The sequence below is a fragment of the Rhamphochromis longiceps genome, linkage group LG1, assembly GCF_057381845.1.
Source record: "Rhamphochromis longiceps isolate RC_006_pf linkage group LG1, R_longiceps_female_GT1.1, whole genome shotgun sequence".
Lineage (NCBI taxonomy): Eukaryota > Metazoa > Chordata > Actinopteri > Cichliformes > Cichlidae > Rhamphochromis > Rhamphochromis longiceps.
The window spans coordinates 25957548-26029636 of record NC_140557.1 but is presented as its reverse complement, the minus strand read 5'-3'; the positions used below and the strand labels follow the sequence as shown (position 1 = coordinate 26029636).

Here is a 72089-nt window from a genome sequence, read left to right as displayed (position 1 = left end):
TTCAGGAAGGTGGGGAGAGAGATATGGACCTCACCATACAACAAGGCCATCTTCCTCACTCTGTCACTTTTATCTCATCTTTTCTAAAAATACTTAAAATCTGCAGGCACTCTGTATTTACAGAGGCAGACTTCTCTCTGCTTGTGAAGAAGTAACCTTACATCCTCTGTTTTTGATCTTACTGATGGCACACCGGGGAAGCATTGTGAGACTGACAAACAAGAGAGGAAAAATGACCAGACATGCCATCTCTCTGCTGGATCAATCACAGCAGCCCAGGCAGCCTTTATTCCCGTTCATAAACTAGTCCCTCTCACATTGTGACACTCTGAAGGGAGGGCTAGGAAATAAGCAGACCAGGGGGAGGTTCTGGCAAACTAGCCAGCCAGTCAGTCCTCCAGGTCACACTACCACATAGAAGGAACATTAAAAACGAGCAGAGGGACCTCGAGGGGGTTTATGTAGTTATAAGGTCTCATCTGTGTCCGGTTGTGAAAATTATGGCTGTAATTTCCATTCTGCCTGATAAATGGCATCTACAGTTTTTACTTGGGTGATTGCCTTCCATAAATCTCCTCAGATTAAACAGTGTACTCTGTACTGATAGCACTTAAAAAGCAATCTCCTTCTCTAATGGCATCCTGCCTTCTGCAGTTCATAAGGTACAGTAGGCCCAAAAATAGGATAATGACTCACCTCACAGTACGTTATGGTGGCGAAGTAACTTTTGTCTTGAAACAACACCATTTAGATTCATCCAGACACAAGCTGTGCCATTTAAGCTCAAATCCGATGAGGCGCGCTAGCTATTCACCAGTTGTTATCAGGTTTCAGCGTGTGACTTGTCTCACATGTGAATGCCCACATGTAAAGCCACCAGTGCAGAAGTACACTGTACCAAACTATTGTCCTGCCCCAAGGGTAGGTCATGTCACGCCAGGCCACAGTTGAATCATCGCTTAGGGGCACTCACACATCTGGAGCCCTTTTGCCCTGCCCCCTGCTTCCCACAGGCTGAATAGCCCTTGAATAGGCCAGTGGACATCACTGTCATAGCAGCTGGGGACTACACTTTTTTTTCTTGCTCCTACCCTGTAAGCAAAAGGTCAGTGTCCAACAACAAAAACTGCACTCACGCACAAGGGAGACTCCCTACTGCATGTGAAATTCGTGGACATGTATAATTAATAGCTGTGCATTGTGTATACCTCTGTGCTTTATCTACAAAATGTAAAAGAACCTCATCAACATGGCTTCCTTACAATTGCACAGACATGCATGTGCACACTATGCTACTCTTTTTGTCTCTCTCCCTCTCAGCTGGACAGTAAAGCACCACAGGGGAGATGTTGACCCTGTTTGAGCAGAGTAACCCCTGCATCTGTCTGCAATACTACCACATCAGCAGTAAGCTTGCCACAAGGTATAACCCCAGCAAGGGAACTGTGTATGCAAAAGCGCCTTTTAAAAGACAGACACAGCATCACCACAGTTAGGGGAGGGCAGGAACGACGGTCCAGCATGTTTGCTGTGAAAATATGGGAAAGGTCAAAAGCAATAAACCAAAATCAAGATTCCAGCATATACCAGGGTACCGGTGTTGACAACTTTATTATTAGATTGCGTTAAAAAATGAAGACGGTGTCAGCTATGTTGCTTCTTTGGAGCCACTTTATCGTTAATTGCCTTCAGGTGTGTCTTTACATAGTCGGATAGTAATTGGGGTGAGGTTCAAGAGGTTTATGTTGCACAATTTGAAAGCACTTAAAAGAGGAAATGATTCTTAGCAGTAGCAATTATTCTACCAAACTGATTTAGATATAAACAACTGTAATTGTACTCCACCAAGTACAATTTAAAGGATTCAATTTCCATTCGAAGCAATATGATAGTAACGAGGCAAACTCTTTCATGGAGACAGTGAGGCTTTAAATATTTAAATAAATTGAAAGTTACATACTTATTAATTTAATTTGCTGTAACTGAGATGAAGATTTGTGAATGCTCTGCATGCCTGCTGTGTCTACAAAGACATCTGGAGAGACGTCTTAAATAGGTACCGAGAGCACTTATTGTAACAGCAGCTGGCAGATTTACTATGATGGATCATTTTAGATAGTTGAGCTCATCTGGCCTGATACTCCAGAGGTATGAAGTGCATCAGTGGTTTGAATGAAGGAAAGAACAAAAGACAGATGGAAAGAAAAACGTGAAGAGAAAAATCCTTCAGCAGTCTTTAGATACACCCACCTGGCAGTTTTCTGATGGAGAAGGTCACTCAGCACTTTCTTTATTAAAAGGCAGATGGGTAAGAGTGAAAGGAGAACCTCGAGGAATTTTGAAAAGTTTTAACAAATCTTTGGCACGTACTAAACAGACTGATTTTCTTGCTACCTTTAACTTTCGGCTCAGAAAATGCAGATTAGCATTTATATCCAGTGTGACCAAATGACTTCAGTATAAGTATAGAGACATCAAACTCTGTTCTACAGCAAGTCTGTTGTTATTTGACGTGAAGTAATAAGATGATAAAATCTCAATCTTAGCGCTCTGTGTAAAGATACACTCACTGGCAACTTCATTAGTTAAGTTACTTGTCTAAGCAAATATCCAGTCAGCCAATCCCATGGCAGAAGTTCAATATTTCTAATCATGTATGGCTGATGTGGTTGTTATAGCACTGTTAATTGTAAAAATAACCTGACTAGAAGTGGTTTTCTAGGTGAATACCTCTGTTTGATGGCAGAGTTAAGGGAGGAATGGCCAACCAAAGTATGCAGAAAGGCAAATCCTAAAGCGATGGGCCTCGGCTTCAGGAGAAGACCACACTGGACGGCACCACTGGGACAGAGGCTATAGTGGGGACTGACTCACCAAAACTGAACAAAAATGTTGGCTGTTCAGAGTCTCAAATTTTGCTGCAACCTCCAAATGGTAAAATGTTAGGGTCAGAATTTGGTGTACACAGCATGAAAGCATGGATTCATACTGCCTTGTATCAGTAATTTCGGCTGCCACTGGTGAAATGGAGTTGAGGATTTATTTATTTATTTATTTATTTTAGTTTTTCTGGGGCACACTGTGTGGCCATTAATATGAACTGAGTACTGTGTAAAAAAGCCACAACCTACCTGACTGCGGTCACTGAGCATGGCTGTCCCACAGTCGCTCCATCTTTTCAACAAAATCATACCATCATCAAAATTTCTAGAACGTTCCAATAAATTGCACTCAAATTGCCTCTGCAGTCACCAGATCTGAATTAACAGAGCGCTTTTAGGATTTGATGGAAGAGGAGAATAGCATAATGACAAGATTTAGTAGCAACTGTCATATTCACAGCACACGGGCAGTCCTGAAGCCCAAAGTGTGATGAACCCACTGAAAGTGCAAAACAAGAACAGCTTTCATGTGGGGAAAATGTGGAATCTGCAGCTTGTTTGAAGGCCACTAGATGGTAATAGCCGTGGCTGTGGTGAAAGGTGGGAGGAGTTAAGAAGCGAGCCAATCAGAAGTAACCTCTGTGTGAAGAACATAGATTACAATCCTAACTCGTCAAAAGACTACGACTAAACGAAATCAAAATGTGCTGTCAAATTGAGCGCTGCTCCTTTGTTACATTAGTGTTTTGTTTTGTTTTTTGTTTATTTACAACACAGATGGCGACTTTGCAAAAGCCCATCTCGAGACTTGAAACCAGTTGGTGACGTCAATGTAGCTAATCTGTTAGACTGTCTATTGCTAAACCTGGAAAGCTGTAATTAAAAGTAGCTGTTATTTGCTATTATTTGCATATTATTGACTTAGATGACTGTCCATTGCACAAATATTACAGTAAATGTTGGCACAGAAAACCCAGTAAAGTTAACTTTTTTAAAAAATTGTTTGCAGAATCCTTTTTTTGTTTCAGTATAGCTCAATACTTCCTCCGCTGCAATTAATCATTCAGTCATACTATTGCCTGTGTTTCAAAGGGTGCTACAGAAATGCACATGGAGACATCAGGTTATAATGCGATTTGCGCAGAGCCTGACCGTGAGCATAATGGAATCTTGTCACTCAGAGGGAGCAAAATTGGAATTAATTCAATTTGTCTCACTGACAATTCAGACTTTGATTATAAAGGGACTCGCAGACAAAGGCACCGGTGCCATTGTTTGAGTGTTAGTTAAAAACAGACGAGCCCGCTTGGTTGTCAGTGGCGGCATTCTGGTTTATTTACTAACATTTAGACTATAACATCCCTGCGTGACATTTCAGTAAATAAATACTAATGCTTGTGTCGCACTGAGAGTTGAATGTTGGCGGAATACAAACTATTCAAAATGAACTCTGTTTGCTTTTAGTGCTTCTAAGAAACAAAAGCTGTTTAAAAAAAGGAACAATTACACATAATGAACCCTTGTCGTAGATCGAAGCTGTTACCCAGCAGCTTGACTTGATTACACCGAATGCAAAAGTTTGACAGTAGGCAGCGCTCATATAGTGCTGGTGAATACCTTTAAGGCCAGTATGGTGTAAGGCTGTTGCACTCGCTCCTCCCTCCCTTCTCCAACTCATCTAGCTCCACTCCCTCCCCTCACAGTCCTGTGAATAACCTCCAATCATTTACAATAAGCCCTCCTCTGAGAGCTTAGTAATATGATGATGCTGTATTTCTAAAACTAGGTGGTATAAAACAATAGCACCATGTAAAAAATGGAGAACGAGGGGCTAAACAGAAGCTCTCTTTAACCATACATCACAGTATAGATGCAGGACAGGGAAATATGCTGACATCAGGCCTCTATCTACCTTTCTTACCCTCCACGGGCTCTTCATAAAACAAACGGTGGGTGTAAATTTAGAGGATGCAGCCGTAAACAATAGGCCACTGGGAAAAGTTTAGAGAGTTCAGCTCGGATAACAGTTTAGCCAGGAGAACCTGCTGATGATGAATAGGTTTGTTTGTCACCTTTCTTCTCTCTCCGGGGAACAATGATATGGATCACAGAGGGAGAGCGGGGAAGGGGATACGAGGGGGAAAGAAAAACAGCATCCTAAATAGAACCATAATATAGCCAGCCAGAGAAAATAGCCGGTCTGTGAACCTTTAACAATCCCCCTAATGTGACATGTCAGATTTTTGTTTTTAAACATTCTCAGTGGGAGCTTTTTTTCTTTTCTTTTTTTTTCTTTTTTTTGTTCAGGCGCGGTCATGTTGAGAATGGAGTTCATATTTTAACCATAACTCCACACAGTAAATCATTATTGAATACTCTATGCTCACCTTACCCGTGGTGAAATGGCTGAGAAAGACTGGGTGAAAAATATCCTGTACGGGAGGCGTGTGTATCTGGATATTCTTGAGCATGCAGAAATACACACTTACGCACGCGCACGCACGCACGCACACACACACACACACACACACACACACACACACACACACACACACACACACACACACACACACACACACACACACACAGCCTGTAAGTTTTATGAACATATACCACTAACAACGTACACAAATAACAAGCAGGGTCCCCAGAGATGCGAAATGCGCTTCTCATTTAGTTCACAACCTGGCATAGCTTAACAAATAATGCATCACTGTTTTTCAAATTGAATTATTGTGTGTAATGTAGGAGCGTCTGAGTAAGGGAGGGAGACAGTGAGAGAGATAGAGGAACCCTGCAAGTGCGCCATATCTTTCAGAGCACCTCAGGGGAAATGTGGTGTTTTAGATAATGACAGGTCCCTTGTATTTGCAGATACCTGGCACTGCATTATGCCATGAACAAAACCTCATCACAGTCCTCATCCTGGCTGTTGTCATCTTTCAGCAACACACGTGCCGAACAGGTTAAAGCAGCCGCTGCAAGGCTATAAAGCATTCAAAAATTGGCTGTGATGGTGATGATAATGGTGTGCGTGCATGTGTGTGTGCGTGTGTGTGTGCACCTATGGATGCCTGCAATTCCAGTGATTCAGCCTCGAGAGCAGGTCTCTTGTAAAATAACATCATTCTGCATTTTACCGCAATCATGACCGGAGCAGAGGAGAATATAGACATTTTCAACCAGAATTAGATACTTTCAACCAGCTTGTCTGTAGCTGAATTAAAGGGGGGGAACTGAATTATCTTTATGATGAAAGGCTGTGCACCACATTTTATGTCAATACTTATACTTACCACAATATTATTTCTTTTATCAATTAAAGGTGAGAAAAAAAGCCTCAGAACTAGTAAATAGCCCAAAATGACTGCAGACCTTCTGTTTTGTTATCAACTTTGAGGTGTTTTTTTGTAGTAGTGTTTTATATAGCTTCTAACTCAGTAACCTGATCTGCATTCCCCTCTTATAGTTAACAGTACTGTGCAAAAGTCTTGAGCCACCCCACATTTCTTTACATGATGGTAAATATGTTGAAATATGAAAATATAAATGGGAACACAGCATGTAAGTACAACTGTTCAATTCTAACAAGCTTGAATGTCAATATTTGAAATGACCACCTTTATTCTTCAACACAGGGAAACTTTTGTGTCATTTCTTTCAGTAGTCTTCAGGAATAGTTGATTCCTGAAAGGCATTCAAAGCTTTTCTTGAATGTTAGCTGTGTTTAGTTGTATTCTCTATCAACATCATCCCACACTGCTTCGGTAATGTTGTCTGTGCTCTGAGGAGGCCAATCCATGATTGGCAGTATTGTTTTGTGTGCTTTTTAAAAATTTAAGTATGCATCTACTGCATTGGCAGAGTGTTTGGGATCATTATTAAGCTGTAAAATTAAGCAACTGCCAATCAGATGTTTTCCAGATGGTACTGAACAGCGGTTAAAAATCCAAAGGTACTTTTCGCTGTTCATTGTAATATTAATTCAACAATTTCAACAAGATCCCCAGCATCTGTGACTAAAATGCAGTTCCAAACCCTGTTTTACAGATGGCTGTGGACTCTCATTGTTGTACCGCTCTCCTGACCTCCCAGATACATACTGATTTCAATTTGAACCAAAAATTCATCATTCCATCTGATGTCTTGTCACTGATTTTGAGTCCAGTTCTGGTGTAATTTGGCACACCTCAGCCTTCTCTACCTGTTTCATTTCTTGACAGCCATCCTTCCACTGAGACCATTTCTGATGAGGCTTCAGTGAACAGTAGATGGATCATCTCTGAGGTCTTTGCTGCACTTTTTCCTATTTCTTAAAAACATGCCTTTTAGATACTGTTCATCTGCTGTAGATGTTTTGTTTTCGTAAGCCTGCCAATTGTTCAGTTTATGCAGACACATTGCACACCATGCCGAGTAATGCCAAGTTTTCATCTGCTAGCTCTTTGGGAATCACCTTGTACGTGCAAAAATATTATTTTGTGCCTGTTAAAATGTGATATATTTGTCAGTTTTTCATATATTCAACTAATTGCGTTTTTATTTTTGACAGGCTGCTAGTAACAAAGTGCCCAAGGATACAATTTCAAATTAGTTGTTTGCTAAGTTGTCTGTTATGATTGATCCTTTGACTTAGGTGTGTTGTTTGTCATGCTTGAATCATTCATTCAACAACAAACAACAACAAAAAAAACCCAGTCATCTAAAAATTGTCAGGTACAAGGACTAAACTGAGAACGAGTGATGAAGCTGTTGCTAAAAACCACACGGCTAGTAAAAAATAAAAAAATGTTTTTAAAAAAAGTCTGGCTACGTGGAAGCAAAATATAGAGGAATGAGGGATGGCTCGGGGCTCTGTTAAAGTTTAATAGTTTGGTTTAATTTGTTTAGTTTAATTTGTATAGTTTTGTTTTTTTTTTTTTTTTTTTTAAAGCAGCCAGGCCAGATGTCTGTCAAAATATGAAAATAATTAATCAATGTTATGGATGCTTCTTTAAATAAAACTGCACAGTTTAAAATGGATCTCCAGTTGATAGGTAGTGGTACCACATTTGAAAGAATAAAAACACCATGCTAGATGTTTTTAAAGGTTTATAAGGGAGGTATAGTCTCACTTCAAGGTGCAAGCTTCTCACGTAAATCTAAGAACTGGAGTGGAAATAAACTTGGCTTGCTTGTCCTCATGATGGATGAGGGTTCTGTCATGGAAAGGGCATACTTCACTGTTGTTCCACTGCTGTTTTGAGAAGCATATCTATCGCACAACAGCAAATGTGCCTTGTCCTTCTAGACTTGAGAGAGTGGATTTAGAATGTGTTATGGAGGCTATACTCTGAGTGCCCTCCTACAAAGCATAAAGTCCCCTGCTTTGTAACTGCGTAGGAAGGGCAGGCCTGCTTGCACACCCTGGCTCGAATCTGAGGAAAGATGTTTGCACTGTCTTTCTGTGTTAAGATCAAGTGCATGCTTGGAGGAAGTATGGTCAGTGGGATACAGGAGTCACAACCTTGCCCTTTGCGGTTTGTGGACTGATCATGAAAAAGGCTTCTTCAGTAACTCAGAAGAAGGACATTGTCAGACAACAGGGAGACGTGAACCTTAAAAACACAATGCCCTGAAGACTGGGGGGGGACTGTAAAAATCAGTTTCACTCCCTCTTTCACACTGTCTTTTACACACAGACACACGCACAGAGTTTTTGGAAAGGCTCAGAGCCTTCATTTATTTCAGTTACTGTAAGGATGAGAAACATACACGGTTGAAAATAGAGGCCAAAATGTGCATTTGATCTAAATGTTCCACTGCACAGCTCTTAGCCACACCACATACATTTATTAAAATGATTCAAATATATGAGCTAGATTTCAAAGAAAACTTACTTGTACAGTAAATGACTCAGAACCACAGCAGGCTTAGGAGGCAAGGTTTTTGCAACTGCAGCAAACCCTGCAGAAAACAAATAAAATGCAGTCTCATAGTTCCACTAAAGGAAGCACACACACACACACAAATACAAAATTTTAATGCATCATTGGTTCACTATGAGTGCAACTCTAAGTAGGTTAAAAAAGAAAAAAAAAATTTTTTCTTTAGGCAAGAAAAAAATACTCAGGTAGGGTCAGGAAACTTTGTCGACTTTGATGAATCAGTGATGATGTTAAGGTTTTTCTGTTGTTCTTGTTTTTATTGGACTTCCTCGTCCAGCTTTAGAACAAAATGTCAGGTGAAGATAAATTGGCCTGTTCAGTAATTGATGGTCATTAGTTTTTCCCAACAGCGTTGTTTCCAACACAAATTATTTTCACATAAATATAATTCACATAGGCATTTGAAAGTTGCTGACAAAGACAAATGACAAATTGCAAACACAATCTTGCACCTGTCTTGTAACCGTATTTAGAACAGTAGTATTTGACCGAACCCCTAACATACCCATTGCTACCTTTGGCATTTTCATTATGAGGAATCCATTCAGTGGTCACTCTACTCCTGCACGTCAACAAACCGTTTCTGACGCACCAGATTTGTCAAACTAATGGAAATAACGTCCAGTGAAGGTCAGTGATGTCACACAGCAATGAACACTGGAGACGAAGGAGGCCGGAGACTATGGGAGGATGTCAGGTGACGGCATCACAGAGAGAGATTGGCTGAGAGATGAGCACATGGCAGAATGAGAAAAAGCAAGAGGCAACAATGTGAATGTTGTGTGGATTATGAAAATCTGATAAACTGAAAAAACCCAGGGGGAAGTGGATAGGGACAGGGTGGGGGGATACTTCTTGGCAAATCCTGAGTTTAGAATTATTTTGTAAATTCCCACCTGACTTTTTATGTTAAGATATATTAATACCATGAAAGTCATGTTGGTCTTATTCCACATACTTCATATAGCAGGAATAACAGCTTTGCCAGATGGCATGTAAAACCTTTAATGTTCCGTTTTCAGCACTGAACTACACTGCTAAACACAAAATGGTGCGACTGTGTGTGTCTGTGTGTGCCTGCATGCATGCAAAACCAAGTGAATGTTCGTCTTTGCCTGCTTAAATAAAGCGTATGGATTTTGATTCTCGAGGCAAAGTAGCCGAGCTGTGTTTGCCAAGAAAAGCCAAATGTCTGGAAATTCAGATGAATGGCTCGTTTTAGGCCACGTTTGCAAAGATGGACTGACAGAAGGGGAGAGTAGCCGTCGGTCAGGGTCCTGGCTTGGATTCATAATGACCCCGGGGCAGATTACCAGCCATCTGTATAGTGCCATAGATATCTGCAGACTGCTCCTGTAGCAGAGAGAGGAAACACTGGAGATGGAAGAAATGGAAGAGTGACCTTTGGATGAATGAGTAAAGAGACAAGGCTCATAGGACAGACAGAGTGGATGAGATGGACAGCGGCAAAGAGAGAGAGAGGTGACTGACAATGATAGATGGAGACTCTCACAATCTGGAGGAAACGGAAGGAGCATGACTTACACCCAGCCATGTCCTACAGTATATCACTTATGCCTGCTTGGCACAGCCCAAGGCTTAGAGGAAGAGGAAAGGTGAAGGAGTCTGTCAGTTCCATCTTCTCGCAGGTGCTTGGAGACAAGCCATTTGTCAAAGTTTGTCATTGGCTCTGAGGTTATCTTGCCTCTCTGATAGGAGATGATAGGAAGAACATCAGAGTTGCGGGGGTGTTTGAAGGGAGGTGTGTGACAGTGCGGGAGTGTGCGGTGGGGGATTGGGGGGGGATGTTCATTTGGTCTCTATATCTAAAACATCCATCACCCATCAGACGTGTAGGTGTCACCTAACCAGGCAAATCTAATGATGTGATCCTGTGGAAGTGAGGAGGAGGAAATCGATCTCCACAAGTTTTGAGTGAAGTTTAACAGTATTGAGCTTTGCAAGACCAACGAGCCTGCATCAGTCATTCAGAAACTGCATTTTTTTTTTAAATAAATAAAAAAGTGTGCTCCACAGGCCCAGTGGAGAATGTTATGGGTTTAAAATAAAGGGAGAAAATGCTTTACTAGCAGTGAAAAGGACTGCTAAACACGATCCCCCCCCACACACACACACATGAAATACATATGATCTCACTGCAAATATAATGTATGTTTATAGCAGGAAAGGAAGGAATGTTTATAGCAGTGGTGTTCCATCAGGGGAAGCAGGGAAAACAGTGCTTGTCCAGTGAAATCTCAAAATACACATTTATCTAAACTAACCAAAGTTGAAGGAATCCCTCTTCTTACACATGATTTTAAAGAATATGATGCAATACTGGAGGTTAAAAAGAACATAAAGTATTTAAAATGATCTGCAGCAGAAATACTGATCTATATAACATTAGGAAACATAGTTTTCTTTTAGAATAAGCATGTTCTACTCTTTTAGTAAGGTATTGCTACTTTTACTAAAGGAGTGGTTCATAAAAAATCCTCCACTACTCAATATTTTCAGGTAGTGGTAACTATATATAATGCCTAACAATTTTATCAAACCACCATCTAATGTAAATGAACAGTATTGGTAATTACTAAATCTTTTTGTTTGTTTTTGTATGTCCAGCTCCTTAACTGAAATTATATTTTTAATGCTAAAAGTGTAATTAATGTTATCCAAGCAATTTTCAAATTTGATGTTTTACAAAAAACTGAAAAAAACAACAGCAAACACCTTATTATTATTTTTTTGAATTAAGATGCTAAATTACAGTTATTTACTTGCATTCCTGAATAGAAAAAAAATGTAGTGGTTGAATGTTATGCTTGATTACTTTCTGACTTCTTGGAAAAGTCCAATCTGCCATCTCAAATTTGGCTCCAAAAATATTAATTCCGTTTGCTTTTTGCCTAATAAAATCAAATAAAAATAACTCTATGAGATATTTATATAATTTAAAGCTTTCATTGCAGTATAGCAACTATTTCATTTATAAAGTGCTTGTTAGTTTGTTCATTGGACTAAGACCATGAGCTTCATGATGGCCAGCGGCAAGTGTTAGTGTAAAAAAGGGACCTGTCCCTCTAAACCACTAATGTGGTTCTCTGTAGATGTCAGTGCTTACAAAAGAGCCCTTTGACCACACTGTCTGCGGAAAGATGATGTCCCCTGGAATGGTTAGCAACACCAAAGCTGTCTGAATAGATTTCATGGTCACTCTTCATTTTTTCTAACACAGCATGACAATGAGAGGCATCTGACATCGCTTCAGCATTTACTGTAATCGCCAAACGTGACTGCTTACGAGAATATGACTAATAACTGGCACGACTTTTGGAAGCCCAACACGTGACAGCAGTCAGACTTGTTTTTATTTTATCTCATCGTGTCCAACTGCTGCACTTATTGTGCGTCACGCATTCCTGTCTCAGCTTTTTTCTCAGACAGCTTTTGCCTCAATTTGATTTACACATATTCTTATTACAGAAGGATACTTTGGCATCATTAAGTCAGTGGAAAAACAAGCGTACCTTGTAAAATTAACACTTGAATATTCTATTAAATGAGAACAAAGAAACTGACATTTGGATAACAGATTCCTACAAACACTGGCAAACTGATTACAGGAACAGATTAATGCAATGTCTGTCTCTAACATGGCACAGTGCCTGAGAACAGGTTGGCTTCTATTCTCCAAAATAAAATAATAAAAACCAGGATGACCTTGAATTAGCTGAGGCTGGCTCCCTGGCACTGCCGACATGAAATCTAAAATTACTGCTGGGGGGTCAGCGGGGGCCCCTGTCGGGGGATCGGAGAACCACGGGCTGTGTTTTGCCTTGCCAGTGAGGTGGAGGAGAAACAGTCAGTGACAGATGAGTGAAAGATAAAGAGTATGACTCCGTTGCGGCGAATTTGTTCTCACCATATATTTTCTGTTTTATTCTTTGTATTTCCTCTGTTGAGGTTGGCCATAAAAAGCCAAGGAAAAGCCAAGGTCAAACTGAGTGAACACTGCAAACATTAAACCTTGAAAGCTGGAATAGTGAAATCTGGCCGCTCTCTCATTTCTTTTATGGAAGTGGAAAGCAATCCGCCAGACCCATTACTATTAATTGAAAATGTACAGTAAGAGGTCAAGGCTCTACACTCTGATGTAAAGAACATCACAGGTTTTGTGGTGACTTTATCATCGGGGTAGATTGAAATATAAAGTGGTGACATAAAAGGGAAACTACAACATGCTTTAAACTAGCTTGATGAAGCAGTCACAGGAAAATGTCGAGTTTCAGCACAAAAACCTGATTTTTTTTCTGCAAAGTATGAGTGCTAATAGAGAACAGCACATTCCTCTAACTGATCAACCCAGTGTCTTAAGTTACACACTGAATTATATTCATTATATAAATACTAGCATATCTCTTCTCCAAAATCCAGTGTTTTGCACCCCTTGTTGTTCTTTGCTTTTTGCAGAGCAGGGTTGAGACGCAGTTCAGGGTGTGAAATATTCATAGACAGGAAAAGAAAATGAATTCTTGTATAACACATCTTACCCCTAAGAGGCATTAAGTTTTACTGATGCTTTGTTTAAAAATTCCATGTAGCCTACAGAAATAAAGCATGATATCTTGACAAGTGCCTTCAGCACAACATCTTTGTGGCTTTTAAATCCAACATGCCAAAGTTCGTTGTTACTCCAGACAGCAAAAATGATTTTGACATTTTCTTCATCTGCAAAATGGCCCATTATGTTTTTATACTCTGTATCTAGTTCTAGTTTTGTTGGCATTTCTTTACTATTCACTAAACTCAAATATTGCTAAGAAATCTTTTTTTTCTAACTCATCATTTCTTTAGAAACTCGGGCTGCTTTGCGGTTGTCGCCCTTGATGGGCTTGAGTTCAAAAATCAGAGAGAATCACTTCTTGAGAATATAAATGCTAAAATTACATATTTACCACTGTGTTTCAGAGCATACCGAGAATAAACCCGGTCACGAGGAACAAACGTGACAGCACGATAACAACCATTCTTTCAAAGGTGTTGACAAGGACAGGGCAGGCTACACCACTTGGCCTTGAGATGCTTCCCACACTGTCATATGGTCTGATTCAACATTCACTTCACAGTATCTTTTCTGCCTGTCCTATCTGAACATGCCTCAGTGAAGGATGGCCAGCTTAACCTATCATCGAGTCTATAACCTTTGGCCTCACTGATTGTGTAGAGCGGCTGAGGTATGGTTGAATTTCAGCACCTAAATGAATAGAGGGGAGAAGGGCATTTGGCTGTAAATGTTGTCCGTTTCTAAGATCACAGAGCAAAAGTCCATGACTGGCCCCATGCCAGCCATCTAATCAATTAATGATTGGAGAAAACACCCAAAGACAGTGGCACATATTCCCACAACTTGGGGTAGAAAAACAAGAAAAATATATAAACTTTCTAAGATAACATGTAGACATAAACAACTGTTTATGGTTGCTGAAGCTGTCATCTAGATTTTAAATGTTTCTAATCCAGTTTCTCTCAAAGGTGTGATAATTCATTTCTAAGAAGAGGTGATATTGGAGTGTCACAATGGCTTCAATAAAATCACAGCCCCCTGAAGCTATCTGCAGTCTATCTCCATTATAGTCAAGCACTCCCATGAACCCTGCCTCTGTTGATATCACCTTTCATGAAAGAGCTTTTCCTCATTGTCTCTTTTTATTTTGTTTATTCATTGTTAATAGAAAGCTAGACACCCCAGTGGTAACAGATATTCAGAAAGGTAAATAAGAGCAAAAGGAAAAAATAAAATAAAAACGGCAGTAAGTTTCAACAGCCGCCTCATATTACCCGTAATGTGTTAACTGTTATTGCAGGTTATGTAAGGCAAATTTAACAAAGTTTTAAGAAATGTGAGGACATAGAGAATCTAAAAATTCACGTTGATTACTGAAGAGTCTGACTGACATAAACATAAGAATCAGGAGATCATTAAAAGATACTGATATCATATAAGACTCTGAATACATGAACTACAATGGATAACTTTTGGCCCTGTTTCCTTTACTGTTTCCTGTGCCCTGAGCCATTTTTAGAAATGCAATGTTTTGATAAGAGGATGGTGGAAGTACGTATTTATTAGCGTGTTTTTAGTTCATATTAACAGTTCCACAATGGATCCTGTTTGTTCTAGATGTTAACCTTCTTCTAACCCAATTTCATTGTTCTTGACAATGACAATAAATAAATAAATAAATAATACTAATCATGTCAGCGCCTGATGCTAATAGGCAAATGCCTTGTTTTTATTTTTGGGGTTTTTTTTTTTTGGGGGGGGGGGCATAAACACAAGTACACACTGCCTTAGTAACACAGCCTTAATATCACAATCTCTACAGAAAAAATAACAAAGTCAATATAAGAGGGGCATCTCAGTTTCTAACTATATATATTTAATTTTGTATAACATACTGGGATATTTATAATTAGCCTTAATTTGTCTCTCATTAGGGACAAATGTTGTTATATTTTATAACTTTATGATATTGTAGCATCCCTCCGACAGAAGACAGAGACGATCGGTGTTCCGGTTACCAGTGTTTATTAAGAATAGTAACACAGGCTACTGTGGGCCGTAGCCAACGCCAAAACAACAGGGAAAAACGCACTCTCCAGAATCAAAACAAACCCCCCAACTCTCTCTCCTCTTTTCCGCACACACCCAAAACAACATTCTCTAACACCCGCCCCCCAAACACTCTCAGCCAACCACACACATGCTCTCTTCCAGACTCTCACATCACAATGGCTGTAGAAGAGTCTGTAGGGGTGGAGTCCAGGTCTGTCTGTGGCCCACCCTGTTGTCCCAGTGAAGTGGCCGCGCCCTGATAGGGGGACAGTCTGTCCCGGTGCAGGGCGACCCTACGTCCCCTTGGGGGCAGTTGTACCCTATACACCACTTCCCCCAGGTGTTCCAGAACCTTACAGGGTGCAACCCAGTCACTGTCCAGCTTAAGGCATCTGCCCTTTTTTCTCTGGGGGTTGTACACCCAGACCAGTTCCCCGACGTCAGAATGTCGGCCTCGAAAATGGATGTCATAGTTCCTCTCCTGTCGCACCCCCACACTTATCAGTTTCCTCCTAGAAAAGTCATGAGCAGACTCCATGTGATCCTGGAGCTTCCTCGCATAGTCAGGACCTGGTTGATCCCCATCAGCATCGGGGGGGGGGGCGGCCCATCATCATCTCAGCTGGAGTCCAGATCTCCCTGGCCAACATCAAGAGGGCACAGCACAAAGTGGAGATTTGGACCGCCGAGCGATATGCCATGAGGACCAGGGGAACATGAGTGTCCCAGTCACGTTGATGTTTAGCCGTCACTAGTGCCAGTTGCTCTGCCAGTGTACGGTTAAATCTCTCAACGAGTCCATCACTCTGTGGGTGGAGGGGTGTTGTACGGGTCTTATGGGAGCCTAGTTTCTCGCACATGGCTGCAAACACACGGGACTCAAAGTTCCTGCCCTGGTCCGTGTAGATTACTTCAGGTACCCCAAATCTGCTGAACATCCCCTCCACCAACGCATCCACAATCGTCTCAGCCTCTTGGTCAGGTAAACTGTATGCCTCTGGCCACTTTGTGAAATAGTCCATAGCTGTGAGGATATAGCAGTTTCCCCTTTCTGTGCAGGGAAAAGGACCCAGGATGTCCATCCCCACCCTCTCCATTGGCTACCCTGCCTGAAACTGTTGCAGTTGGGCATGGGATTTGGCTGTGGGCCCCTTTCATGCTGTACAGCTGCTGCACCATCTCCTGCAGGGCCCGAGGGACCACCAACTGCCACCTCATCTTGCCCGTAGCTGGTTCCTTCCAGCCCCTTTCCAGCACTACATCATACCGCCGCAAGGCATTAAACATGGACCAGAGTCCCTTTGTGGCCCGTGACAACATGGCGATTTCCTCCCATTGGGGTTGTCGCTGTTCCTCAATCCACCCAAGCACTGGCTTGATGTCAGCATCCTCCTCCTCTTGATGTCTCCACTCTGTTGCATCCACAACAACCAGCCTCTGACTGGATGGTCATTCCTCTACCCCCGTCACAGCACACTTTACATTGGGCACCAATTGGTCCTCCTCCTGAGCTTCCTTCCTCTCACAGTAGTGCCATCTGTCTTGGGCACAGGGTCTGCGGGAAAGCGCATCTGCATTTATGTGCTCCGACACTGCTGGCATCTGTGTCAAGGACAAAGGGCAGAGTGGGGTCAGGCGGAGAGAGCACTGGGGCCCCACTAGGGCTTCTTGCAGTGAGGTGAAAGCTCCCTGGCAGCCTGCTGTGGAACAGTGTGTAGGTCTAGAGAGGAGAACCACGAGGATCCTGTCACAGTGTCAAGGGTCTCAACTATACGTGGTACAGGATATGGATCCTTGGATTTAGGATGAGCTAACAGTGTCTGGATCCGCAGCTCATCCGGAAGCAAGGCCTGGAGGAAGTGGTCACAAGCTAATTCGCACTGGATGAGTGGGGGGAATGTGGCCATAGGTGCGGTTGACCAGTCACTCATTGTCATTAGCTAGGTCCCTAATGGACTCCCGTCGGCGGCGGCGGCTGCACAGTTCGGAGCGCAGCAGGCTCGGAGCAGAGCAAGAACTGAACTGCCTCTTCAGAGCCTCGACCAAAGCATCATAATCCCCCCTGCCCTCTGGGCTCAAAAGCAGCAAGCTAGACAGGGCATCACCAGTAAGGCACATAGCTAGCTGCAGGGATTTCTCTTCAGCAGACCACCCACCAACCCTGGCCAACAGTTCAAATTGTGCATGAAAAGCTTCCCAGTCAGCCTTGCCATCATACCTGGGGGTCTTCATGGAAGCGTGGAAAGTGCCTCTATATGTAAATAAATACGTTTTTGTACAGTATCGGTATTGGATCAGTATCATCGATACCACCCTGAATTTTACTTAGTATTGGATCGGAAAGGAAATCAGTGGTATCGCACATCACTACCAACTATGCCATAAGTGAGTGGCAATTCTGAACACAAAACACTGATAACACAATAGTCAACTAACTTGTAACCCAGTGCATTAGAATATATTTTATTATTTAATTGAGTTTAGCTAACTACTACTGTTCTTGCTGTTTCAGAGCAAGCATGACCAGATAATTTCCTCTGGGATTATTAAAATATTCTGATTCTCATTGAAACAGAATTCAAAGGTCAGTTGTTGATTTTGTTTGTAAGGATATTCCTGGCAACTAATTTGCAAGCCATTCCAAAAAATACACTGGGCAACTAAGAGACAAGAAACCCTCTTAAAATATTTAAAACTTACTTTAAGTCCACTAATGAATATTGCCTGTGTATTTTAGGAGCTAACATTTATGATGTTAGATGAGCTGCAGAGTTTTGGCTAACCTTAGCATTGCTAATAGTAGCAGTAGACGTCTTTTGTTTTGCTAGCATTCACGGCTCGGTGCACAATATAGTTACGTTTCGCTTCAGGTGGTTGGTACAACAGCCAAGGACAGTTTATAACAGCTGTCTACATTAATTTACATTTCCCTTTCCTTGTTTAAAGCTTCCGTTCACAGAGAGAGCAAGTGAGACACAGAGGCTTGCCAGGACTGCTGCACTAGCTAGTGTTAGTAGCATTATAGCATCTTTGAACCAATAACTGCCTTTGTACACACACTGTAGGAAGGTTTTGTTAACTGCCTATCGAGTGGAATAATATCAGTTGGCTGTCTGTTTTGAGGTATTGTAAAAACTCCAGTGCTTTCACCATCGTGTTAATGTTTGTCCAAGGTTAGCTCCTGCTTAGTCTGTTCAGTCTCCCTCTTCTCCTTCTTTGCATCCTCTGATAATTTCTTTTTCTTTTAATGTTTAACTCAACAGATCCACCAGTGTCTATAAAAAATAAGTCTAGTACTAACCACTAGCCACTAATTGCTTCCAGGTTATATATATATATATAAAGTTCATCAAAAAAAGTTATCTAATGCCTTTTTAGGTCATCGTACTTATCCAATGAAGATAAATTTTTCTTACCTGACCTCCATGCTTTCTTCTTCTTTCTACTTTATCCAATAAAGAAAGAAAACAAAATTAAATAATTTAATTCTAAGAGACATTTATAGTAAACCAATTTGAACACCTTGTGTGCTACTATGGAAGTTAATCTGAGAACCGAGCCAATATTCTCGTTAAATGATAGATCTGAATGTAATTGCTAATAATAAAAAAAAGACACACTATAATGGCTGTGTGTATTGGATCTTGACTTACGTACAGGCTGATAATCAGTACACATACTCCTTAATCTGACATTTTAATCTTAAATTTCCTGTAACAGCTGATTCCAGTGTGAGTGTGACATGCACAAAACAAAAACAAAACAACAAAATTATAAAGCATTTGATTTCCCTTTTTTCTTATGTGAATCATAATAATATTAATAAAGATGTAGCTGTTACTACCTGCTATGCATATTTGTGCATCACAACCAATTTATAGAGCAGTTTGTTCAGCTTTTAGTTAATAATCTTGACAGTGTTAATAAACAATACTTATTAAATTACACTTTTATCAATAACAATAAGAAAACAGATGTTTCCTAGGTTAGCACAATGAATATATTAGTTTGTAATATTCCTCATTTATTAGGATGAGTTGGAAAACCAAGCACTGAAAAATAGCATGCATGTATCCTTATAATAATATTGCGAATCACGCTCATGTATGAACCATGCATCAGTAATGACCTAGTCTTACACTTAATCAGCGATTGTGAAGATACAGAAACAAATGCACAGCATGCAGCCATTATTTTACACAACCTTCTCCATTAAATAAATAAAAAAAATCATGATTTCAGTGGAAGCTCATTGTTTAAAAGTAGCTGAGCTCTCCCTGGCTTCCTGATAGTTTGCATGCTGCTGGCATGCTGACTGCTGATCTCTGATAAACAAAGAGGAAACAAATGAAGAACTAAATAATTTACACTTTATTAGGTGAAAACAAATCTTTGTTATTCCAAGAGACCAACAAAAAGAGAGATGAAGGGATAGATTATCTTGTTATCAGGAGAGAAAAAAAACATAGAACCTTACAATCACAGCTACTGTTGGCTTCTGTATTTGATGAATAAAGTATTGGCAGCTGAGTTTCACTCACAAAAAGGTATCATGTTCACAACACACCCATTTATTGTAGAAAGAATATACACATACAGTATAATTGATGTATTCCCAAATAAAACATTTCATTGAGAGTTGATTGTGATGTGTAAATCTGTCGAGCAGGAGCATATTCAATATATTTGTTCAGGGAGCGCTTTAGTCCAAAAAAAAAAAAAAAGTTTCGTGGTGCTTACCTTTTACTTCTTCCATGCATGGATGTCAGGGACTAGCTTTAGAAACTACTGTTGTCATCAACCTAAATTGTCTCTGCAGTGTTCTCGTTAGCTTTCCGCCTGATATCATTTAACTTCTGTCTCACACTGAACAGTAGGTCTCACATTGAACTGCAAATTGCTGACCTAATCTGTAATTCCCTCCCACACTAGTTTCATCATCTGTCCTCTGTGGTTTGTGTATGTGGGTTGTATATTTCAGCTTGTGGCTAACTGTGTGGGGCTAGCAGGATGTAGGATTAAACTCAGTCAATTGCATGTGTGTGTTTATGAGCTGTGGTTTTATTGCAAATCAAGCCCGATAGTATGGGATATCATGCTTACCTGTTGCAAGCATAGCTTTCTAATGAGTATCGGTCTACCTCAATTTACCCATACATGCATGCATCCTTTTTATTTCACTTAAACGGGTCCGGTTTGCAGGGGTAGCTACATAAGCAAGGATGCCCAGATGTCCCTTTCCCCAGTCACCTCCTCCACCTTGTCCAGAGAAATACAGAGATGTATGCCAGCCAAGAGATGTGCGTTTCCTGGGTCTGGCCCGGGGCCTCCTCCCACCAACCTCAATAGCCAGGGACGGCAGAGTCTGCACCCTTGACCGCACCTCAACACACAATGCACTTGAAGTGGGCGGACCTGTGTAGCTACTTTGGGCCAGGCCATATGGCCTAAGGCCCAGCTATCAAGCACCAAGGTTATTATCGTTAACGAAAACTAATGAAATAACGAAAACTAGAAGTGAAAAAACATTTTCGTTAACGGAAATAAAAATAAAAAACAACAAAAAAAGGAAAACTAACTAAAACTGTAATGAGTGTTCACAAAACTAACTAAAATTAACTGAATTTATAGCAAAAATGTGTTTAGTTTTCATTGATGTGTGCGTGTCATACAATAGTCAAGGGTGAAAAGGAAGTTTAGTTTCCAGATTTTTTTCTTGCTGTCTAATTATGCCAGCAGGTGGCCAGTACGTTAGTCGAGTCGTCTGTGTTGCTGCTCCGTCCACGCGCAGAATTATGTCAGGAAAAGTCGGGAGAAAGCGCCAGAGTCCAATTTGGGATTACTTTGAATATGACTGTGTTTTGGATAAAGCAAGTGTCTTGTAGTGGAAAGAGACAAATTATGAGGGACATTTCTAAAGGGAAAAAAATCCCACAAACCTTAAAGTGCACTTGAAAAGCTCACACAAGAAGGCTAACCAAGCTTACCTTGAGTAGGTAAGGGAGCACACTCAACCCTCATCCCCAGAAACAGACGCTAACCCCAGGCAAGGTAGCGTGATGCATCCCGAGACAACAGGACAGGGATACCTACATAACTGTGTGAGTCAATTGCCTTCAAAAAGTTTATCAATTCACTTGAACCAAAATCATGAACACCCGGTGCTGCAAGAGTTAATAGTCTCATTGGGGCCAAGATATACATTTTATAGTTGCCTGGTATCAATGGTTGTTCATCTTCCTTTATTTATTTATTTATTTATTTAAGGAACCCATAGGTGGGAATGTGAGTTGTCTGTCTCTGCATGTTAGCCCTGCGACAGACAGGCGACCTGTCCAGGGTGCAGGGTATGGTAGCTGGAATAGCAACATACCCAAGGATAAGCAGAAGAGAATGACTGATATGATGAAACTGGGATTTTGTTACACTTAATTATTGCAAACAAAACTAAAACTATAACTGAAAGTAATCAAAACTAAACTGAAACTAAGGATTTTCAAAAAAATAAAAACTAAACTAAACTAGCAAACAATTGGTAAAAACTAATTAAAACTGATATAAAATTGAAAATCTGAAGTCAAAACTAAATAAAAATAAAAACTAATGAAAATTGCAAAACTATTAAAACCCTGTCAAGCACTTTTCATCAAGCTCCCTCACCAGGCCTGGCTATAGGGTGGAGCACTGAGCAGGGTACACAGGTCCCACATACACAAACCAGCTTAAAGGATGCTGTTAATTGTGATAGAGCTTTCTCTTTTGTAATGTAGACCTACAATATACAATATACATATATATGTATATATAACCACCTTTTTAATATATTATGTTGTAACAAAATTAACTGTAGTCAGACTGCATTCTTTTTGAAAGTCTAATCACATCTCTGTTTTTAGTTGAACCTGATTAATATTAAGCTTTCGGTTTGATTAAGTACCCCTAGGTTTACTTAATCTAAGTACAAATTAAAGGATTTTTGAGTGAGATGATAATCAAATAATTAAACCCCAACATAATGTGGGACTGTGGGTGGCCTTTGAAGGTTTGAATCAAGTTCACTCTGGTGACACTCACTAAACAAGCTAATACCTTATACTGTATCTTGGAAAGTAAAACACAATTTAGCTGATCAGCTGTGGCAGAATGACTACAGACCCAAGTCCGATCACCTCATTTGGTTCTTCCTCTTAGGTAAGACGTTACAGTCTCAGTACTCCATCGTTTGGTGCCCAGCAGGAATTGTTGTGTTCGGTCAGTGGCTTGATACGCACAAAATGCTGCAGACTCCAGTCCAAATTGAATTAGTCAAAGACCCAACTTACAACTTAATCAGATACAATTTGAGACCACTAATTAAGAGGAATAATTACATATGCCCGTCCCCTGTGGGGCAGAGTACTCTTAAGCGTGTGTTTTAGAGGAACTGTTATTAATTATGGTGGATAAGGACTGAAATTATTATGGCTTTCTGCGTAGTTATGTCAAGTGTGGCGTGACTGAGGAAATAATTGTTTTGATCTGCTCTGCTGCGTTCAAAATCTAAAGTTAGTCTGATGAACAATTTAGAAACATTATGCTCCAATTGTGTTCTTTAAGTTCTACTTCAAAGCTATCTCTTGGATGGAACAGAAAAGTTTCCTTCCCACCCCCATCTGCTTTTTCTGCTCGTTATTTTAACTCCCTAATCCAGGGCTATATCATTCCATGACAAGGCCGGATCTACACTGAATCCCTAATGTGTTTGAGTGAACCTCATCTGGATTGGAGGAACTAAAACGTAGCACTTGGTCAGTATCTTCTATTGCTACATTATTTATGTTAGCCCTTGTGATTATCCTTCATTCAAATTTATTATTTAAAAAAATATATCATTATTACATTTGAGGTAAGTAAAATCAGTTCAAATCACAGAGACTGACTGAGCATACACCTTTGACTAATACTTATGAAGTCAGTTTTTTAGAAACAAATAAACCATACTGATTTCAGCAGTTAATGTGGCTAATCAAGTATGTAGAGTCATGTGGCGAAGAAAGTTTTCACAGCATTACACTGGGTCCTGTGTGTGGTGGCTTTGTAGGGGAGACCAGGTATGGTTGTAACACCATCAATCTTGCCAATCAGGAATGAGATAAAAGCCATATGGTCATTTCAGTGTTTGCCCACTTCCATTCCCGATTTCACATGGTGCTTGCCATGGCTGGAAACAACTGCGTGTAGATTTTATTGAGAAAAAATTTTTTTTTTTTTTGATCAGCACAAAACTTTGTTTAATTCTTAAGCAATTGGAGATAAAATCATATGACTTACAGTATAAAAAATTAAAGTTTCTTAGGTAAACTCTGATACATTTCCCCCCTGTTAATTTTAAGTCTCTATGTTAATACAGTTAGTTAAACTATGACTGACATATATGACTCATATGTTTTCTAAAGTGCTACAACCATCCCCTTCCCCAAAGTATAAATGTTTTATTTATTAATTTTAATACTTTTACAGCATGCCTAGGCAGTGGAAAGGAAAGACTGCTAGAGGTGTGTCTGCTGATATTGTTTTTAAAGCATCTGATGAGGTCTCAGACAGGGGCGATTCTAGGATCAGAGCTTTGGGGGTGCTGAGCACCCAGAGAGCTGCCCAGTCAGGCAAAACAAACTTTACTCATCACGATGAGACTTCTTCCCTGTCTCTGTTAGTCCCTGCATCCTTAAATGTCTCCAGTTGTCCCGAGTTCCCTGTGACTGTCTCCTTGGTGCATTTAAACCCCTGTTCCTCCCTGTCCTCATCGTCTGCTGTCTTCGTCTCTGTTATTAGTCATCATAATTTTACCATCTCTGTGCAATTCTGCAAATTTCTTTATTAAATCATTAGATTCTTAAATTCATCAAGTCTCTCTCTGCCTGGGTCCTCGTCACAAAACATGACATCACTGTTTTGTACATTTTAACACAATTTAATCCCCACATTTGTGAAAGAAAAGCAAAAAACTTTTATTTAAGTCTGTAACAAAACCATCAAATCTGATAAAGGTTATTTAAATGCTGCAAACGAAGAATGGATTGGAATTTTAAAAAAACAACATATCCTAACCTTAATTACTGGGGAAGAATAATGAATGATGATCATAGTGAGTAAGAAGTAAACTGAGTGTATTTTTTGGACAGAGATTCACTTTTAATGTGTATGTATAATACAATAGAGATATATAAAAAATACACTCCAAAAATAGAGTCCTTGAAATGTACAAATGTACAAAATATTGATTAAAAGAATTATAAAAATAGAGGCAACTTTGCCTATGGTACAATGTATGAAAAGATCTTTATTGCAGATTACCATAGAACCAAGTCCGCCAGAGCTTATATTATATTTTTACATGCTGTAGTGCCATTTTTGGGAGCATTTCAAGTTGATATACATCAATACAACCATTATAGCCCAAACTCTAATAATATTTATGCATTAAGTGCATAGTAATTACATACATTGCAAAAAAAGTGCAATAAACTACAAAAAAATTGAAAAACGTTTTTGTTTTTTTAACACATATTTCTAAATTTAAGAGGCTTATCCTTAAAAACTGTAAATACAAAAAAGTTGCACATAATAGTTTCCCACCACAGGAAATTTATTTTGAGTGTCTTCATAGTTGTATTTTTGAAATACACTAATTTTTATATACTGCAGGAAAAACGCAAATAAATATTATAATGCAAATTTGCAGAAAAACCAGCATATGCATCAAAATAAACTATTTCCAGCAGTGCAATATGAGTCCTAAGCATCCCAGAAACGACACAGAAAGTCATAAAATCAAACATAACTTTTAAAAACACCACTATAGGCTCATAAGGCCCTGATGGTAAAAAACTAATTTCCGCAAAATGATTTCACTGATCGGATCGGCAAAGCGTGTTTCTGGAATATTATGTTTTTGTTGCTGCAAGTGCTTTTTATGCAGTTTTTGCAAAGCTATATGTGGAAGGAAACTGTGACCTAGGACAAGCTGATGGCATAAGATGTAAGTAAAACTCCTCCGGTTTCATATGCAAAAAAAATTATTGTGCTAGCTTACGTGGTTGCAGTGCTACCGAAATTTAAAAATAGTTACGCAAAACGGAGCGTGCCTGCTCCGACCGGCTTTAACGTTGTCTTCCCAACAGTTTCACTAACATCTACACTGGATGGCCAGGAAGCGTTCACGATGTCTTCTCGGGCGCTTCTCCGGTGCTGATAATTGGCGTCTGTCTTCTGTCAGTGACGTAAAAGATGGTTCTCTAGCATATCAAGGACTATCTCTCCACTCCGTTACATATTCCATATGTATGGGGTACGACCCCCCTTGGTCGTGGCATGTGGATATTTCTTTAAGACACTCCGGCACGCCCGGCTATGCCCCACAGCTCACATATAAAACAGCTGCAGACATGACACCGGTGATCTCCACTTGTGTTGTGTGTGTGTGTGTGTGTGTGTGAGTGCCTTGAGAGTGCTGTTTGTATGTGCGTCCGTCAGGAGCATGCTTCGGCATCCTCCGTGGGTGCTGCCTCTCCCCTGGTATTCCCCTGGTAGTCCCTGTACTCCCCTGGTAGCCCCGGTATTCCCTGGTGTTCCCCGATATTCTCCTGGTATGCCATTGTATCCCTGAGCTTGGTTCCCCCTAGCTGGCCCTTTGCTTCCCCTTGGTTGATCTCCCTTCCCCGGCTTATCGCCTTGAAAAAAAAAGGCTTATGCGCCCGTCGGACCACGCTGTGTGGCTGCTGGCTAGCGAATAGCTCGGCTACAGTGAGGAAACACAGCAGGGACACGGCTTCAGCATTCAAGCATACACTGAAAAAAATGCAATAGGGTGGTTGTTGAATTTGCATAGAATTACTTCATATATCCAGCATGACTAATTTAAATTTCACATCTAAACATATTTTTGTCTTTTAATTTTCACATATTCTTTAAGAATATTCATTCTTTTAGAACAAATCATGTTGAAAAGAAACAAGTTAGTCGTGTTTTATCCTCAAGCTCCGCCCCCTGGAAAGGAAAAATCGGCTGCACTGTCCGCCATTTTTGTCTCTCGCTTTGGAAAATCTACTACCATCTGGAGTTTTACACTTTTTTTTTTTTTTTTTTTTTTTTTTCTTGGCCTGTCCCGTTTGGCTCTTTTGCCATCAGAATTGTTGTCTAAAGGCAAAGAAAGATGCCCAACGGATTTACTTTACCAAACTGACCATCCCAGCCTTGCCGTAATGGTCCATTTGATTCACCTTTTATTGTTTATTTTATTTTCATTTACTGAATACGGGACAGACTTGACTGGGGGAAAGAAGGGGAGAAAGAAAGAGGGAAAGAGAAACAGCTGAGAAGAGGGACGGGGGAGAAGGGCAAAAGACAAAAACCAACAGAACGGGCAGAGAAAAAAAAATGCATATATCAATCACCTGGATCACCTGCTGAGAAAGAAAAAAGAAAGCAAGCAGAAGAGAACAAGAGTAATAGAATAAACAACATCACAATGATATATGGGAATATGACAGTAAATACTAAATGTTAAACATTATTGTGCAGCACATAAGATCACCAGAACACAGTGTGCTTTGAGGTAGGAGCCAAAAAGGGTGTAGTTTGTGGGTGTGATCACCCGTGTGTACACCTGTGAGCATGGACGCGCTTGTTTTTTGTTTTTTTAAAAGGTTCCTTCATGTAATAATCTGCTAGAGGGTGTGGGGGGGCCACAGCCCCGTCCTCCAGGGCGTGAAGCAGGTGTGGAGGAGATCAAAACTCCAGACATCCAGAGGCCCCCAGAACACAAGAGACCAAGGAAGACCAACAGAGGGGCAGCTGCGCCACTGTCCCGGAAAGAGCTGAGGAGAGTCCCAGATGAGGGCTCACTCAGCAGCCGCGGAGCAGAAGCCAGGGGGAGTTGCAGTGACGCGCCCGTGAGCTCCGCCGGCAGCCAGCTGCGCCTGAGTGACCGAGCCCCAGGCCGAGAGGCCAGGGGCACCCCACCTCCGAAGTGGCCCGAGCGAGCCCCAGGCTCCAGGCCCCGATAAGCGGCCGCCAAGGAGTGAGCCGGTGTGTACCTGGACGCCCATCCCCGGACACAAAGAACCACCAACGCACTGATGTCTGAGGGGGTCCGCCACTGGCAGGGGAAGTGGTGGTAGGGGGAGATAGGCCTCCAAACCTTGGAGGGCCTGAGATGTCCCCAGAGAGGTGGCGCCTGACACCCAACCTGACATATAGACACAGACATACAGGCACACACAGATACAAACATCCATTCCCACCCTCATGCTCTCATATGCACTTACTCCACACTCAACCAACGTGGAGACAGACATAAAGAGACGTTGTACACACGATCACACTCCCCAAGCGTACTCTACAAACCGGGTCTAGGTGCCCCCGCCCCTGGAGGGGGGGACTGCACCCAGACCCAGGTGGTGTTTCCCTTTTCCCTGCGGTGGGGGGAGGCAGACCGCCCCGACTCCGCAGCAGCAGGAAGGCTCCACACTCCAGACCGCAGTCAGACGGCCAACTCCTCCTCCTAGTCCTAGCCCCCCTGCTCCAGCAGGTCGCAGAGAACGGGGGTGAGAGAAGACTCCAAACCTCCCTCCACCCGCTCATTGTAATGTTGATGCATGTGTGTTCTAAGGTGCATTTAAAACCCAGGAGGGCTTGGAGCTACCTGCCAGAGAGCAGCAGGTAAGCGCATGGTCCCTCCTGCTAGCCCTCAATGTCTACGTGTATTTAAAATTGAGAGGTGGGCAACGATGCCAGGGGTGGGGTGTACACCCTGATGGTACTTTGGACTCCGTGTATCGTGCCCACCCCCAAGATCCTATATGTATGTGTAATGAGAGTGTGAGTAATGTGAATGTCTAAGTTGTGGGATAAAATTGAGGCAGAGGCAGCCAGAAGGGGACAGAGGGGGGGGTAGCCTCCTCTGCACCCTGGTGACATACCCCTACTCCAAGGCCCTGCATGTGTGGGTGGTTGTGGTGGAGCGGGAAGAGGGAGGCAGCTGGAGATGGGGAGGGAAGGAAGGGAGGGGCAAGTGACCCCTCCCTGGGGCCAGCTCCCCCGCTGACCCCAGTAGGCACCCCCATACTCCGCGACCCGCCAGGGAAAGGGGGCCCAGGCCCATCCAGACCGGGCCCAGTGCAGCAGCGCCGCCCGGCCCCACAGAGCCCGGGACAGTCCACCCAACCCCACCACAGAGAAAACTGCACCCACCCCACCATCCACTCATCTTCCAGACTACATAAGACAATAAACACCCAGGCTGAGATCTTCCTCCACCTCTCCTGTATCTCCCCCTCCTGCAGAGGGAGCTCCTGAGGAGAGGAAAGCTCCTGCAAGATGTGACAATCTCCCCCACCAGTCGAAGAGCCCCCCAGGTGGCTCGACGCACCGGCGGCACCCTGCTCCAGGGCTGGGCCCCCATGCACCCACCCGCCCACAACCCCGGCAACACACCAACCAGGACCCAAGCCCCCGAGGCCCGGTCCGGGTCCCAGCCCAGAGACGGAGCGCCCCCAGAACCTCACGCCCATCCCGGACCCACCCAGGGGCAGCCAGGCTACCAGGTCAGTAACCCACGTCCGTCAGCACAGACCCTCCCCTAGCCCCACTGCACGCAGCCGCAAGGAAACAGTCACCGGAGAGCCAACAGAGCCCCTAACCGGACATGACCGCTACCCCGGGTTGAGCCCCCCAAGGAAGATGCCTCCGGGGAACCCCCCGACGCCCTAAGCCTGTCCCTACCCCCACACCAATCACAACAGTGAAGGCGGGACCAAACTATGACCCCCCACCCCCACTAGGTGATGGAGCTGATCAAAGGAGCCCAGAGCACTTGATCTGATGTGGTGGCAGAGGCTGTATCAAGACTAATGTAATCTAATAGATAATTTCTATATTGGTTAGAATTAAGATTATTTTTATTTTTCCAGTTCATGAGGACTGTTTTCTTGGCTATGCATAGGACAGTGAAAACCATATGGGCGATATTCTTTTCTGAAGTGACATTATCTAAGCTGCCCAACAAACACACTAAGGGGGAAGTTGGAATGTTACATTTCAGACACTTCGATAAGTCTTCACATATCTCGCGCCAAAACTTCTGAACTGGTGGACAGAACCAAAGAGCGTGGATATAATTGTCCGGTGAATTGGTTTGGCAGTGTGAGCAGTTGTTGGTAGACGTAAAGCCCATCTTGAACATCCGATGACCTGTATAGTGCACTCTATGTAATATTTTGTATTGAATTAATTGAAGACTGGGATTTCTAATTAGATGAAAGGTTTTTAAGCAAATCTGAGACCAGAAGTTTAGGTCTAAGTTAACTGATAAATCCGCTTCCCATTTTGCAATAGGAAGTGATATTGATTCATCTGTTTTAGAAAGCATTCTGTATATTTTGGATAGTAATTTGGGGGGTTTAAGAGTAAGAAATTGAACCACACTTGGTGGTGTTTGTAGTTCAACTTGACCCGGTTTAAATTTCTTTTTTACTATGGATTTAATTTGTTGATATTCTAAAAATCTTTTCTTGTTGATCCCATATTGTGTAACTAGTCCGTCAAATGAAATAAATTCTGTTCCTTCTAGTATATGTTCTAAATATTTGATTCCTTTATCACTCCAATCTGAAAAGTTTATCATATTATTGTTTTGTAATATGTCAGGGTTGTTCCAGATAGGTGTACGTTTGCATGGGATTAATGAAGACGCCGTCAATTTTAGAAACTCCCACCATGCTGTCAGAGAAGAGCTGATGTTGATGCTTTTAAAGCATTCATGTCGTTGGATGTTTGAGCTGATAAATGGTAGGTCTGAGATCTCTAGATTATTGCAGAGTGCTTGTTCTACATCTAGCCAAGGTTCATCTAAGAGGGTGTGTTTTAGCCATCCTGAGATAAACTGAAGCCTGTTGGCTAAGAAGTAGTGCTGAAAGTTAGGCAGTTCTAGTCCTCCTTTATCCTTGGTCTTTTGTAGTGTTTTTAAGCTTATACGTGGGGGTTTATTTTTCCAAAGGAATTTGGACATACATGAATCTAGAGATCTGAACCAATCTTGTGGCGGTTTAGTTGGGATCATTGAGAATAAATAATTTATTTTTGGTAAGACCATCATTTTTATAGCGGCAACCCTTCCCATGAGTGATATGGGTAGACATTTCCATCTAGCCAGATCATCTTCTACCTTCTTTAAAAGTGGGATATGGTTTAATTTAGTTAGATCTGCAAGCTTGGGAGAAACATTATTACCTAAATATTTTATATTTCCCGATTGCAGTGGTGTAGAAGAGGAATTATGGAAGGAGCAATTAATCGGTAGGACTGTAGATTTTGACCAGTTAATTGAGTAATCTGATATTCTTGCAAAAGAGTTTATCAATTCAATCACCCCAGAGATATTGGTTTGTGAATTTTGGAGAAAGAGTAACACATCATCCGCATAAAGGCTGATTTTATGTTCCACGTTCTTGCATTTTATGCCCTTAATGACTGAATTCTGTCTAATTGCTGCTGCTAGTGGTTCAATAAAAATTGCAAATAGTGAAGGGGAGAGTGGGCATCCCTGCCTGGTGCCCCTCAAGAGACAGAAGCTGGAGGATGTCTGGTCATTTGTTCTAACACAAGCTGTTGGGGAATTATATAATATTTTTAACCAGTTTATGAAAGAGGATCCAAAACCAAATTTGTGTAAAGTTGCAAATAGAAATTTCCAGTTAACTCTGTCAAATGCTTTTTCTGCGTCTAAAGAGAATATTGTAGTTTCTAGGTTTTTACTGTATGAGTAGTCTATCAAATTAAGTAATCTACGTGTATTTGTTGATGAGTGCCTACCTTTTATGAAACCAGTTTCACCAGTTTTACACTTGAAGGTAAATAAGATTTTAAAGCTAACACACCAGTGAGAAAGAGTGTAGACCCTTTATATATGTGGACTTTTACTGGGGTGTTGTTATTTTACAGGTATGTGGGCTGTTTATCGAAAACCATGAAAGGCTAATGTTAGGCTCCAGTTAGCTAATGGTAACCGAAATTATGCGATAAGCAAATTAGTAATTAACATATATAATGTGAGTTAATATTGTTTGTATATTCTTTCAGTCTAAATTACCAGACTATTACAAACTTGCATCGGTGTCTGTAGTAAGTGGTGGTACCTGCAGTGTCTTAACCATTAAACCAGCTAATGTAGGGCCGGGATATGACTAGTTTGTTGAAACATGTCTGCTGCCAATGTGACTGCTCACACACGGTAACATTACCAGCACATAGCCACAGCCGCTATAAACATGCTGAAAGGTCAATCTAGCTTCTGTAGTCAGCAGCTGGAAGACTCAACACAGACCCAAGATTCAGTGTAACGGTTATCTAAATGTTGTGTGTCCTGTTTGTAAGCCCAGAAAAAGAAATTAAATAAAATGACGACCTTGAGCTTCAAGCTAATGTAAGCGCAATGCTATAGCATAAAGCGACTAATGCAATGATGAGGTTGTTAAATTAGTAAAAACACAGTAAATATATCCAACATGAATCATTTATATTTTTGGTCTAAACATAATTAAGTCTCACGCCTTTCACTTGTTTTAGAAGGATGTTCAGTCTTTTAAAACCAGTCATATCAAAATAACAGAAAATAGTTATGTTTTCTGTTGAAACTCCACCCCCCCCCCCCCCCCCCCCCCCACCCCCCCAGGGTGTGTTCTGCGAGGGAAAATTCACTATGACGGTCCGCCATTTTTTGTCTTCGCGTCGTTTACGTTTGGTGCTGAGCTTTACTTTGTCGAGGTAAACTGAAAACTACATGTTTGAGAGGAAACGAAGAGAACATCCATTAGATGGGGAAGTTTTTCTCATGAATTGCTGTTGAGCAACATAATGGAAAAAACAAGTCATTCCTTAAGTTAACTAACGATAATGCTAGCTTAAGCTGCGGGACAATATTATGTGCATTAGCTTTTTTTCAGTGTGTGTCCAGTCACATTCGCTTGTTTTTTCTCAGTGAATACAGACTAACAAACTCGTGTCCATTTAGTTAACTGGTTGTACCTAAAATGTTTTAGTTAAACAGTTAAATAAGCTAGTTTGCCATGGGGTGGGCTGTGTTGGGGGGGGTCTTCACTAAAGTCGGTTTATTTAGGGCATGACACCTATGCAGTACTCATTAGGAGAGGAAGTGCATGACGTGGGGCTTTATTTCATGTTCTGGGGCAGTGAATGTAATGTACTGATAACATGTTAAAGACACACAAAAACCCAACAAATTGTTTTAACTGATTTATAGAGAGACTGAGAGGAGGGCTTAAAGAGATAAAAATAATGACGATAGAAATATGTTAAATTTATTTTTTCTGTATCGATATATGGTGCTTATCCCTGCTGAAGGGCAGATTGGTGTTGCTTCAGAACAATTCTCTAGCGCTGTTACGTAGAGGTGTTACAGTTAAGGTTTTAATAACATTATTTTATTTACTAGTGAAGATTTGCATATGTTATCTCACATTCTGTAAGGTAAATTTTCTGGAAAAGTCAAATTAACTAATTTAACTAAGTATTAATGAAAGACCTTGATGTGTATATGACAATAATAGATGTAGTTTCTGGGTCATTTGGCAGAACTGCAAAATGGCCAGAAGGAGGCAACTGCTGTGGTTGCAAACAGGCTTTGGGTGGTATGGAAGTAAGGGCAACTATGGAACTGCTCAGCAACATGGGACCCATAGCTAATAAATAGTAATATGACAAAAAATAACAACTTTGTGTGGATGTAACCTTGTGAGATTTGAGATTTTGACAGCATTTTTATGTGACAACTTCTCTTTTTAGATAAATGCAGAGTTTAAGCGCATTACCACCATGCCACTGCAGTCCAGATTACTCTCGCAGATAGATGTGCTATCTGACAAACTAATAAAGGTGTTCAAAAGGCGAGGAGGACAAATAGGAAGAAGACTTCAGAACATTCTGGAGCCCACGGCCCAGGTAAGAAAAAAATTAATTTGTGTATACACTTTAGGGAAAATAATAATTTTAACAAAATGCTGCTTGTCACTCTATGCCAGGAGTATGTTGAAAATCACCTGGGATTTTCACAATTTACCATGGGTGCGTTTTTTTTTTTCTTCTTTTACCTGCATTAGAACTATGTGTGGAGTTCATAGTTGAACACCTCTCTATGCTCTGACAGTATTCTGCTTCTTTGCATGGAGATTTCACTTCAGAAATGCATTACCTTTTTGAGCATTCTGAGGACTCAAATCACATGCTGTAATGAATCCATTTTTGTTCACCTAATGTGTTAATGTTAACATTTTTTGGAATAGTGACACAGATTAAAATAAGATTTGGTATAATGTTCTTTGACCAGTGTTCTGTTTAATTAAATTTTGGAATTCTGCATTTTCTAGGCCACAGATGAAGCCATTATCCAACGATCTAATAAGGAAACAACCATGGGAATTTACATCATAAAGTCAAGAGATGCCAATGGCAGCCCTGAGGACATCCGGATAGTCCTTGAAGGCCAGAGAGTCTGGCAGGATTTGGATAACTATACCCTAGCAGCTGCAATGCTGTTTGGACTAATGTACACTTTGAACCTCACCTACCCACTGGAAAAGTATACCTTCGAGGTATTATAGAAACTGGTTATGGAGCTCAAAAGGAACAGCCTTTCAAAGAAGGCCCAGGTTCTCAGGACCAGACTGTACGATTGAACAGTTTTCCAGTTATTATGTGGGAACAACATGTTTACCTCTTTGAATATGTACCATCCTTTCTTTTAAGCCAGCACTGGTAAAGTTGCAGTACATAGTGAAACTTATTTTTCTGGCACTTTTCAACTTGGGGCCTTTATTACTGCAGTTTTCACTTTTCAAGCCATGGCTCTTTTAAAAAAAAAAATTAAAACTTTGAATTTCCATTTTTCTCAATGGAAATGGTGCCTTGCACCAATTTCACCAGTTTGCAATTTTTTTCCCAAGGTGCACCACTACAAACAGATTGCATCGTCTAGTATTAGTGATTGTGATGTTTAGTGATAGAAGCAAGCCAATACTAATCAGTTTAGGTCTCTTGGTTGTGTGCCTGTGGGTTATAATGTTATTTTAAGTCTCTTCTTTGTGTCATTTTAATAATTACACCCCTGTTGCCATATTACCTTATGGCTCTTACATTTAAAAAAAACTATTTTTTACATAAGCGCGATGTCATAAGGCCCCACAAGGTTGAATTCAACTTACAGAAGATAACTTTGAGGAATGTTGTGGAATGTTTTTCAAGAGATGCATTGTACAAATATGACTCATGTATATTTTGGAAGCCTGAATTGAAAGTCCGTTGTTACAACTGTGTAGTATTTTCAAAAATACAGGTCATTGTTCAAAAATGTTTTGCTTATTTCTTTGATTGAGAGAAAGTGTACAGTACATACAGTAAGATCAGCCTTAATTTAGTTTTATTTATTGAACACTCAATTACATATTAGATTATATATTATATATTAGAAATTTGTTATAAAATAAAATAAGCTTACCATAAAATAATCTTGTCAATATAACATATAGTAGTCCAGTACAATTAACACAAAAAGTTCATGTCTGATAAACAAGTGGTTTCTATAAATATTTGACCGGAATGAAAAACATAACAACAACATAAAAAAGTCATGTTCATGTTACCAGAAAAATGTGTGCAGGTATAACATAAAAAACTAAGGTTAACCAAACATAACTTAATTTCGTGCAACCGATTACAATAATTTTTTTACGTTTATCCCACTGATTATTTTTTTCAGTGTACACTGTCACCTGGGCATTCTGCAGTTCGGCTGCTATGTGTGTTAACACAGAGGGGATACAGCTTCAGCGTTCCAAGCGTTCGCTGTTGGCCTGCTTAACACTGTGGGGAATAAACAGTGGGGAATTATGCTACGGTTCGTGCCAGCTAATCGAAAGATTAGCCGGCCTGCAAGTAGCATTCCAGCCGGTTAGTCTGTCTGGCGTGTCGCTCACAGCTCGCGGGTTAACACAGCCAGCAGGGCTCCACTCGTAGCTCGGCTACATTGGGGAAATGAGTTCCAAGCATATGCTTTTGCCTGTCAGCACTGTGACGCAGGAGCTAATAAACAGTGAAAGGGGAATTCAGGTTGCGGTTAGTGCCGGCTACCTGTTAGTAATTCCTGGTTAGCGTGTGGCCCCGCCCCCTTGCTTGGTAGCAGAAGTATGGCTGCCCACACGTTGGGCTGTGCTAGCTAAAGTAGCTGACGCTTGCATGCACTGCTTTGTTGCCAGCACAAACTAGGCAGACCGTACTTGGTTTCTGAAAACATTACATAGCCTGCCCCTCTCCCTTCTCCTGCCTCCAAAATGAGAGAGCAGTCTACTATTGGGAACATGGCTGCCACTACTGTGACACCATGGGCTGGGTCCCCTCCCACACCTGTTGCTGATTTACTGCTGGCCCCTCCCACAGCATCCCTCCCATGGCTCCGCCTCTGTGAGGCCTGGGCTGGTGGAGGTTGACTGCCAGGTGGTGGATGTTGAAGAAGCTTCCATCCTCTCCTCCGGTGTTGCCCAACTGTCCCTGGGCAGGGGAGGACTCGGAGCCTAGGCTCAGCTGTCATCCTTTGAGTTGGGCCTAGTGGCCAGCAATGCTGCAGGCTGTGTTCCCCTGGCCTATTGCCCGCGCTTCGCTGGTTTTATACGCCAGTCGGACATAGCTGCGTCTGACGGCTCGGCCGTAACCGTACGATTTAATGAGACATGACCATTCAAACAGCAGTCGCTTTCTAAAACATCAGATGTGTATCGGATTCAGTACCACATACGAAAGTGACCCATATCGGATTTGTGCTGTTCACACTGTCATACCATGATTGGATATGGGTCGCATAGGGTCAAAAAAGTTGGATTTGATGCGCTTTCGCCTGCAGTGTGAACGTAGCCAAAAGGAACGTGGAACAAAACTTGAATTAACAAAAAGCGAGCCATTTAATGATGCTGGTAAGAGGTACAAACAAAGGGCAAGACAAACTGAAGTAAAACTAACATTAACCTAAACTGGGAGAACTAAACAAACAACATGAAAAACCTAGACATGAAACCTAGAAACATGACATGGAGAACATGACGTGAATAACAGACGACCTGACAAAGATTGAACAGAAACACACAGACTAAATACACACAGGGGTGATTAGGGGAAGTGGAAACACATGGGGAGCATGTGACACTAATCTGACATAACGAGACAAAGGAAGCAAAGCTGACTAGACTGACATAGGACAGAGACCGTCAAAATAAAACAGGAAACAGAATGGAAAGCTTCACAAGAAACATAACAGACCCATGTCAGAGACCAGAATCGTGACAGTATCTGTAGTGTTATGAAAGTTTGTTCTATTAAAATAAATTACACACCTACACACACCAGAGTGTGTTTGAGTTATGGTCAGTCACTGAGAGACAGAGACAGACACAGGTTTTTTATTCCAATATTCCACCTTTTTAAAGTCTGATATGGACTCTTCTTTTGTCTAATTGCTACAAAAGCGTGTGTTATAACTCACCCCAGTAGTGGGGTAGGTGACCCCACAGGTTGTTGTATTTAACTCTAACATAAAAGGAATGTGGTGTTCTTACAGGGCTTTGAATAGATACAATTTATAGGAAACAAATGTGGATATTTTGTGTAAAAGTTGGAAAATTCTGGCACAAAAATTAATTAATTTACAGGTGTTGAAGCAAAAAGTGTTACAACCATACCCAGTGTACAATGTAACAACCCTTATTATTGTGGTATAGCACTGATAGGGGGTGTTGCCCTACTATTGTAGTAGTTGGGTGGAGCCTCCTAATGTACGGACAGAGTAGAGCCGTGGAGACCTGGCTTGTGTGGTCTTATTGCTAACAATGAATAAAGGTCTGTTGTTCAATTTAACTGATTGGCTTCGCCGCTGATGACCGCTGGACCTGCTAGCCGCTCCTTCTTCGTCAGACTGCTGTTACAACCCTACTCATTATTTTCATAGGAATTAAAGGGGTAAGATGTTGCTAATCAAATGTACTTTATTAACTGATCAATAGCAAGTCTGAGTACCTCTATAAAAGCAGATGTTTTGGCAGTTTGTTGGTCTAGAGCATTCAGGTGTGTGTTAAAAAAATGCCACAAAACATCCCAGCAAATTCTGTCAGATTGTGCAAAGCTCAGAGAAACTGCAAACAACCCAAGATCTACATCTTGGACTCTACAGGCCTCATTTAGCATGTTGTATGGGCAGTTATTTCTGCTAAAGGTGGCTCTACAAATTACTGAAATATGGGATGTACTTAGCTGAAAGCTTTGTTCACATGACTGTAAATAAAAAAATAAACCCTGTTCTGTAAGAGAATGTGGAACATACAATGTGTAATTACAGTCCCCAACATTTCTATTATATTTGGCTTTTTATGCATGTTGAATAATATTTTTTTTCACACAAAAGCATGTCACCTGTGTCATTTACCAGTGAACATCTCCAAACTTATGTCTGTAAAGTGGAAAATGTGATTAGTTTAGTTACATACCACAGCCTGACATGACAGTAAATCGTGGATACCAACACCACCGGCACAACAAGACGCACAGGTTGCAGTATACATGATCTGTGTGAAGAATTAAATTAGTAATGTAACAAGACATAACATAGACATGCTTTTCTCATCACACATAATTGGTTCAGGCATATACTCTGTTATGTGCTCATAACATTAAGACTTGCAGAATGAATGTGTCATTTGTAATTCACAGTGAGATGGACGTTTTCTTTATTAAGCATGGCAAGATAAGGTGCAAGTCTTGTCATTTCACACAGCAGTCTCAAATGCCTAAACTTATAATGCTGACAGTTGTACTCTTCTTTGCTTATTTATATTATTTAATTTTAATATATTTTTCAGTCTATCATGTCTTTACCTGTAAGCAGTGCAAAGAGGGGAAAGAGAACAAATGAAAGGATGAGATAAAGAACCGATAACCATCAGTACTTCATAGATGACACATTGGTATGGGTACTGTAGATACAAGCATCTCCTTCCTGCTCTTGAGTGCCATTTCACATACACCTCTGTTCGAGCACAGAGCAATCAATAGAATCAAACAGATAAGAGCTCTCTTCATCTGATAAGGCTCTCTAAAATCAGAGGGATTTACCTAAAGGCTAATCATTGAACTGAGCCACTCAGGGAATTTTTAGATATACCAGTGATGATATGCAGTTGCCATGCTTTTTTTTTGTTTATACCTTTTGTGTATACTTTTAATTTTCATGACAGGAATGCTATATTAATTAAAAAGAACTGCTTGATATTGTCATTGTCCTTTTTGTTGCAGAGGTTCTAATTTGTTAGTATCCCATATGGAAAAGATATATATAAATCTTATAAAGTTTTTATCTGTCTTGTGTGAAACTTGTATGAAAAGCATATAAGAGTGAAAACAGATATAAGATCCCTTGAAAAATTATATAATGAAACTTGTATGTTTTGGATACTTACTAAAACAATGTATGAAAGTAATGAGAAAGTGGCCACTTTCATGAGTAAATCATGTAAGCCTTATATGATTTACTCATGAAAGTGGCCACTTTCATGAGTAATCACAATGTAAAGCACCTTGAGGCAACTGTTGTTGTTATTGTTGTTGTGATTTGGCGCTATGTACTGTGAATAAAATTTAATTGAACTTGACCAAATGCTGTCCAAATATTATCCATTTCAAAAGCTTCAAATTATAATTAGTATCTACCAAAGCAGATGGATCAGAAATAGTTTATGTATTTCTCTTCTACAGTGTATCTTTTATCCTGTCTTCCATCCCTCATCCCTAACCGCTCGAGGCAGATGGCTACCACCACCAACCCCCCCCCCACCCCAAACCTGATTCTGCTGGAGATTTGTTCCTGTTAAAAGGAGTTTTTCTTTTTCACTGTCGCCATGTGCTTGGAGAGGGGGTGAAGGGGTCATTTGTTGGAGTTTTCTGTCAATATAAAGCTCCTTGGGGTGACTATTGTGATTTGGTGACATGTAAATAAAATACAATCTATTTTATTTTTATCTGGGCTTATATTAGGAGTCCTATGTCATGACTCAGTTAGGTTAGCATGGCCAGTTTGTGAACCAGGCCTTACAAGGTCACTGCTCCATCACTGTGAAACACACACATACGCACAGAAAAAACAGATAGCACCAATAAAATCTCTTGCACTTCTGGATAACTGCATATTTCACTGCCACCCAGCCAACCCTTTTCTTTTGCTTATCCAATTCAGGGGGGCTGGAGCCTATCCCAGCTCCATAGGGCGAGAGATGGGGTACACCCTGGACAGGTCAGCCGTCTGTCACAGGACTAACACAATTTGTTAAATCCACTTATTGTCCGATCAATACACAAACACTGATTTACCAGGTGCTCAACAGTTTTGTGTTAAAAAAAAAAAGATGAGGGTGATCTCTAGTTCATATAAAGACACAGAAGAGCATGAGAGTATGAGAACCAGAATAACTTGAACATTGCCACATCTGTTTTAATAAGCACTTTCAACAAACATAGAGACACACTGTGCATGTTCGCCTCATTAAATGCCTGAGATTCCTAACTAGTAGAATGGATAAAGAGTAAGATGTCAAGAGGTCTGTCAGTCTATATCTATCAGCGACTTTATTCCTAGCCTTTTCCCCAGAGATGATGATGATGGAGCGCCACTTTATTTTCCTCCATTCGGTTCTCTATTGTTACCAACAAATGTGTAATTTAAATAGCTGCACAACTCCAAGCCACTTTAGATCAATAAACATAAGAGACAAAAGATGCCACCGTGACTTACAGGTTGCTTTCATTTCTTTTTCAAAATCAATAGACTCCATTAGAAGAATGCTGAGGAATGAACTCATTACTACGAATTCTTCTAATCGATGCATAGTAAATTCTTTCGCGCAGGGGTTACAACTACCCTCAACCATAAATGTGTGGCAACTGTTCATCAAGGCTAGAGGGATGATCAGTGCACTGAACATGTCTCATGTCAGTCTGTGTGTCCAATTATTTGAGTGTGTCTGGGAATGACAGAAAGGAAGCCTTTTGGAAATGTGTGTGTTGTACTTTTGGAAGTTTATAGTGTTTAAAAGTAGATTTATAACTGGAGGTCACCAAACTGTGTCCACCCAGAGAAGAAACTCATGTCAGCCCTAATAAATCCAGAGGGTGAATTTCATTATGTTCAACCTTGTCACTGAATCTCAGCTGCTATACACTATAGTTATTATGAAACAGGGACAGACTGTGTGTAATCTTTAAAGTCAACTTAATACATCGGCAAAAGATGAAAGCTCATGGTCAAGTGCATTTTGTCTCCCCACTTACATAAGCCTAAATGTTCCATTTATAACATCTGTCATGTATGCATGCATTTCAAATACAATATTTTCTCCCGACAGCATGAAAATGGCATTTGCTTGGCTGTGCAAAGCCTTGATTATGGTTTGTGTCCGCTTGGGTCCAAGTGATTTTGTCATCACAAGGTGAGTGTGAGGGTTCCTGTCTGGTTTTTGTGACCTTGTGGAGAATTTACATCACAATGCACCAACTATGCATGGGCCCAGGCAGCGGATTCAAGCAGACTTCAGCGAAGTATAACAGAAATGACTATTACCAGGCTGTCATGTCTGCAGCTCTCTGTGTCAGCAACCGATTATAATCAAGGCTAAAAAGTGCAATTTCAATGGGTTTGAGGAATGCTTCAAACATAGTGATAACCTTAACCTCAGAGACTCGCAGTCCATACAGAAAGTTTTCAGACCCTTTTTGCACATTTTTTCATCTTTAGAAATGAAGGCATAAAATGTTCTGTTTATGTTAGATTTCACCCTTCTCTTTGACTGATAAAGCATTTTTGGCACTATAGATAGCCTCGAGTTCTCCACAAATTTATCCTACAAGCTTAGTTTGAAACCGTTCTTTAAGGTTTTTTTTTTTTTTTACAGAATCATTGCAGCTCAGCTAGTTTGGATGGGAAGTGTCTCTCCTGTGTTTTGTTCAAATATACTGTGGATCATTATCTTGTCATGGATGGGAAACGAGCACAAATCATTCTCTATGACAGCTGACAGGATTTTAAGGACTAGATTGTTAACATCAAAATACACTTTTCAAAAAAAGAAATTTAAAGGAACCCCTTTAAAACAGAGTATATCGTCAGGTCAGTTAACCTTTAGAAATATTGATCTGGTCAATCAGGATCTGGAAGGTAGGAGGGGGACGTTAATCAGTTTCAGCTGCTTTAGTGTTAATGAAATTAAGGGGCAACAATAAAACACCCCCAAAACAGGAATGTGTTTAAAGATGGAGACTACTGACATTTTTCCCTCCTAATCTTTTCTGACTGTTCTTTTTACTACTTTTATCACTACTGGTAGCATGATGAGATACCTGGACCCTACAAAGATTGCACGGGTAGTCACTCCTCCAGGATGGCACAGCAATACATGTCATTGTCAGAAGGTTTACTGTGTTTCCCAGTACAGTCCCAAATGCATGGAAGACATTTCAGGAGACAGACAGTTACTAAATACGCTCTAACAGTTAACTATCACTGCTTTCCGCAACCAACACAAAACCCAAAAAGCCAGGAGAGAGTGAACAATGGGCTACAGGTGCTCCTTATAATCACTTTTTAATTGGAGGAGTTGAGGAAGAGCTGGGGTTAATGCTGCATTCACAAGCACTACTCAGGAGAGGAATATTTTTCACTAAGACATAGCACAACATAATATTTACTGATAAATCCCAGCCCATGCTTGTGTGTGAATGTACATTTTTTTCCTGCATCCCATTTAATTGTGCAAGCATTACATTAATTACACAAGGTATAAGATGTATCCCCTGTCTATAGCTGAGCTAATGCAGAGGTATTAATAATACATTTAAACATGCACATCCATGGTAATTCTGGACTCACGAGTTAACCTAAAATGCTTGTGTTTGGATTATGAAAGACGTACACAGTGAGAACCAACCCAAGCACAGAGAGAACATGCAAACTCGACTCTGAAAGGCCCCTGTCAGCATATGGATTCAAACTCGGGACTCTCTTGCTGTGAGGTAACAGTGCTAACCACTACATCACTGTGCCATCCCAGAAGTAAAGAGAAGCATAGAAGTAAAAGGCAAAAAAGGTAAGCTACATAAAGAAAACACTGCCTGTAATGATCCACATTTTGTAGGCAAGTTCTACTCCATTTCATCAAAATACCAGTATAATTAAGGACCAAAAATATGCAGGGCTCGGCTTTAAGTGTCCTTGCACAGCATTTTGATTATTTGTTTTAATATAATGTGAATTTCATACATCGCTATTAAAATATTACACATTAAGAATGAACTATGCATTGTTTAATAGGCTTAGCCTTAGCAGATGCTAATGTTACAGTGTTTGTGTTGTTTATCCAATAATAAAACAACCCTGCGCTAAACATGATCCATAAAACAAACCAGACACAGGAACATTTATTTTAATCTTGATCATCGCTCTGCCAAATGGCAGTAATGAAATGTTCATATTTTCCCATTTTTATGTTTTCCTTCTCAGCCTAAAGCTGCCAAGTTGTCTGGTGTGACCATCTGTGTGTATCTTTTCTGAGGGTCACCACAGTGAGCAGAGGGATGTATAACAGAGACATGTTAGTGGCAGGCATAATGTGGTGTTACCACACTGCAATAATGTTGAGCAGCGTTGCTACTCCAAAACAACATGATAGTACCTTACAGTAGACAGGGCATTTTATTTGGCATGAATATATATATATATATATATATATATATATATATATATATATATATATATATATATACACACACATCATATCCCCTTGCAGACTTCCCCTGGCTTTCCCTTGCTGTAGCAGCATTTGTGTTGTACAATCTCCAATCAATCTCCAGTTGTGATAGCAGATGTTTCTTCTCTTCTTCATATATTTATAATCACCTGTCTATCCTTGATATTTAATATTGAGTGATTTGTATATATTGTGCTATTTCTAAAATTTCTTAAATCTGTAACATATTGCATTGTTAAATAGTCTACTCTGGTTTTATACTGGAGCAACTGTAACCCACATAATTTCCTTAGGGACTAATAAAGTATCATGATTCTGATTCAATGTTGGAACACAGGCTACTAGTTGTTTCACCATCAGTCTGGATGTTGGGAATCAAAGATTCCATAGGTCCCACATCTTCATGTAGCCTCTTCCGCTGTAGTTACATGTGTCGTAACATGCCAATAGTGCCTTGTTCTCATCCTTTACCCATTTATCCTTCTTGCTCTGATAGCCCACTTCTCATCAGTCCTGGTTCTGTCCTGATTTGTTAACAACTGGCGCGGACCTTGTTAATCCGTGTGACATTAAAGCCGGTGTGTGTGTGTGTGTTTGTGTACATCCATGTACAGGAAGTGGCTGGTGGTCATTCCACTCTTAAATCTATATCCATATCTGCTCTTTGTGATGAGCTGGCTGAGGGGTTGGGGTCTATGCAGAGCAGCACTGGGGACAATGCACCACTTTGGTATATTACACACTTGTGTAATAGTTCCTAATGAATATTATTCCCACACTATTAGCAGTGTACAGTGCCAAATACTACAGTATTGATGAGTGGAGCACTGAGGCTTAGGTTTTCTTTTAGTCAATCCAAGGGGTGCTCAGGTTGGTCTGCTGGGTTCTTCTACTGTTCTGTCAGTCAAGAGTTGGTGTTTTCAGGCTCTGGTGTTATTTCCAACATCAGAAAGGCATGGCTAGTCTTAAGGCAGAGGTTCCCAAAGTGGGGAGCAATAAAAAAAAAAAGAATGCTTGGACACTGCTAGCATAATTGACAGGTTTTTTGACGGGGCTCCCACACAAACAAAGCAGAAGATGAAGCATCGCCAAATATGCATCTAAACCAAATTCCTTCCAAGCCAAAGACTAGAAAATATGATGAAGCATATCTTGCCTTTTGCTTCCTCTGCACAAGTGCCAAGGTAGGTCTCCCCGACAGAATATGTTTCCCCTGCATCGGGAGCATGCACTGGGCTCTCCAAATCATGGACAAAAAGTATCCCACATTCTTCATTTTTAGTTCACAAACACTTCGCATAATGACTAACTACTCCTGACATTTTGGAGATATTAGCTCTTTGTACAGTAAAGTTACAGTGGGATACAAATAATATCAGGCTGATGCTGCCTCAATTTGTTCCCCCTGTCTAAATCACAGACAAACAGGATCCCACAGTTGTTTATGTTTTGAACCCATTTTGCACAGAGAGGCATTTTTTGGTAAATGTATTGTTAGCAATGTTGAATATTATTACACAGGTAAAAAAAACAACTACATGCCTCTGCCTTTGTAAATGGAGGGACAGTAACTGCGTGTGTATATGTAAGGGTGTAAAAATTGCAGATAGCAAGATTAACAGCAACAGTATTTTGTCTCTAGCCGCCATTGTTGAAATTCATCTCATGTAAACAATAATGTGGTGCACAGCGTGACGTAAAAAAAGGCACATACCTTTGACGTTGCATGATGAACTCCATATTCCTCGTCCACACATAAACGCGAAATCTCCAACATGACAGGAATTTTAAAAAATCTCAGTTTTCGGCGATTCGGTGATACATGTGGACGAAAAGTCCAAATGAACATTTTCTTGTAAAACAAAGGGGGGCCTTTGTGGGGATCCTTCATGTTCTGTCCTGTGTTAGCCATTCTGAATGCGTATCTGCTGTTAGCATCACCTTTATTAGTGTTGCTAGATATTCATAAAGTACTGCTAGCTTCTTAAGCCTATAAATGTGAATCATCTCAGGTTCTGCTGCTGTCCAGCCATTCATTCCTGAAACTCATTGTTGGATTTCTGTCTTTGTAATGTTGAATAGTTTTTGTTCCGGGAGATTGCTGTAGTCTGCTCTTGGGTCCATCAGTCACATGGCATTGGTGTGGTGTGATGCTTCTTTATCCAAAAAAACAGAAGATTAACAAAAATGGGAAACGTGTCTAAGACTTACTTAGGATATAAAGAAAAAACAAATTGATTTTTATATGTTTTATAGGCAAAGAAGGGTTAGAATTTAATCACAATATTCCAAATCAGTATGTGTTATGACAGCTGAGAGACCTGGTATATGCTGTACACAATCAGTAAGTCTATGGCGTTATTTTTGTGCCACTATTCTGAGCGCACGTAAAAAAAAATTGCAGTTGCAAGTGTTGCATTTTGAGGAGAAATTTATTTCGAGCGAAGAAAAGCTAAATTTGAGTGAACAAAATTCATTGCTGCGTGCAAAAAATGTATTTCAGTGTTTGCTATTATACATACACACACACACACAATAGAATCCCCTGTCGCTCAGTTCTTGCACTTGCGCTTGCTCGCAATGTGTTGCAGCGCTCAACTCTTTCTGTACACCGTTATATTTGTGCCACAAAACCAGCCAATCACAGACTTGGATGCAAAAAAAAATCTGATTGGCTGTTTTGGTCTCCAATCAGCTCGAAATGACGAAATGCAATATCCCAGAATCCATTTTGTCCAAAACTCAAATGAGGCAGTGGCTAGTGATGGGATTTCCGGCTCTTTTTAGAGATCCGGCTCTTTCGGCTCGGCTCACTAAAAAGAGCCGGCTCTTTCGGCTCCGATCCGGCTCTTCAGGTTGTTTTGTTGCTTTAATTTATTTATTATTAACAGTATTATAAAATTATGCACAAAAGGAATTACTAACGTAAAAAAAGTGGTTTTATTTATATATGTTTATATATAAATATATGCGGTGGCCCCTAGAGACAAAACACGTACAAACTTCAAAACACATTTCTAGCATGAACTGAACTTCCAAAACAGAGCTACTAGATCACATAAATTACACAATTTAAAGCATATGTGTATTGTTTGTGTATTTATACACAGGCACTCATATATATATTCAAATAATTTAAAAAAAAGTTCATCTACCTGTTACTATCACACACCAAATCCGGTCGTTGGTACTTGCTGGCTTGTGTAGCCACAAGATAACAAAAGCTCAACACTGCGCCCAGCATCCTGGAGCACTTCTGTTGTCTTTTGTATGTGTTTTGAGTTTTTATGTGCTTCTGAGTTTTTACGTGCTTCTGAGTTTTTACGTGTTTTGGAGTTTGTACATGCTTCAGAGTTCGTACGTGATTTGAAGTTTGTATGTGCTTTGTCTGTAGGGGCCACTGTAAATATACTATTTTTTCACTCCACATAAAATGTAATAAATAAATCATATAATACAAAAATCAACTATTCACATTTCAACTTTTAACTATTTAAATTTTCAGCTTTTTCCTTTTACAAATTTAAAGTGAAAACAACACAAAACACTGCAAACCACAACACAATTAAATATAAATTATAATATGAAAACAAAAAGAAGATGCATATTCTCTGTCATATGGGCCTGCATGAATAAACTTTCTGAATCCTTTATCATCTGCAACCGAAAATAGTTGTGGATGATTACTATACCTTTCTAATGTGACGTTGTTGTCCCTGGCTCTCTTTCTCTCTCTCTCTCCCTCTGGCTCTGTTCCTGTGCTACTGAGTGTAACTACCGCCCCTCCCCCCTCTGCCCAGCATAAAGTACAAGGCTCAGGTGCGAAGTGAAGTGGAAAAAAAGTGCGAGAGAGAGAGAGAGAGGGTGAGAAAAAGAAAAAAAAAAACCACGTGACGGCTCGCGATAAGGAGCTGGCTCGCGTCGTTCACGTCAAAGTGCCGGCTCTAAGAGCCATTTCGTTCGCGAACGACCCATCACTAGCAGGGGCAGATAGTGATGGGATTCCCGGCTCTTTTTAGAGGACCGGCTCTCGGCTCGCCTCACTAAAAAGAGCCGGCTCTATCGGCTCCGAACCGGCTCTTTAGATTGTTTTGTTGCTTTAGTTAATTTATTATTAACAACAATATAAAATTATGCACAAAAGGAATTACTAATGCAAAAAAAGTGGTTTTATTTATATATGTATATATATAAATATATGCGGCGACCCCTAGAGACAAAACACGTACAAACTCCAAAACACATTTCTAGTATTAACTGAACTTCCAAAACAGAGCTACCTAGATCACTTAAATTACACAATTGAAAGCATATGTGTATTGTTTGTATATTTATACACAAGCACTCAAACAATTCAAAAAAATTTTCATTTACCTGTTACTACCACATACCAAGCCGGTACTTGCTGGCTTGTGTAGCCACTATGTAACAAAAGCTCAACACTGCGCCTAGCATTCTAGAGCACTTCTGTTGTCTTTTGTACATGCTTCGGAGTTTTTATGTGTTTTGGAGTTTGTACGTGCTTCAGGGTTCGTACGTGATTTGAAGTTTGTATGTGCTTTGTCTCTAGGGGCCACCGTAAATATACTTTTATTTATTCACTCCACATAAAATGTAATAAATAAATCATATAATACAAAAACCAACTATTTAACATTTCAACTTTTGACTATTTCAATTTTCAGCTTCTTCCAAATTCTTACAAACATTTAAAGTGAAACAACACAAAACACTGCAACCACAACACAATTAAATATAAATTAAAATATGAAAACAAAAAGAAGATGCACATTCTCTGTCATATGGGCCTGCATGAATAAACTTCCTTATCCTTTATCATCCGCAACTGAAAATAGTTGTGGATGATTACTATACATTTCTAATGAAACATTGTTGTCCCTGGCTCTCTTTCTCTCTCTCCCCCTCTGGCTCTGTTCCTGTGCTAGTGCGAGTGTAACTACCGCCCCTCCCCCCTCTTCCCAGCACAAGCACAAGGCTCGCATGCGGAGTGAAGCAGAAAAAAAGTGCGAGCGAGGGTGAGAGAAAGAAAAAAAAAAATCCAAGGCTCGCGATAAGGAGCCGGCTTGCGTCGTTCACGTCAAAGATCCGGCTCTAAGAGCCATTTCGTTCGCGACCGACACATTACTAGTGGCGGAGGAACACAGAGTGGCGGAGTTTGAAATATTACTCTGTCTGGGTCACAAAATAAACTTTTAAGATATTTTCATGCGAGAATGGTGCTGTGTAAACTTCAAATATCTGCTTGATTTATCAAGACATCACATATTTGCATAAGTGCTCTAACGTTTTCGGAGATGCCCGTTTCCCACCAGCTGACCGCATTGCTGGACTACTGGCCGTTGGGCATACCGGACATTTGCCCGGTGGGCCGATGGTGATTTTTCATTTTTAAGTTTGTTTGTTTGCCTTTGTGACGGTATAAACAATTAAAGGTGGTGAATTAGCCAGTTGGTCATGATCAACTCTGGGCTGGACCAATTACAATACATCTGTATTGAGGGGAAATTCGTCCCGGACTTCAGCTACAATGAAAAAGACACAAAGCTGGTGTTATTCTGTCTTTGGTGCACAGCTGCCTCTTCTTCTCTCATTCTCTGCCCCTCCCTCTCCTGTTGCTACTTCAATCATGAAACTGATCAATGATCAGCTGATCGTCTCTCTTGTTTGTTTATTGCCCACTTTGCGCCAGAAAGAGGAAATCAGTGGATGTTGCGCTAAACAACAGCAGCACGTTCAAGCTTGATCAGCTGTTGTTAGAATTTATTTAATATTACTTTCTAGTATCAGCTGATGTTTGCTGGAGCCACAGCTGTAAAAACTGCTGCTCATGATATCGGTTTGGATATGTGGTGAGAGGGAAACATGAAGGTGATACAAATCATACATATATACCAACAGTGTACGTCACTGTCACAACAGCTTTTGTTTTAGTTCAAAGGCTTCATGGTTTTTCCTATAATACCTGGTGGTGTAGTCTGTGATTTTTTGTCAGTTCAGCCTTATATATTATGTTTAACCCGAGTGACCACCCGGTCAGCTGGTGGGTAACAGACATCTCCGAAAACGTTAGAGCACTTATGCAAATATGTGATGTCTTGATAAATCGAGCAAATATTTGAAGTTTACACAGCACCATTCTCACATTAAAATATCTTAAAAGTTTATTTTGTGACCCAGAAAGAGTAATATTACAAACTCTGCCACTGTGTTCCTCCGCCACTGCCTCATTTGAGTTTCGGACGAAATGGATTCTGGGATATTGCATTTCGTCATTTCGAGCTGATTGGAGACCAAAAGAGCCAATCAGATTTTACAAATATAACGGTGTACAGAAAGAGTTGAGCGTGCACAGGCAGAAATGTTGAGAGCGCAAGCAACACATTGCGAGCAAGCGCAAGTGCAAAAACTGAGTGAGAGGGGCTGCTATTGTGTGTGTGGATAATAGCAAACACTGAAATAAATTTTTTGCACGCAGCAAGGAATTTTGTTCACTCAAATTTAGCTTTTCTTCGCTCAAAATAAATTTCTCCTTAAAATGCAACACTTGTACCTGCAATCTTTTTTTTTATGGGCGCTCAATTTTTTACGTGCGCTCAGAATATTGGCACAAAAATAACGCCATATAAGTCTAGTAAGGTGTAGTGGCCAGTGGTACATATATCAAAAAAGAGCATCTTAAATGTGTATTTGATATATGTGCAACAGAGCAGCAAAATCACTGCACTGTAAAACTGGCTGTAAGAAGGCTGCAGATGACATGAACTGGAAGTGTCTGACAAAATAGCTTTAGCAGCACTGAGCCCGTGATAGAGTTGGAAATGCGGTGAATATCAAAGGTTTGGTGATTCTGCAAAGCTATATCTACCCACCACTGGGACTTTAATACACAATCCTCACGGTAGTCACTCACACAAAAAGTGAAAGAGGGGTATAACAGTGGGAGACATAGAGTGTAAAATCCTCGGCTATCATATGCACTCCTCTACACCTGCCTGTGACACTTTTGCAGTAAAATTCACCTGTTGCAGTAAGCTTACCATCATTATCAAAATAATCCATCAGCTCCATCCTTTATCCCCTAAATGTTCCATGAAAAACATTCCTCACTCCCCTGTATTCACTGATTAGTCGCAAAATGTTATTAACTTAATGTGAAATGACTAACGTTGTCTAGAGTATACAGGTTTGTTTCACTCAGTTGCTTTGGAAATGAAATCCCAATGCAGTGCCAGTACACTGGCAGGACTCTTATGTTCTTTGCTGCAGAGAAATGGGAAGAGAAAAGATTTTTTTTCTTCTTTTTTTTCACATTGAGTGACTCAATTTCACGCTCCATTGGCATATCTGGGGTGACGCGCCATGAAATCAGTCCAATTCTGGGATTTCAGAGGAACAGTATTTTGAAACCTCCTGAGATATGTGGCCATATTACTTCCTCCACCCTTGGACAGATTACACTATTATATGACAGTGGCAAAGGTGAAACTGTAGTGATAATACAGTATGTTCCCATCTCGGGTAACTGGTTTCTAACAGCACTCTGAACAGAAACTTTACAATAGATCGCAAATGATTCAACTAATGGCAATAACTCATTTATCACTTATCTTTTCATTTATTACATTTTTTTAACTAAAGGCTGCAAATGGATAAATGTGAAAAATAGCTGAGGTTTGGTTATGTTAATGGCAATTCCCATCACGTTTAGATCTAAATAAAATGTGTCAAAAGTATTTAAAAACATTTCTACATCCTCAGGAAATCTTATAATGTGACAAAAATGGATCTTTTATATTTTAAAAAATGTAAATTTATCATTATTCACAAGAAACCCACTCCGTGTTTGAACATAATTTTCTTAGGGATTAATAAAGTATTCTGATTCTAAATCTGATTCTGAACTATGCATTTTAAGGAAGATTTCAGATCATCCAAGCCAATTAACATTTATTAAAGAGGTCAAACAGCTGGCCTTTATTTCTTTCACAAAAATCCATTAAGACTGCAATTATGATAAATACACTCAATTAGTTTTTTTTTCCCCCCAATATAAAGATAGTACTAAAAAAACGTCTTGTACAGCAGCTCCTTATCCTACCAACAGAAAAGTTCGGTTTTTACTGTCACAGTTGTAGGCAATGACTGAACTTATATATAATATGTCCAACTTATTATATATTATATATCATTTTTTTTGTCCAGTTGTTGATTGGTTAAGATTAGGGACCAAAACGACTTGATTTAAGAAGCATCAGTGCCCATAAAGAACATGCAAACTAGACACAGAAAAGCCCCAGGCAGGCAGTAGAGCTGAACCCACATTTCATGGCTTTAATTCCCATGAGATGCTGGGATGGACTTTGGGGAGCTGAAGAGGGAAAACTTAAATTTTTCCAAAATCTCCATGATGTTGTTGAACTAAAAATGTAACTCACGGAGGACAAGAAATTAAATTATCTTTTGTTTAAATACATTTTTCTGGTGATTCTATACATCATAGATATCAAGTTTACCAGATCCATTAGCATGAAAACACCCTACGCTTCACTTTTGTATTAGTATTGATCTCTCAGCCCAGACACAATATGCATAAAAAGCATAAATAGTATCCTGGGTGTGAATTGTTTACTTACTAAAGTTTTCTATTATTTGCCCAATTCTCTCTTAGTTAAGCTTTTTTTAACCAATGAATATTGTTTTCAGTGGAACAGGATAATTTTCTTTTACCTTAGCTTTTGAGATAGTTACTTTACAATTGCTTTTACATGGTTGTAATGAGGTGCACAAGCCATAGTAATGTGACAACTAGTGATGTGCGATACCACTGATTTCCTTTCCGATCCGATACCAAGTAATATTCAGGGTGGTATCGACGATACTGATCCGATACCAATACTTTGTACAAAACGGATTTTATTTATTGTATCTCAAATTATAGCGTCATAATGATTACAGGACATCAGAATACCTTCTTCTTATCACTTAATAATGCAGAGTTCATCATATAGAAATAAAAAAACTAAAGTTGTGTGCTATTTGAACACCTTGCCTGCCTGGAGGACTAAAGGACTCCGTGAGAGACTCTCACCCTAGCAGCACCTGTCCCTGTCCTCCTCTTCAGTTCGCCTCAACATACGCTCGTCATATTTTGTGATATGATTTACTCTGAGGTGTTTGACAAGGTTAGTGATGTTGCCACAACCATACATGCCAACCCTCCCGATTTTTCCGGGAGAATCCCACCTTTCTCCAGATTTTCCACCCGGACAACAAAGTTGAAAAACCATATCGCAGAATTCATAGCGCGGCCCAGCCAATTCCAGTTTCCAACAATGACGGCAGCGACTTAGTTTTAATATCACTCTTATTTCTCTTTCTGGGTCGCAAAAAAACTTTTAACATATTTTCAGGTGAGAATGTAGCTGTGTAAACTTCAAATATCTGAGCCGACCGACACATCGTCTTCAAACCCCCGCGGTCTTTCACCACTTGGGTTAAACATGATGTACAAGTCACTTTGATAACTTAAAAATGTTCTTGTTTGGCTTTTTCAGTGTTTTATTTGTTCGTGAGTAAATCGGTTTGGCTGAGATTAAAGTTATTAGATTAGATTAAATTAAATTAAACTTTATTATTCCCTCGGGAGGGTTCCTCCGGGGTTTTCACACAGCTGAATAAACGTCAAACAGAAAACTGATTAAACAGAAGAGTTTACGTCAGTGTCCGGTTATATTTTAGACAGCAAGGAGCAGACGGCAGAGTTTCACTCCACCGAGGGAGCTCGTGACGTACTACCCGGCTTTCTTTAGACCGCGAAGGCCGGTCCTCAGGTGGAAGCAGCCTCTGAATTTGGACACCCCCGCTGTTTCCGGGCCGGCCAATAATAACGGTGACATTTAACGTATTTTATCCGATAAATAAACCCTGTAAAATATATTTATCCGCCCAAACAGCCCTTTTGAATGTCTCCCTAATTCTGAGGTCTCAAGGTTGGCAAGTATGGCCACAACACCTCACTTTTTTTGCCACATTTATTGCAAACCACGGCTCAGCTGTTTGTGGAGGTAAAATACATCCGCACAATTACGCTCAGCCATTGTTGTGAGTGCGCACGCCAAGGGGCTGCGAGACATTTATACAGCCGTATTTCGCACATGACTATGAAAGGCGGAAGAGGAAGTAGTTCCTTTGAATGTAGGCAATCCGAATGTTATAGTTTCTTTCCACTGTGTTCCTGTTAATGATAAACTACAAATTTACTCTAAATTACTAAAATATCGATATTTTAATGTGAGAATCGATTCTAGAACATAAATGATTGGTATCGGAGGAATCGATATTTCAGGATCGATCCGCACATCACTAGTGACAACCCCTGTGTGCCACACCCCCTGAAAGGATTTCAAATAAACTCCCCTTCATGCACAGAGTGAGAGAAAGCGACTGAAAGAAAGAGTGAGAGAGAAGAAAGAGAAGGTCAGCACTGGAAGACAGGGAAACCATTCCACTGCTGTGTTCCTTACTCAGCTTCGACACCTGTATGAGCAACGCTTTTACCTATGTGATAGTTCAAGATACTTAACTATTGTTAGATCATGCTGCCTAATAAGTGATAAGGGATTTCAAAATATATCTATTACTGGTTTATTGTTACATGGATGTATGGGGGGGGGCGGGGAATGCAACTCAGATAATTCCATCTGCCGCAGATACATTGTCTGCTTATATATACACAGGTATTAGTTCTATTGTTTGAAACATGATATCTATCTTTAATTACTAACCAAGTACAGTGTCATGTAGTTATGATTCTTGTAATTTTTAAAGTGTGTCTTTTCAATAAATTATGCCACTATTTACTTTGCAGCAAAAGGGTGAATAATTTGTAGTTTACATGTTGTGTCAAATATTGCTGATCACTGTGGCTTCATTCATTCATTATTATTCAGTTATTCACCGAGAGGTACAAGTGCCCAGCTAGAAGGGCTTGTTTCAAATACAAGAGCGGTATGAATATGTACTTTGCCATCTTATTTGAATTAGGTCAATAGTGTTGGAATTTGTTACACAGACTTATAGTTATTACCTCAAGCAAAAGTCAAAGAAGCTGGTTCACAAATGCGTAGATGCTTTGCTATACAAACATGTACAAATAGATGCTGTAACAACAAACAAACAAAACAAAAACAAAACAAAAATGAGCTAGAAGCAGATGACCAAAATTCTGAAATTCATTACAGAGGCTTGTTTTGTCTTTTTCAAACGGGGCAGGCTAAGTTTAAACTCTCACAGACTGCACTGACAATCAACAAAAGACAAAATGGGAGAAACTAGATTTAATTTAAGTCTTTTCCTAAAGGCAGAAAGATGAGGGCTGTTTTATCATCCTTGCAGAGACCATTCTTGGGGCTCTGACATTGATTTGAACCTGTAATAAAAACGTTACACTACTGCTTTTCCCATCATTGCTAAAACAAAATTATGTAGACAGTTATTAATGCAACAATCTTGATTTTATTTTAGACGCCTGCGCTGCAAGACAAAAGTGGGCTTTCTTAAACTTTTTCCAGTTACGCTACTGTAGTGGGTGTCTTGGTAACCACAATTATTGGAGGCATGTGAAAAAAGCTGGCACATGCCTCCAATAACTGCAGATTTATCAAGATTGGATTTCATTATGGGGTAGATACAACTGGTAATATGCGGTCGAGTTTGAAGAACTGAATAGAAATTTGTTAAAATACCATAACTCAAAAGATGGCGGTTTAATGACAGAAATTCTACATCTGTGCCTGAAAAAGCCGATCATATAATATTTTATGTGCATAGTATGATCTCTGATGGGGATGATATATATATATATATATATATATATAAAAACACCCAGCACGCCCCTGCGGGCGGTTTATCCTTCAAGCTCGGGTCCTCTACCAGAGGCCTGGGAGCTTGAGGGTCCTGCGCAGTATCTTAGCTGTTCCCAGGACTGCGCTCTTCTGGACAGAGATCTCCGATGTTGTTCCCGGGATCTGCTGGAGCCACTCGCCTAGCTTGGGAGTCACCGCACCTAGTGCTCCGATTACCACGGGGACCACCGTTACCTTCACCCTCCACATCCTCTCGAGCTCTTCTCTGAGCCCTTGGTATTTCTCCAGCTTCTCGTGTTCCTTCTTCCTGATATTGCTGTCATTCGGAACCGCTACATCGATCACTACGGCCATCTTCTTCTGTTTGTCTACCACCACTATGTCCGGTTGGTTAGCCACCACCATTTTGTCCGTCTGTATCTGGAAGTCCCACAGGATCTTAGCTCGGTCATTCTCCACCACCCTTGGGGGCATCTCCCATTTTGACCTCGGGACTTCCAGGTTATACTCGGCACAGATGTTCCTGCACACTATGCCGGCCACTTGGTTATGGCGTTCCATGTATGCCTTGCCTGCTAGCATCTTGCACCCTGCTGTTATGTGCTGGATTGTCTCTGGGGCATCTTTACACAGCCTGCACCTGGGGTCTTGCCTGGTGTGATAGACCCCAGCCTCTATGGATCTTGTGCTCAGAGCTTGTTCTTGTGCTGCCATGATTAGTGCCTCTGTGCTGTCTTTCAGTCCAGCTTTGTCCAGCCACTGGTAGGATTTCTGGATATCAGCCACCTCCTCTATCTGCCGGTGGTACATACCGTGCAGGGGCCTGTCCTTCCATGATGGTTCCTCGTCTCCCTCCTCTTTCTTGGGTTTCTGCTGCCTGAGGTATTCACTGAGCACTCGGTCAGTTGGGGCCATCTTCCTAATGTATTCTTGGATGTTCGTTGTCTCATCCTGGACTGTGGTGCTGACACTCACCAGTCCCCGGCCCCCTTCCTTCCGCTTAGCGTACAGCCTCAGGGTGCTGGATTTGGGGTGAAACCCTCCATGCATGGTAAGGAGCTTTCTTGTCTTTATGTCAGTGGCTTCTATCTCCTCCTTTGGCCAGCCTATTACCCCAGCAGGGTACCTGATCACGGGCAGGGCGTACGTGTTGATGGCCCGGATCTTGTTCTTACCATTCAGCTGACTCCTCAGGACTTGCCTGACCCTCTGCAGGTACTTGGTGGTTGCAGCTTTTCTAGCGGCCTCTTCATGGTTCCCATTCGCCTGTGGGATCCCCAAGTACTTGTAACTGTCCTCTATGTCTGCAATGTTGCCTTCTGGTAGTTCAATCCCCTCAGTTCTGACTACCTTCCCTCTCTTTGTTACCATCCGACTACACTTCTCCAGTCCGAACGACATTCCAATGTCATTGCTGTATAGCCTGGTAGTGTGGATCAGTGAATCGATGTCTCGTTCACTCTTGGCATACAGCTTGATGTCATCCATGTACAGGAGGTGGCTGACAACTGCTCCGTTCTGTAGTCGGTATCCGTAGCCAGTCTTGTTAATGATCTCACTGAGGGGGTTCAGGCCTATGCAGAACAGCAGTGGGGACAGAGCATCTCCTTGGTAGATCCCGCACTTGATGGTGACTTGTGCTATGGGCTTGGAGTTGGCCTCTAGTGTTGTACGCCACATCCCCATTGAGTTCCTGATGAAGGCTCTTAGGGTCCCATTGATCTTGTACAATTCTAGGCATTCCAGTATCCAGCTGTGGGGCATTGAGTCATAGGCCTTCTTGTAATCAATCCAGGCAGTGCACAGGTTGGTCAGTCTGGTCTTGCAGTCTCGGCTGATTGTTCTGTCTACCAGTAGCTGGTGTTTTGCGCCTCTGGTATTCTTGCCAATTCCTTTCTGTGTCCCGCTCATGTATTGACCCATGTGCCTGTTCATCTTAGCCGATATGATGCCTGACAGGAGCTTCCATGTAGTACTGAGGCAGGTTATTGGTCGGTAGTTGGAGGGGACCGGTCCCTTCTTGGGGTCCTTGGGGATCAGGACCGTCCGGCCTTCAGTTAGCCATTCCGGGTGTCTCTCGTTAACTAGCAGCTGGTTCATTTGTGCTGCCAGACGCTCGTGGAGTGCAGTCAGCTTCTTCAGCCAGTAGGCGTGAACCATGTCGGGCCCTGGTGCTGTCCAACTCTTCATACTGGAGACCCTTTCTTGGATATCTGCCACTGTGATGGTTACTGGACCCTGTTCAGGGAGGTCGCTGTGGTCTGCCCTCAGATCCTCTAGCCACTGAGCATTGCCGTTATGGGTTGCATCCTTCTCCCATATGCTCTTCCAGTATTGCTCCGTCTCCAGCCTTGGTGGTGCTGTTCTCTTATTGTTCCCTTGCCACTGAGAGTACACCTTTGCTGGTTCTGTGGAGAACAGCTGGTTTATTCTCCTGCCTTCTATCTCTCTGGTGTACCTCCTCAAGCGGCTGGCCAAGGCTGTGAGTCTTTGCTTGGCAGTTTCCAAGGCCTCAGGTATGGACAGCTTGCTGTATTTCTTAGGCACCTTATTTGTCGCACCTTTCTGCAACTCCGTTAGTTGGCTAACCTCCCTCCGTGCTACTTTGATCTTGCCCTCTAGCCTCCTTCTCCATGGAGGGTACTGCCCCTTGTCGCTGTTCAACTTGTAGCCAAGCATCTCACTGATCACTGTTGCCGTATTGTAGATCAGCTTGTTAGTGTCGGTAATCGTGGTTGTAGGTATTGCCCGTAGTGCTGCATTAACATCATCTAGCAGACCTTCTGAGGGAACTTCACGTAATCTTGGTAACCGGCTACGCGGGATCCAGGTTTCAAGCTTGGCCATGATCCTATTTTTCAGGTCAGTTCCTCTCGCACTCAACGATCCTTCTCCTATCGCACTTGGGGCTATGTACCCAATCTCGGGTGGGGGTGATGATATCTCCCCCCTGACCTGGCGTCCTGACTCCTCCTTGCCGTAGCATTTGTGTTGTACCTCGTCAATCTCTAGCTGTGAGAGCAGTCCCTTCTTTCGAATGTTGGAACACTGAGCTACTAGTTGTTTCGCCGTCATTGTGGATGTTGGGTATCGAAGAATCCATAGGTCCCTCATCCTATTCATGTAGCCCCTTCCGCCGGGGTTACTTGCATAGTAGCATTCCAACAACGCCCTGTTTTCGTCTCTTGCCCACCGATGCCTTCTTGTTCCAGTAGCCCACTTTTCGTCAGGGTGCCCTGGTTCCTCAACACCTGACGCGGACCTTGTTGATCCGGGCGACGTCCGAGCCGGCATGCCTTCATATTTATCTGTCTCGCTCATGTCTGCGGTAGGCTTGCTTAGCATAGGGGGTCTAGCCTTAGGACCCTTACTGGATACAGACGCCCCAGGCAGGAATCGAACTTGCGATCCTCTGTTCCAAAGGCGTGTAGTCTAACCACTACGCTATCCAGCGTATATATATATATATATATATAAAATATATATATAAAAATAAAATCCCGTTAATAACCAACAAAGAGTTTGCAAAAAATAAAAAAACCTGATTTGCACATTCTTTTGATGTTTAAACCCACAGTTTACAACCCCTAAAATAACCTAACCTCAAACTTACATTAACTTTTAAATCTATTGGATTCACCAAACTCAGCATTCATAATTATATTCAAAGGATAAGGGTATGACTAATATTCAGTCAATGAAGCCAATTAAAAAAATATTACAAAATATAAATATACAAACAATACTATAGTTTTTGCATCAAGATGACCTGTTCAAGTTTAAACCAAGCATCAGAATTGGGATGAAAGTGCCTTTAAACGTGTTGTGGTTGTTGGTACCAGACAGGCTGGTCTACATATGTCACAAACTGTTGATCTAATGTGATTTTCCCACACAACCATCGATGTGGTTTATGGAGGATTATCAGTAAATATTCAGGGAGCACAAGTTTTCTGGGAAAAAATGCATTGCTGATACCAGAGGTCGGAACGAGACAGCAATAAATAGGAAACTGAGGAAACTCCGTTGAGTTTGGTTATATTTCGTAGCATACTTTTGGTACACTTTGAGTGCCATTCAAAAACCACAGCTCAAGTATTGCTGCTGATTATGCCCATCCTTTCTTGACCACAGTGTATCTAACTTCTGATGGTTGCTTGCAACAGGATAAAGCACCATGAGACAAAGCTCAGACCATCCAGAACTGGTTTCCTGAACATGACATTGAGATTACTGTACTCAATCACCACGTTTTTGTCCAACAGAGCACCCTAGGAACAGGTGATTCACATCATGAATGTGCCGCCAGCAACTGTTGCTGGTCAATATTGATCTAAATCTCTGAGGAATGTTTTCCAGTATCTTTTTAAAACCATGCAGTGGGAATTACGGCAGTTCTGAAGAAAAAACAGTCTAACCCAGTACTAGCCCGGTGTAACCAGGTGTCCAGCGATACAGTGGAAAAAAATAATTATTTAATCTCCTGCTAAATTTAATTAACTCACTCAAAAGACTCACCAACTCTCAGTAAAATCTTTTTGTTTCACTACTTGAAAGCAACCTAAACTATGTGTGTTCAGTATTAGAGAAACTTAGTTTTCATTGCAAAAAGCTACATATTTAGTTGGAAAGAATCTTTTTCACTCCTGATCTTTATTTTAATCTGGCCTGTTTTGCATTATTCATAAAAACATTCCCCCAAGGCAAGCCTGTAAGCACCACTGTGCTTAGTTTCACTGAATATCACACCATCACTCACTGTACCGTTTGTTTTGCTAAGAAATACTTTTTTTCATCCCACATTTAGGAAATTCTTTGTCGATTGCAAATAAGTGGCTAAAGTTTTATTAATGAGGTCATGTTATAGTAACTGCTTATTAAAATATCGTTAGAACTCTTAATTAGAGCAAGATTAATTAACCAAAAAGCAAGTGAGCTCAATAAAGGGTTGAAAAGTCAAAATGTTTTCTCTGAGAAATATCGAGCAAAATGGTCAAATGCATTAGGTTGTTTACACACGAATAAGCTTCTACCGTGATGTTAAAAGCATGTGTGTGTATTCATGTGTTTCTTGGAAGGCAGGCAGTCATTAAATAATCATCTGGTGTCTGACTTTGTTTAAATCAGATATAGAAAGCTTTTTTGTCCTTCATGACATTTTGATCTCTGCTTTGTCATTAAGTGAGGGGATGTGATGAAATTTACATAGCCCTAATTCTTCAGCCTGCTGACAACATATTTTTCCAGTGACAGCCATCTTTAATATTTAGAAGAGTACTTTCCAATGCCCTTCAACTGTGCCTGCAGTATTAATGTATCCTTAATGGGAGAGGTTCCATAAATGAGCCTCAAATGGAGCTAGACATTTTAATGCTTGCTAGAATGGCTGTTATTTCCACACTCAGCCATAATAATCTGTATTGCATATTTAATAAAGTGTAGGCTTGTATTAATTGTTTAGCAGGCAAGGACTTTATTAAGTGGTTGTGAAGTCCTGGATGGGTTTTCCCAGTCTCCAACAATCCCTTTGCCCCATCCCATCTGTTCTAGTTATATACAGCACACCACTGATTACATTAATGCATTTTTTTCATTTAAAATGTTTTTAAAAGAATTTGTTTTTGGTTGTTTACATAATTCACAATTAATACTTATGTTGCATGCAAATTATGTGAATAGGGCTGCTTTCATCAGTAAATCACAGTAGATAAGTCTAAGACATTATACATGAAAAATTTACTATAACAAAGTAACAGATGTGAATTATGATCTGGTGTTTTTTGCAAATGTATAACTGTTTGCAAAGTAACTCAGTGATTCTTCTATTTCTTGATTTCATAAACATGCAAGCGCAAAGTAGTTGCACAGTAGGATTGTAAAAAATCTTGAGCCATCCATCAAAAATGGGATTGTAAGTGCAGCTGTTTATTGTTAAAAACATACAGAGAAATGAAGCACATGGGGCAAAACAGAGTGTGTGCAATTCTAACAAACTTAAAAGTCAATATTTAGTATGACCTCATTTATTCTTCAGCACAACATGAGCTCTGTAGTTTGCCCTCTGTTTCTCTAGGTACCTGCAGAAATCTCCAAATCAGAGAGAACTGAAATAGCATTGTGAGTTTCCACCCACATGATCTACCTGTTCCAGCATCGGCCTAAAACAGAAAGCGTTTCCATTAGTGAGAACCCGTCTTACACCTCCAGGTGTGTGATAAATGTCAGAAAGGATACTTCATGCAATGCCCAGACCTAATATTTGTGTTCACGGGTGAAACTGCTCCAGTTATCTTGCTGCTCCTTTTAAGGGTCACCAAAGCAGATCATCTGCCTCCATCTTCAACTGCTTTAATAATCCCTAAAAAACTGCTCATTTGTGCTGTTTGTTATCACAATGTGTCTACCTCCTGTTGGTTTTTAAAAGATCATTTGGTAGCTATGTCATGACCTTCCTTTACCACAGCCTGCCTTGTTTTTATAAAATGTGCAGGTATAATTCCTGCATGCTGCATGTACAGTGCTGTGCAAAAGTCTTAGGTCATCCATCATTTCTTTATATCTTGTGAGGAAAATTGGAAACATCACCAATTTACTGAAACGTGCACAGATACATGGAAATACTGTATATAAGGCAAAACATAACTTCTACAGTTATAACAAGCATGATAATCAATGACCACATTTATTCTTTACCACACCCTGAACTCTGCTAAGCAAGCTTTCTTCTCATTTCTTGAAGTAGTTTTCAGGAATAGCTCTCCAGGCTTATTGAAGGACAGTCCAAAGATCTAAGATGTTTCTTTGGATCTTGGCTGCCTTTTTATCTGTTTTCAAGGATCTGCTTCTATTAAGTTCAATCCTGGGCTCATGGTTGGCCAGCTTATCAATGTTTAAATGCTCCCCGGTGTTCAAAAACAAATTGGCATTTTGTCTTGTGTTTCCTTCTAATGAATCTAATGACTGTCTGAAGTTCAGTGCGACTAGTGTTACGTTCTTTGTCTATACGTGTATTGAACGCAACAAAAAATTGGCCCACTCACACCCCACCCAAGCAAGAACACCAACAACAATATCTTTTTAAAGTGCTAAGCAGCCATTTATTTTCTTCAGCAGTGAGCAGTGCCAAAAATAACAAACAAAACTCCCTAACGGTCCCTACGCTTTCCTACACAAAATGAAAACCAAACAAAAGACAATTCACTTACCTAACTTTCTAAATGAAAAACAGGAGAAAACTTAATCAACAAAAATGGCTTCTCACGCCTACTAAGCTGCTGCAGTGAAGGATATATACAAGGTGAACAAAATACACGATTGCTACTTGACAAATCTATTTACAGCTATTTACAAAATTGAAGTACTAACGCCAGACACACACGCACGCACACGCACACACACACACACACACACGAGGTTATACTTGCAAATCACTTTGTCAAAGAAACACTACACAGCAACGAATCAAAGCACAGGTTCTTTGTTGGATGGTGGCGGTTAGGAGAGAGGGGCCAGGTGGCTGTCATCTGGTAGTTAAAACCTGGAGGTGATTATCCAGTTATCCAATCCAAGGACAGGAAGAGACTCCACCCAACTACTCAGAAGGCACGTCCAGGTGTCCAACTCCTAAAAGAGAAAGGGGAAAAAACCCACAGCCATCCTCTGGTGGGAGGAGTTACGCATAAAACAAAACACTGACAACATTGGATCGTAACATTAGAATGAGCGAAATGACCAACATCGGTGCCTCAGAGAGCCAGTGAAGCAGATTAAAGGTAGTTAACCTTGTAATGTCAAGTGTAGTGTCTGTGAGTTTTTGAGACATGTACATAAATCTCCAAGTGAATTGCACAAAAACGTCAGATGTAGCAACAATAAAATAAAAATTAAAACTCATTTATGCAAATGTGTAATAATAAAAATGAACACTTCACTTTCAAAAAAACCTGGCAATCATTTCATGGTTCAGGCTTTACAAGGTTAAGCTTTGTACAGGGAAGGAAAATTCTTCTTTCATCTACTTGCACATGAAAAAATGAATAAAACTTCTCCAAAAACATGTGTTGCTGTATTAGTTTAAACCTTTGGCAGTCTAAAGATGATGGAGCATGTCCACAGTCAAAAATGGAAGGTTTGTCCAAGACAGGAAAAAGAAGCTTTTAACTGTTTGTCATTACTGTGGTGACTACAGTGTGTAATTTATAATCCTACCTTTCAAATATCTCCAGTTAATTCTAGTCTGTCAACATTGTTTGCAAAACTGTCCATTACTTACTGTTTTCTTGTGTATTTGTTCTAATACTTTCAGGACATTCACATAAATACAAGTTTTATACTTGTTTGAATTTAAATTGAATTGTTTCCATAAATTGATGCAACTATATATTAGCTATACATTCAAAAGAAGAAAAAAAAAGCTTAGAAATAAAGACGTATTTAATGAGAAGGGAAAAACAGAGTTTTCATTAAATACATTTTCAATTAAATATTGACTGTGTTAAACTATGAAATTCTACCTTTTTTAAACTGCTTTTTAAACTCGTAAAAGTGATTTCAGACTTGAAAATCCTTGAGAAACATTAGAGTAAAAGAAAACAGCAAGTTGTCCTGAATAGTGCCATTATTGGACCTACAAAATGAAAAGGCATTTTTGCCTCCAAAGGTCAAACTCAGATTAGACAGAGGTGCCATAATTTTAGGGCTCATTAGGAGTTGACGAAAAGAGTTTTGAATCACAGTCCTTGCCTTTTGAACTCACTTCAAAGACATCAGGGTGCTTAACGCTGTGGCTTGACAGCTTCACACTCATAAGGTTAGGCTGATCTTTGTTCCCTTTCCCCATTTAATTCCCTGAACGGACTTGGGCTAATTGGAGATTATTATCATGATGGTATGATGTATTAGAATGATGTCGTCCCTTTTAAAGACCTACAGCGGTATTAGGAGAAATGAGAAGAGGTGTTTTAACAAGTGCTAATATCATAAAAATGCAAAAAAATAATCATTTTTCCACAGTTCAAATAATAGACTTTTGAACTTAGTGAATTCAGTGATTTAGTAAACCAAAGTGGGGCTGCTTTGTATGTTGGTTTAAAATGCTTTTCACAGCAATAGAATCTTACTAACTAAATAAAAGCTGTCCCGGTACTCTTAACAAGAATAGGTGGTTTCAATGAGGACAAAGCCAAACTATGTCTTCCTGTGGGTGCACTAAATCCAAAGTTGATGCACACTTAAGTTAGCACCCCTGTGATTCAGCACATAGTCTAATGTACTAAGTTTGATAAGTGAAGGGCAAAACCACACTCATGCATTTTCATCAGCAGCCCCAAGACAAGGCTCAGACACACATTTCAATACCGCAGAGAGCCCTTACACAACACATAGGCAGACTGTAGCTGTAATGTACATCCCAGAACAGCCATTATTGAAAAGAGGCTGTGAGGCTGTCGTATTGAGGAGACAGTTAAAACAGTTTAATGAGAACTTGGATACTTGCTTAAAAAATTTACGACAGAGGATAAACTGAGTATCCATCGATAGAGAAGCCTCAGCAAAGACATAATAAAAGACCTAAATTTGGAACGAGAAGTAAAAATACTATAGGCTGCTTTCTAGCAGGGTAAATATCTTTACTCTTTGTACTTGTCTGAGCCCCCCTGAGACCCCAACACATTGTCTATCTCAGCAACCTTTCCCTGACAACACAGAATGCCAGCTATAAATACCACCAGTCAGAAACATGACAATAGATCCTGGATCAAATATACAAATGTGTTCTGGGGAAGCAGGCAACCAGCCATCCATGACTGAAGTTTAAGTGAGCATAATGTTTGCATGAAGGTTGTTTCAAAGAAACTTGTAGACTTCTGAAAATGGCTGCTGACTGTTTGCCTGCAGTTTCATTTCTATCATTTCTATAACTCTCCCAAAATTGCTTCATTCACATTTAAGCAAAAAATAATCTTGCATCAAATAACAAACAAACAAAAAAATCATCCTGTGAATTCAACCATAAAAAATTAGGATTTTTTTTTATGCCATGGTGCCTCATGCCATGAATTATGATTTTTATCTGTCCATGCTGATTTGTTGTGTGCACCAGAGGAAGCAAACATTCCTTGAATAAAAGTTGATATATATTTACTGGGAAGTGTGAGAGTTACAGTGGGGCAAAAAAGTATTTAGTCAGCCACCGATTGTGCAAGTTCCCCCACTTAAAATGATGACAGAGGTCAGTAATTTGCACCAGAGGTACACTTCAACTGTGAGAGACAGAATGTGAAAAAAAAATCCATGAATCCACATGGTAGGATTTGTAAAGAATTTATTCGTAAATTAGGGTGGAAAATAAGTATTTGGTCACCTCAAACAAGGAAAATCTCTGGCTCTCACAGACCTGTAACGTCTTCTGTAAGAAGCTTTTCTGTCCCCCACTCGTTACCTGTATGAATGGCACCTGTTTGAACTCATCATCTGTATAAAAGACACCTGTCCACAGCCTCAAACAGTCAGACTCCAAACTCCGCCATGGCCAAGACCAAAGAGCTTTAGAAGGACACCAGGAAAAGTATTGTAGACCTGCACCAGACTGGGAAGAGTGAATCTACAATAGGCAAGCAGCTTGGTGTGAAAAAATCAACTGTGGGAGCAATCATCAGAAAATGGAAGACATACAAGACCACTGATAATCTCCCTCAATCTGGGGCTCCACGCAAGATCTCATCCCGTGGGGTCAAAATGATCATGAGAACGGTGAGCAAAGATCCCAGAACCACACGGGGGGACCTGGTGAAAGACCTGCAGAGAGCTGGGACCAAAGTAACAAAGCTCACCATCAGTAACACACTACAACGGCAGGGAATCAAATCCCGCAGTGCCAGACGTGTTCCGCTGCTGAAGCCAGTGCATGTCCAGGCCCGTCTGAAGTTTGCCAGAGAGCACATGGATGATACAGCAGAGGATTGGGAGAATGTCATGTGGTCAGATGAAACCAAAGTAGAACTTTTTGGTATAAACTCAACTCGTCGTGTTTGGAGGAAGAAGAATACTGAGTTGCATCCCAAGAACACCATACCTACTGTGAAGCATGGGGGTGGAAACATCATGCTATGGGGCTGTTTTTCTGCCAAGGGGACAGGACGACTGATCCGTGTTAAGGACAGAATGAATGGGGCCATGTATCGTGAGATTTTGAGCCAAAACCTCCTTCCATCAGTGAGAACTTTGAAGATGAAACGAGGCTGGGTCTTCCAACATGACAATGATCCAAAACACACCGCCCGGGCAACAAAGGAGTGGCTCCGTAAGAAGCATTTGAAAGTCCTGGAGTGGCCTTGCCAGTCTCCAGACCTCAACCCCATAGAAAATCTGTGGCGGGAGTTGAAAGTCCGTGTTGCTCGGCGACAGCCCCAAAACATCACTGCTCTCGAGAAGATCTGCATGGAGGAATGGGCCAAAATACCAGCTACTGTGTGTGCAAACCTGGTAAAGACCTATAGTAAACGTTTGACCTCTGTTATTGCCAACAAAGGTTATGTTACAAAGTATTGAGTTGTATTTTTGTTATTGACCAAATACTTATTTTCCACCCTGATTTATGAATAAATTCTTTACAAATCCTACCATGTGGATTCATGGATTTTTTTTCCACATTCTGTCTCTCACAGTTGAAGTGTACCTCTGGTGCAAATTACTGACCTCTGTCATCATTTTAGGTGGGGGAACTTGCACAATCGGTGGCTGACTAAATACTTTTTTGCCCCACTGTAGCTTCACGTGTCATTTTAAGTGTGTTTACCTATTTCACATGCACTAATGCAGACCCACACCTGTGTTTTTTAAAGGTACGCTGAAAACACACTGAATGATCCCTCTCTGAGGATGAATGTTTCATGATTTCATAAAACAATTTCAAAACTGAATTTGCCACACCACAGTTTTTCACTTCGCCTCAGTCCATTTTAAATGAGCTCAAGTCCCTGGTAGACGATCGAATTTTCTAATTTGGCCATACAGCAATGAAGTGTGTTCACCGTTATTGGTTTTCAGAAATGCTCCTGAGTCGATCAAGTGACTTCCTCTACAGGACCTGTGTTTTTAGTGTAGTGTCATCTTGAGGCATGAAGATCATGGGAACTGAATATCGCCTTTTATACTCGAACTTTGTGCAGAGAAATTTCTACAGAATCTTTGAATACTATACATTCTGAATAGTCAACACTCCCAATTCTTTGATATATATTTTTAACTTTGCTTAATGGATATCTTGGATTTTAAATGTTTTTTCCAGATAATCCTTCTGTAGTGAAACTCTCATCAATTATGTTGGTTACCTGTTGCTGTTTAACCTCATTTGTACTTTGGAATGTGCTTTATCACAAGAATGTTTTCCAAACTAAAGCTCATACTTATATAATTACAAATTATATTGGATGTTTATTAACCATGACATGAAACTGCATTGTAACATGTAAATACAGTGATGTGCAAATGTTTTAGACAGGTGAGAAAAAATGCTGTAAACAAAGAATGCTTTCAAAAATGGAAGCGTTAGTCATTTATTTCCATGCATCAACAAAATGCAGTGAATGAACAAAAGGGAAATCTAACTCAAATCAATATTTGGTGTGCATTAATTCTTCTAGGTACACTTGCACTCAGTTTTTGAAGGAAGGTTGTTCCAAAAAGCTTGGCGAACTAACCACAGATCTTCTGCAGATGCAGCCTTCCTCACATCCTTCTGTCTCTTCATGTACTCCCAGACACACTCCATGATGTTGCGATTAGGGTTCTGTGGGGACCATACCATCACTTCCAGTACTTCTTTTTCTTATTGACGCTGAAGACAGTTCTTAATGACTTTGGCTGTATGTTTGGGGTCGCCGTCCTGCTCCAGAATACATTTAAATTTCATTTAAATTTCAGACATTAATCAAAAACCCAAATCAGGTATTTCAAAATGTTACAAGGTCCATACTAATTCTTAAACCTCAGGATGTATTAACAGGGAAAGATGTTATTTCCAAATCAAGTCCAGACAGGGCACTAATAGTACACATATTTGGAGCAATTACTTTATGTTATGTATTTATTTCCAAATTGAGCAAGCTATCAGCTGGTGTGGAAGATTTTGCAGAAAATTACATTATGATGCAGGGAACGTGCCTGCGTGCTGGACACACATACAGACACAGCAACACAAAGAGTATGTCACACTCTGCAGAGCAACACTGATGGAAAGTCTGTTTGCTTCCCATCTGTTTCTGCCTTTCAGTCTACTGGGTTGTTCTCTGTCTTTCCTGCTGATGGAATATAACTCATTCTTAATTGATTTATAACTATGGCTTTGCCATATTGATCACCTTGGCACAAAAACACAAATATGTGTTGATGCAATGCAAATTAATTCCTTTAATTATTGGACAAGTCTTTATTAAAGCAGATGGAAGCTCTTACCACACAAAATCTTTCAGCTTTTTGAATTTAACTACGACATGTTTACCATGTTGTTGGTGTCAAGGGTGGATCTTTTTCTGTATGTGAATAAATCTGATATGAAATGTACTACTGATGTTGATTCAAATGAGATTTGTCTATTTGAACCTTGTAGTGAGACTAGGCTTACATCATCAGTGTTGGAAGTTGGGCCGCCATAGACAGTTATGGATTATGCTGGTATTTTTGCTACAAAAGGTAAAAGTTTGAAAACAGCCAGGAAGCTGTGTAACATGCAAATCAAAGCAGATTGTAATGACTTGCAAATTGCATAAATCCGTATTCTCTTGACAAAAGAACTTAAAAAGAACATGTTTAAACTGATTCTTTTTAATGTTTCATGGAAAATATTGGCTAATTTTGAATTAGAAAACATCAACACATGTCAAAAAGTTGGAAAGTGCTTTACAGTGCTTTAAAAGAAAAACAACAACGCTGGAAGAACATCGTGCGATTAAATTAGATTCCTGTCAGGATTCAAGGTGGCACAGTGATTCCTCAGGTGGTGCTGTGATCAAGTCCTCGCTGGCTAAGGTCCTCGAGAGGTTTAGGGTGATGGCAAACCATTCTCCAGAAATGGTCAGACCTGATTTGATAGTATTTGTTAAAGTTTGCAGCACATTGCAAGCACCTGACCAGAGGAGAAATGTCATCCTGTCAGTCTGTAAAGATGGGAAGATGTTGGTGGACCTCAGGAAGAAGCTAGTCTTCCCAAGAAAGGTTATAACATTCACTCTGGTCAGATATTGTCCTGTGGTTTATAGCAGGGAAAAGGGTCTTTATCATTAAAATTTCCATCCCTTGAAAGTAAGGTTTACGGAGCCCCGCAAGGGACATGGGAGAAAAAAAAAATTAGGGAGAAAAAAAAAATTAGGGAGAAAAAAAAAAATTAAGACGGACTTTTGCGAGATCTCGCAAAAGTTTTAGCCGCATTCTTCGGAGGCCTCCAGCTCGAAGCCAACCGGGAGGTCAAGGCACGATGTGCCGGGAAAGCGGTGTTCCTCCCGGCTGTAGTACGTCTCGACCTCCAGTTAGCTTCGAGCTAGTGGCCGCCAGCTCGAAGCCGACCGGGAGGTCGAGGCACGATGTGCCGGGAAAGCGGTGTTCCTCCCAGCTGTAGTAGGTCTCGACCTCCCGTTAGCTTCGAGCTAGTGGGTGTCAGATCTCCAAAAACGTCGGAGCACTTTTGCAAATATGTGATGTCTTGTAAACCGAGCAGGTATCTGACGTTTACACAACTACATTCACGCCTCAAAATATCTTAAAAGTGTATTTTGTGACCCAGAAAGAGTAATATTACAACTAAGTAGCTGCCGCCATTGTTGGAGTTTTGCGAGATCCCGAGTTTGTTTTGCGAGATCTCGCAAAAGTCCGTCTTAATTTTTTTTTTCTCCCATGTCCCCTGCGGGGCTCCGTAAAGGTTTGACGTTAGCGTATAAGAAAAAACATCTCAAATATGCTGAGTTGGCAGCGTATTGTCAGCAGGCTAGATGAGAAGCCAAGGTTTATCCCACGGAGGTTAGGTGTCAGGGATTAGTGGGACAAACAGTTGTCCCGATATTCCCTGGTGCTGGCTCGACATGCCGAAACCTGCAGAATTCGGTGAAGGAATTAGGACACAACACACACCCAGAACACAAACAACTGCACACTAGATATAATGACTGTTGTTGATTCTGAGGACATACATATTAAACAAAGTTCTCAAATAGACCACAAAGTATGTGTACATTTTAGGTAACATCACACCAAAGTGTAGTCACGTGACTATAAGAGGACAGATTCTTTTCTAGAGTTACAAAAACTGTATATAAGAATAACATTTATATTTTAAATGCCAAGCTTCCTCTTTTTGATGCTCCACTTCTGTTGCACAGTTTGATTGTTATTGATCATGACTGAGGTTCATTTTTCAGCTCAAAAATGTAATTTTCATCTTCTGTTTAACATTTGCAAGAGATGTGACAAAAATGTTAAACAGCATCCCTCTAGCTTGTTTGTTTCCTTGTTTTTGATGTACACTGCGGAGCTTTCAGGAGTTCTGCGGTGGTCTTTAAACCACTGCTGCTGCGTGTCCCAGAGATTGCCTGTTATTCACGAAGCTTCTGATTCTGAAACATATTGACGATTAGGGATGGGTATCGTTTAGATTTTATCCGATACCGGTGCCAAATCGGTACTTTTGAAACGGTGCCGGTGCTCAAACGGTGCTCAAACCGGTGCTTAAAGAATGGAGAACACAAAATTGGTCCTAAAACCTCTCATGTTCAGCTGGTTTTTTGTAAAAAGATAACAATGTTAGCCTTTTCTGCAGCTATGGGGCATATATGGTATCACTCTTAGCTGGAAGCAGTGCTTAAACAATGGAAAAAACACAAACTTTGTCCAAAAACCTCTCATGTTTAGCTGTTTCCCTCTTTTTCTTTAGTCATTTTAGCCTTTTTGGCCAGGGTGAAGGGAGTATCTGCCATCAAACAAGAAGACAGCCGCATGTAGCTATGATGGTGTTTGCTAGTTCACCTCACATGCATTAATGTAATAACGTGGTTAGCCTACGCAACGTAAATTACACATGAACAACATTAAGCTACTCACGCAGAGAAGAACGGCTGCTGCTGCCATCATCATTTCTGCTACACTGGCAGGGCTAGGGGCCAGGACTCTCCTCTTCGGGGTTTTTGGGGGATATTGCTAACTCCGGGTCCGATAACAGGCAACTCACGCACAGTAGATGTGCTCGGTGTGAGGTCTCGCAGCAAGCTATCATACGGCGCATTTCTGGGCTTTTAAAAAAAACTCTATGCGTCGCCAGGTGTTTCATCGGATTTCAGGTGTTACCTCCTTTGACAGTATCACCGTATCAGCTTAAAGCACTTGTTGCAGGCTGCTGAGTTTGCATATTTTGCTGTGAAGTACAGCCAGACTTTTGACCGCTTCGCCTTGGGCATTTTTAATCTGTAGCTCTGCTCTAAAAGAACGTACGTACCTGGGCCCGCCTACTATCCTCGGAAACGTAAAATGATTGGCTAGAATCTAAAGTGTATCACAGCTCAGGAAAAAAAAGCACCGAAATAAAGCACCGAAATGTGCGCTGCTTTTCGGTCTGGTTACTACCCATCCCTATTGACGATGGAATGACCATGGTCAGTATGTTAATCTAATGGTGAGTAATTTATAGTACTAATAGTCTGTGTCATCACATATTCATCATGGGTTGATAGAAGGAAAATAACTCTAACATTACTTATAATGTTACACCAGCTACAATATTAAATGGATTGGTTGTGAAGAATATTAAACACATTATTTGTTTTTCAGTTGTTATGCGTATATTTATGGTGCCTTTAGGCTATGCTACATTTCTTGATATTTTGCTTTAAAGGAGCCAGACTGTCTCA

The 72089-nt window shown here is 40.6% G+C and overlaps 1 protein-coding gene across 1 annotated transcript; it reads left to right on the top strand.

Moving 5' to 3' along the window:
• Positions 1–33045: 33045 nt before the first annotated feature.
• LOC146678828 (uncharacterized) lies at positions 33046–34645 on the top strand. The gene is made up of 2 exons (XM_085411495.1): positions 33046–33425; positions 33851–34645. The coding sequence occupies exons 1-2, from the start codon at positions 33300–33302 to the stop codon at positions 34082–34084; spliced, it is 360 nt and encodes a 119-aa protein (XP_085267621.1). The 5' UTR covers positions 33046–33299; the 3' UTR covers positions 34085–34645.
• Positions 34646–72089: the final 37444 nt, after the last annotated feature.

Excerpts from the sequence above, each read along its gene's own strand:
- LOC146678828 (XM_085411495.1), top strand. The coding sequence starts at position 33,300 with ATGCCACTGCAGTCCAGATTACTCTCGCAGATAGATGTGCTATCTGAC. Across the intron at positions 33,426-33,850 it reads TTCTGGAGCCCACGGCCCAG|GCCACAGATGAAGCCATTAT; the intron begins GTAAGAAAAAAA and ends TGCATTTTCTAG.